Here is a 71,425-nt window from a genome sequence, read left to right on the forward strand (position 1 = left end):
GAGGTGGGGGCAGGTGACACCCAGCCTTACACTTAAAGTAGATCCAGGCTAAAATACATTTATTTTGTATTGTTTTATAGAATATTAATTTCCATCTTACCTTGATTCGTTCAAGGAGCAAAGGGTCTTCAGTCACAGCAGGGTTGATAGCTATTAGAATATCTGTGTACCCATTGCCATCAATTCGGATCCCACAGGTAAATCCTGACAGGTATAACATTACGAGCACAACTACCACTTTGGAGGTCATGGTTCAAATACTCAGAGTGGTATGTTATCTGAGATTTCTAGTGAATGCTTCACAAAGATAGAAAGAGGTACACGTATCAGGAGAGGAGTGGTTTTCCAGTATGGAAGTGAGCTATATTCATTTACATTTACATTTAGTCATTTAGCAGACGCTCTTATCCAGAGCGACTTACAGTAAGTACAGGGACATTCCCCCGAGGCAAGCAGGGTGAAGTGCCTTGCCCAAGGACACAACGTCAGTTGGCATGACCGGGAATCGAACTGGCAACCTTCGGATTACTAGCCCGATTCCCTCACCGCTCAGCCACCTGACTCCCATATTCATGTAACTGTTAGACTTTTAAGAATTTGGTGAAGCCCACTTCTGGTGCAACACATATCTGTAAGGACTAGCAAAGAAATGTTACAAGTTAGAACAGGAACATGTCCCGTAGCGTTTTCCCTGGAACTCATCCTGTATGTTATTTATTGATACCATCTCTTCAGCCATGTCAGCATTTGTTTCATCACGTATAAAAAATGGTTCGATTCCCAGCCGTGCAAAATTACGTTTGTCCTTGGGCCCTACTTGCCTCCGGGGGAATGTCCCTGTGTTTACTGTAAGTCGCTCTGGATAAGAGCGTCTGCTAAATTACTAAATGTAAACTCAACATCTATTTACTGTGTTTCTCCCCAATTATTCACACTGATTCTGAACCAATGGCTACAGATACACATGATATCCTCTTCTAAACTTAATGGCTGAAAGGATGACACTATGAGGTAGAGGTATGGTCTATAGCGGGGTGATCACAGGCTTGTTAACACGTGCTGCTAAGCTGAGCCTAATCAGCCTCATACACGGCAAATCCATCTTCTTAAAGATCCTGTAAAGTGGACCTGGAAACGAGTTTTAAGTAAGCCACACCACAGAATAATGTGTTATTACAGTTTTTTTTATTCGCTTCGTATTTGCGTAAATACATTTGACCAACACGTAATCCAACTGATCTTACTTAAGTTTTGGTCAAATGTATTTACGCAAATTAGATGAGAAGCATATCAAAAGTATTGTGAGCATTGCATTGTGAAAGACAATTACTTCATATGAAAGATATTTCTTTGATGAAACACTGATTAGGTGTGGTGAAAAAGTGATTGTGTAATTTTGTGCATTGTACTTTGTCAATTGAACATGTGATTACATGTTTGAAAAAACAGACTTTTTGATGATCTGCTTTGAGTTTTGTACTAACAGTTGTGAGGTTTTACCACATACTTGTGAGAATAGTACCAAAGCGAATAAAAAAAACTCTAAGACAGTGGAGACGGTTGTGGACTTCAGGAAGAACACAGCCAGTTCAACCTGCCAAAGACAATGATGGTGCACTTCTACTCAGCCATCATTGAGTCCATCCTCACCTCCTCCATCACCGTCTGGTACGCTGCTGCCACTGCCAAGGACAAGAGCAGACTGCAGCGTATCATCCGCACTGCTGAGAAGGTGATTGGCTGCAATCTGCCTACCCTCGAGGACCTGCACACCTCGAGGACCCTGAGGCGAGCGAGGAAGATTGTGGCCGACTCCTCCCACCCTGGACACTCCCTGTTTCAGTCACTCCCCTCCGGCAGAAGGCTGCGGTCCATCAGGACCAATACCTCACGCCACAAAAACAGTTTCTTCCCTTCCGCTGTTGGCCTCTTCAACAAGGCCAAGGGACCACACTGACTCTAATGACTTCTTGCTTAAAACACATTGCTTTTTGCACTGCATTACAATAATGGTATCTTGTACATTTGTATTTTTTGTAATATTTGTATTTTTATATTGTAATTTACGGCAACTTATATTTTATTTTATTGTATATTTAATTCTATTCTAATCCCACTTAGTACTGCTAGTTTATGTACCCTTAGTATAGATAGTCCACATATTTAAATTTTAGGTATATGTTTATTGTATGCACCTTCCTGCCAAAGCAAATTCCTTGTCTGTGCAAACTGTCATGGCGAATAAATCCCATTCTGATTCTGATTCTGAAATTAATATGTTCCAGTACTATGTAAAAGACAGATTACACAGTTTCACATTAGGCAATACACTTACATTACTCACATTTACATAATAAATAATAATTTCCAAAATATCCATCCTATGTGTAATCAAGTGAAGGATCAATGAAGACATCGTCTACAATCATTTGGGCAAATTACGTAGTTTTTAGTACTATTTTTCAGATATAATTGTAACATAGGTATACTTTCTATTACAGTATGTAACTACATGAGAACAAAACATAACATTTAGAGGCCCCATGCCCACCTCTCTGACCTCTCTGTTGGTGCCCATGCCCACCTCTTTGACCTCTCTGTTGGTGCCCATGCCCACCTCTCTGACCTCTCTGTTGGTGCCCATGCCCACCTCTCTGACCTCTCTGTTGACCTCTCTCATGCCCACCTCTCTGACGGATCCCTTGTCCACAAGCTCTTCCTATTCCTTGCTGAAATCAAGTAGCAATAACGACTATTCATCATGTGTGGTTAATTTATATGTTCGTACAAAAACACATTTTATTTCTGTAGTTCTCAAAATCAATATACTGTTTATTGCTGAAATGAAAATATATAGGTTTACCAAACGGTTCAGTGATTGTAATAATTGGTATTGTATGTTATATCATTGGAAAGCCTGATTAGTCACCTTTACAACGAGGTACAACTTGTAAGGATCGTGCATTCGTGGAATGAGCAACACAGCTAACCGTTTGGGTAGCGGCCCAATTATTTTTGCCAAAATCCTCTGCAATATTCTTCTGTTGGTATTCACTCTTGTTTTGAGCTTCAAGTGGGATCAGCTTGGACGTGCTGTACCTGCCAGAGTGACCAACACAAACATGTTGGCTGACTTGCAACAAATCCTGGTTGAGGAATGGGAAAGGGCCTTGTTGTAAACCACACAAGTTTTGTGGCCACGCCCCAAGTTTAGGGTTAGGGTTACACACATTTTGAATTAGCCTGTGTAAAAGCGCTGCATTGCGGATGTAGCAAAGCTATTGGAAATCGTTTCAAAGCATTAGGTTGTATAATCTGAGCCATTTTAACATTATGCATGGCTCAAGCCTTACAGTGCATGCACATACGCGTGACCATCATTCCACTTAAAATGAGACTAAGAAATGCCAGAAGAAAGGTCCAACTAAAGGTGTTGGAAGTCTGTTCAGGAATTAATCAATATTTGTGAATGAACACTGGTGGTGTAATCAGAAAATAAACTTACATTTTTACAAAATAGCAACAAATATTGGAAATCACAAGTTTCCCATTTTCAATTGCAATATTCCAGGGCTTATTAACTTGCAAGACAGAATCTTCCTATTTTATAATATGTGATGATTGGTCTTTCTTTTCTAAGTTTTCTATACAGTGCTCGTTACTTTCAATCATTGTAAAGTGCACAATATTAGTCATTACCATCCAGCCTTCTGTTGTAGTTTTAGTTTAGTCACGATTACACATGCAATCAAACCAACCACTATGGTCAAAATGGTGACGGATATGACAATTGCGTTGATGTTGACAACGTTTTCAATGTACCCAATGACCTTGGTCACTTGAGCAAGGTTGGAGGTTTCAGAGGAAAGCATATCCTTGTCAACTGCTTTAACTGCAAAGAACAGAGTGGTGCCGTTTCTCATCGTTCCATGGGTGGGAGTGAAGGAGAGCTGTTCTGAGGATCCAGATTCACTTGGTAGCAGGTTAGATGAGTTGATCGGATGAGCGTTGCTGAAGTTGGATCTGAGCACATCAGGATCCTCACTGTAGCGGATCTCGTATTCACTCGCTGAGAAAAAATACACGTCAGGTACTTGTGACTTACAGTCACTTCTGTTTAGGCAAATGGTCCGGAAACCATGTTGTGGGAGTACACATTTATTCATTTATTGGGAGTCAGGTGGCTGAGCGGTGAGAGAATCGGGCTAGTAATCCGAAGGTTGCCAGTTCGATTCCCGGTCATGCAAACTGACGTTGTGTCCTTGGGCAAGGCACTTCACCCTACTTGCCTCGGGGGAATGTCCCTGTACTTACTGTAAGTCGCTCTGGATAAGAGCGTCTGCTAAATGACTAAATGTAAATGTAAATTCTCACCTGTGCCCTGGTCCAAGTCTTCCCCAGGTGCAGTCCAGGTGAGCAGGACTCCGTCCTTCACCAACTCTGCGTTCAGGTCTGTGATGGTGTTGGGGGGGAATTTTGTTGCAGTAGGAACACCAGGTGGCAGATTCACAGTGAAGCTCTCACCTATGGCTGTCCTGCTGAAGATGCCAACATCTGCCACTAGGTCCTCCTCACCAACAGAGGGCTTTGGTGGATTGAGCTCCACCTTTCCTGTCATCAAACAACATAGACCATCAATCACAGGTCTATGATACGTTTGATTTTGTTGGCAACATAGGACTTTAGATTTTAAGAGGACACAGTCCTTCACATGAATTCACACACAAATCCATTGTGTCCAAACGTAATGTGTATAATGGAGCCATACCATCAACCACATATCCAGGTATGTACATGGCACTACTGCGTCTCTTGAGGGAGAATCTAGCTTTTCCATATCCGTTCTGTACTCTCACTTTCAAGTTGTATTTCCCACCTTTCATTCGCGTAAAGTATCTGGAATAGATGCCATCATTTCTGAAAGAATCGGCACCTTAAAAAAATGACTTGTGTGATCAATAATGAAAGGAATGACAACATTCTAGAGAGAGTGCATAGATACCATGATAACATGATCAGTTAGAGATTCAACTCCTTCACATACTCAATGAAGGGAGTCCAAAATCCATTGAATGTGTCACCAGAGCCTGTCAGAGTAGGACTAATATTTTCTAGCTGAAATAAAGATAGCACCTCCTGGATCCATCTTCAGAAGGGTGGGCATTTATTAGATTTCCAATTCATTATGATTACCGGTAACCTATGTGTTATAAGACTGCAGAATGCTATTGCTCTCTTTTGTGTACTTGTGGTATGTATTTTGGAAGGTGTGACTCCAAATATAGCAGTGAGTGGGTTGGAGGGATGTGTTGCATAGAGTGCAAGGCAATCAAATATGGAGGACCAGAAATCAACTAGGGAGGGACATGACCAGGACATGTGACCCAATGACACAGAGTTTCCACATCTGGGACAGATAGGGTGAATAGATGGGTATATGTTAGCTACCCTGTCATTGGAGTAATGCACTCTGTGAAATACCTTGAATTGTATCAGTCCATGTCTTATACATATAGAGGAGGTGTGTATGCTGGAGATGCATTTAGCCCGGACATCATCCAGGATTACAATTTCCAGGTCTATTTCCCAGGCTTCACGTATTTTACTGTGTGTTAGAGGATCACTATTGTGTATTATATTATACGTCTTAGAGATTAGACCCCTGTTCCAGGGATTCAGATTTAATAGGTCACATGCTGAGTCTTTATTCAGCGACATGGGGTAAGTAGGGAAATGTTTAGAGGCAAAACTGCGGTCTTGGAGATATCTGAAAAAGTGTGATCTTGGGATATTATAATTTCTAAGTAGGGCTTCGAAGGACAGAAAAGCGATAGGTAGATCTTTTCTAACTCACCCGCTCCATTATCTAGTAAATCCAGCTCTTGTTTGTCTCCAGCATCAGACTCCAGAGTAGCTCTCACGTCTGCCAGTATGACAGGAAGTCCATTCTGGCTGACCGCAGCAAAAACCACCATTGGTTTGGCACCGTTACTGGACAGTTGGTTCATGTGAGTCTTCACTGTAACAGGCGGCACATCTGCACTGACCGCACGACTGGTCACTGTTATTGACATAGTCTGTGCTTGTCCCTTGTTGGTAATGTTGTACGTCCATTTTCCTTTCTGGAATTGAATAGGAGATTAAACGTAACAGACGGCACGGCACTAGTTACGTGACAAAGTGCATTCTTTTGGCGATACCCTTCACCTTGCAAAAATATGTTTTTTCCCAAAAAATCTGAAACAACCATAACTAACCACAACCTCAACCATAACTAATACTTACTGTATTAAGTCTGTACAGGTCGAAGTAATTGTTGAAATTATTTGCATGTACGTGTCTGTAAGTACAAATATATTCCATGAACATTGCTAAATAATTTAAGTAAACACACACCTCTGCTGTTCCTGGAATATTCAGGGTGAGAGATTTTCCTTGAGGATCAGGTTTAAATGTATTATATTTCTGTCCAGAGGGGCTTTCTATAAGGATGGTTGGTGGTGGATTGTGTTCATAGAGTATCAGAAAAGCTGTGTTGTTGCCAACTGTCTTGTCAATGGACACAGTCCCACTGAACAAGCCAGACCCACTCACAGTAAATCCAAGGCTTTCAAGCTGTTGGGTAGAGATGGCAGATAGTGAAAACAGAGTACTAAATGAAAAGCAGATCAATGTTTACGTACCATCATGGCGACTACAGTCATCTGACCTGGATTGTCTGTTGTGTTGGATCTCCATCATAAGTTGTTAGTGAGGCAAAGACATCCACAAGCTCATTGGAATTCAAAGTATCTCCTGCATAGAAGAATTTACCGCCTACAAATTGTAATGAAGAAAGGGAATGATCATCAAAATGATCAATAATTTCTCCATTGTGCAATTAAAAGGATGGACATGCTATATACCTCACCTGTTTTTTCAGACATCTCTTCCATAAGTGGATCTCCACCAGGTCCTAAACTAATTGTGTGTACTGTAGCACCACTTGCGATGGCATTGTTTACACAATTTATTGGATTATTAGACTCTCCATCAGTTAAGAAAATAATTTCTTTTCCATTTGAAAACCCACCATTCATTCTGAGAACCTGAAATATAAAGTAAATGTTCACTGATCCAATCTAGTCAGAGATTATATTGCATTAAATTGATCAATTCTTATTTGGTTTAATTACCTCTAGTCCTTTATAAAGACCTTGACATATTTCTGTGCCACCAGTGGGGATGGTGGGCAGTGAATCAGCCAGCTTTTCTCTGGTCTCCAAATTATCAATCAGGGTCAGTGGTTTTAGAACTGAGGCAGTTGAGTGAAAGGTGACAATCCCAGCAGAGGATTGGTCTTCAATAATTTGCTTCAAGAAAAGTGAGGCTGCTTGACGTTGTCTTACAATTCTCTGGCCCTAAGAAAAAAAAACATTTGTGTATACATTTAAATCACTTTTTTATCTGCACAATAAAAACATAATTACTGTAACAAAATGTCAACATACTGTACCCCCATGCTTCCTGAAACATCCAGAACGAGACAAACTACTCTTTGTTGTCTTTGCACCACTGAGAATGTGGGTTCTGGACTGGGTGATGGTAAAGAACTGGAAGGGATATTTTGTGAGTCCACGCTGGAAGAAAATATAACTTCCTCTACACTTCGGCCACCACACTTCCTGTTCTGATTGTTTGGAGCCTTAGTGTTGTGATTTTTTTTATTGCAGAATTCGACTACCTGGGCAGACAACAAATAATGTCCAAATACTACAGATTAGCTGTCTATTGCAAATTAAAATAAGAAAGATAAATTACAATGCAGTCTTGATTCAATCTATAATTTTTTTACGGTAAGGAACGCAGTAAGAAAAATACAGACACATCAGTGAACATACAAACAGCGGTATCAGAAACAGCATTCATATACCGTACAACCTGGAATTGTAATTCATCAGATAGATTGTACCCACTGAGTCAATACTCTGAAGATACATAACGGATGTTTTGGCCGTTTGAGATTTATGCAGGAAGAAGTAACAGTTGGACGGCTTCCCGTTGATATTGGTCGGTGTGCACATGGCTCCACTGGGGATGGATCGCCACTCTCCTGTCATATTCTTAGTACATCTAGAAATTGATTGTGGAAAACTGTTTATTAAGTAGTCTGGGGCTTTAAATAGAGGTAAAAAATTGAAAATTATGTACCGTGACATTTGTCAAAACATTAAAGGCAGGGTAGGCAATGTTGACAAGCACTTTTTGTCATATTTGCTGAAATAAACTTCACATCCTGATACATTTACATTTAGTCATTTAGCAGACGCTCTTATCCAGAGCGACTTACAGTAAGTACAAAGACATTCCACCTGAGGCAAGTAGGGTGCCTTGCCCAAGGACACAACGTAATTTTGCACGGCCAGGAATCGAACTGGCAACCTTCAGATTACTATCCCGCTTCCCTAACCGCTCAGCCACCTGACTCCCTGATAGCAACCAAAATATCTAAAGGTTTGACAGCAAAATGAAATCAATCCCGATATCTGTGGGTGTCACAGGACTGTAATAACCACGACCAATCATTAAGGTCAAACCGGCACTAATGATTGGACGGCATTCGGACGGAACTGGACCGGCTACTTTGTTGGTCTGTCTAACTACCTCCAGGCAGTAGTCAGGCAGCACATTCATGTGTTTTGAAGGAGTGGCTTTGAAGGGAGGTGGTGGGATATTTATCTTTGAATCCTTTCAAACTCTAGCTAAAATGTGCTAGGTAAACTAAATAAACTAAACTGTAAACTAAATAGATATAATCAATATTCAAATAATTCAGAATCAGAATTCGGTTTATTCGCCATGTATGTTATACAAACACAGAATTTACTGTGGCAGGGATGCAAAACACTAAACATATACAAATCTTAAATTAAGTAAAAATACTAAAGTTTAACTATTTCTAAGAACTAAACAATCTAAGAATAAAACAATTTAAATATAAAATAAAATATATATAAAAATAAGAATAAAGAATGAGCAGCATGTGTGGTCAACATAGTGCAATCAGATACTGAGGTAAGGTGGCTTATGCATATTCCTTACTGTAGTTTGTATGTCTTCTATTCATAATATTGCAATTGTCTTTAAAAAAAAACAATGTAAATTACCTTGTAGCCTCCAGTTTTCCATTGTCTGTATAGAAGGGGTTTCTCTCATCATATTCATCATAAACACCCCATCTTAGATGTGCCCATTCATGTACAAGGACCCTACCTACGAATACCAGTTAAAGGTTAACTATCTTTCATAATGTTTAATATACAATACAATACGATTCAATCACTGAAGGAAATGCTTACAGTACCTCTGGGTCCATAGAATTGAATTAATTCATCACGTTTCAGGAAATCAGGAGTCAGACGAATATAGCGACCCTCAGTCCCACATTCCCCATAGTGAATAGTGTAAGGATCATTTCCATTTAAATTGGTTGGCTCATCTATTTTGATGTTGGCCTTTAAGTAAAAGTACTTTGAGAATTAATACAGAGAGAATAATATAAACACAAAGCACACAGACTTGTTCATTATCCATGATTTATGTGATGATTAAATATTTCACAGTGTAATAAAAACTGACATTTTACCTTTTCATATGTTTCAGTATTTGCTCTGGAATACTTTCCTGTCCACTTTGGGGGTACTAATATCGTCACATCCTTGAAGTACAATTTGTTGTTCATCACTTGAAATAAATACGAGGAGGCGTCAGACACCATTTCCTAAAAGAATGAATGAATAGTTATATCAGGGCCAGCGACTTAGTGGTCCACAGTATGTCATGCCAAAGTCAAGGGATTCAACTTATATCCACTCTTATGTAGGGGGTTTAACATTGTCCAAACAACCAGAACGAATTCCCTTATGTTTGAAGGAAGATGGAAAACTGAACAGTGTATTACCATTAAGCAAATAATGCCAATACCAATGAAACTGGCATTATTTTACTATGGGTTAAATCATAGCAGGGATTGTCAAAGTAAGGTTAAAATTAAACGTTGATTTAATAACATTGCAAATGAATGAAATCAATTACAAGGGAAACATGCTACAAAGTGAAGGTTTTAAATCTTACCTACTCTACCTTGATTATTGTTTATCAGAGACAGAGAGAGAGTAAGAGGCATAGGCGGAAATCCCGGGGGGGACAGGGGGGACACGACCCCCCCATCCTGGGAAAAATATGATGTCCCCCCCACTAAATCACTGTAAACATAAATATGTAATTTCAATAATATTAATTATACGCAACGAAAGCGCTTAGCTGATTATGGACACAATGGCGCATTTCACTGTGCTATGTGTTACAGCAGTAGTTTTGGTGTGTCCCTCAGGAATTGCTCTTGAGAAAATGTCATATAATTGTCCCCCCCAAAGTTGATAGCAGATTTTCGCCACTGGTAAGAGGTGAGCAAGGAGAATGAGTAGGACAAGCCAGAGCTGAGAAGCCCTCAGGATATGAAGAATCCATAGAACAATGCTTCACTTCCCTGAACAACCAATCAGACCACATCTTAACTTACTTATCAGCATATGACTAGCAATGCAACAATAGGTTCCACAATGAGGTGTGAGACCCATCAAGCAGAGACTATGTCCAGCAACTCCAGATTTTAGCATATGAGAGGTGGGGAAGGTGACACCCATCCTTACACTTAAAGTAGATCCAGGCTAAAATACATTTATTTTGTAATGTTTATATTATAGAATATTCATTTCCATCTTACCTTGATTCGTTCAAGGAGCAAAGGATCTTCAGTCACAGCAGGGTTGATAGCTATTAGAATATCTGTGTACCCATTGCCATCAAGTCGGATCCCACAGGTAAATCCTGACAGGTATAACATTACGAGCACAACTACCACTTTTGAGGTCATGGTTCAAGTAGTCCGAGTGGTATGTTATCTGAGATTTCTAGTGAATGATTCACAAAGATAGAAAGAGGTACACGTATCAGGAGAGGAGAGGTTTTCCAGTATGGAAGTGAGCTATATTGATGTAATTGTTAGACTTTCAAGAATACAGTGAATCCCACTCCTGGGCTGTAAGGAATGTCAATAAAGAAAAAGCACAAGTTAGAACAGGAACACACCCCGTAGCGTGTTCCCTGTCCTGGGAACACAGGGGAGTAATGCACAGAATATATGCATAACCATGAAAATAACATTTCAGTACATCCACATTACTCCAGCACTGATTATCACATGAACTTATCTTATTACTCTTTTTATCACTAGCGTATTCCTTATTTTAATCACAGTTTGAAACTCAATGAATTATGATTGTGAACAGACCTTATCTCACTAACTTATTTAACTCAACGTCTGTTTATTGTGTTTCTCCCAAATTATTGTCACCGCAAAATAAAAAATAAAAACAATTTAGGACTGAGTCTGAACCAAGGAGGTCCGTGTACCTTGTGGCCATTGGTTTTTCTAATTTGCAACCCGTGTTGACAAACGCAAAATAGGGCCGTAATATCGTTTTGTCACTTTAGTAAATCGAAAACACATTTAAGTATAACGGTTTGTTTTTGGTTGTTTCGTTTTTTTTGGAATAATGAAATAACCAGATTGTAGGCCTGCAGATCACAGAAACATTTTTTTTTAAAGCTAGTCGTTGCTGCCCTCTGGTGTTCGCAAGTAATAACACCCCCAATAGTTTCACATTTCTCCCCCTCTCTCTACGGCCGATCAAACAAATGAGTAAATGGCTCGTTATACCGTTTGTGTTATATGGATATTCCGTAATTCCAAAATGAAACAAAACAACGGAAACCAAGCCTTTCCCCATAATCTGGTTCTGACATCCAAAATGGACAGAACGATATTACGAGGCTATTTTTCATTTTTTGCAGATACCAGCATAAAGGATATGGAATAATCAAACAAACGAGTAAATGGCTCGTAATACCATTTTTGTTATATGGTTATTCCGTTATTCCAAAATAAAACAAAACAACCAAAAACAAGCCGTTATACTTAAATGTGTGTTCGACTTACTAAAGTGACAAAACGATATTACGGCCCTATTTTGCGTTTGTCAACACGGGTTGCAAAATAGAAAAACCAATGGCCACAAGGTACACGGACCCAAGGATTACACTATGAGGTAGAGGTATTGTCTATCGCGGGGTGATCACAGGCTTGTTAACACGTGCTGCTAATGAATGGGTTGTTATCAAGCTCTGTGGAAGCCGGGTAACGACCATTCGTTTGAATCAGGTGTGCTGGAGCAGGGAAACATCTAAAACATGCAGGACAGCGGCTCTCGAGGACCAGGGTTGCCTCACACTTTTCAACGATATGCGCTTCTAATCTGCTTCTATTTCTCTCACTTGATGTCGAACTGAAATTCACTTGCTTTTACCGGAATTATTAGGGATTATTAGGGACCGTAATTCCAGGTGCGAGGTATTCACACACTATTAATCACAGTCATATCCAACATTTCTTAACGTCTCCGGGACAAACTAAAGCTCTACCGAAACATAATAGGTCTAGCGTACCGCAGTAAAGTATTAAATACCGTCCGCTTACCTGTAAAAAATACAAACGAACAAGTTAGTGAAAGTGAAAGTATAGCAGGGGCGGTTTTGGTGTCTGCCCTTAGCTGGCAGAAAACAAAAGCTATTGTGATTGTGTTCGTGCCATTCGTTCCGTGTACTTGGCAGAGGCGGCGGGAGGGTGGCGGCAGTGGTAAACTTCGCACCGGGGGGGGGTTCCCGGGGGGGGCTGGAAAACTCTGAAGTGTTTTCCAGTCCGCAACAGAGCAGCTACCATACCACACAGGGCTCAATCATTGCCACTGGCCCAGTGGAACTTACTGGCCCCATGACTATTTTTACTGCCCCCCCTCCAAAAGTTGAAATGTATCATTGTTACAACAAAACAGGGAGTCAGTTGGCTGAGCGGTGAGGGAGTCGGGCTACTAATCCGAAGGTTGCCAGTTCGATTCCCGGTCATGCTAACTGACGTTGTGTCCTTGGGCAAGGCACTTCACCCTACTTGCCCCGGGGGAATGTCCCTGTACTTACTGTAAGTCGCTCTGGATAAGAGCGTCTGCTAAATGACTAAATGTAAATGTAAAACCAAAGACCAAAGATTCTGTTAACATGTCTAACCATTTTTAAACACATCGTATAGATAAAAAGAACAAAAATGAAATCACATTTCTAGTGATAAAAAATACAAAGGTAATAGTCAGCAAAACAATTTACTTTTAACCTCAAACATGACATGCTCTCTCCCCTGTTGACAGCCATCTCTGCACAACTCTGTCTGGCTGAAACTGTGAAACCTCTGGTCCCTCAATGCTAATATATAAAAGCTTCCATAGCATTTCATCAGTATGATACTGAGTACCCAAGTTGACACTATTCTTCTGCTGCAGTTCAAAAGCCCGGGGGAACGAGGCGAACGGCTGGTCCGTCTTAATTACGTGATATGCCATTGTTATAAGTCGTGCAATAACACGACGGGCATTTAAATTCCTGACCAGCATTGTCAACGGCCCGGAAGATGGATTGTCAACCACCCGCTTAGCTGTCACGCAAACCAAGTGCTGGCTGCTAATGCTATTAGCATGGCTGGTCAGGGATTGTTTTTGAAAATTGTCGGTGCCTGTGTAAAAAGATCCACTTTTGTCTGCTTTAGACGGGAACATATGACAGACGACACAATGCATCTTAGTTCCATAAAAAGTCACTTCCATTTGAGCTCGTAGCTCTCCTTGCTGCCATCTTCACAGCGGTTAGGGAATCGGGCTACCAATCAGAAGGTTGCCGGTTCAATTCCGGCCGATTCCCGGCCGTGCCAAATGACGTTGTGTCATTGGGTAAGGCACTTCACCGTACTTGCCTCTGGGGAATGTCCCTGAACTCACTGGAAGTCGCTCTGGATAAAGCTTTACCGAAACATAATAGGCCTACTTTTGCCCAATAGAGTATTAATTACTGTCAGCTTACCTGTAACAAATATAAAAGAACAAGTTAGAACAGGACACTCTCCGTAGCGTGTATCCTAATACAGTAGGTCTAAAATAGACAAATAGGCCCTATCACTATAATGTCCTGTTTCCGGACTTCAACCAAAACCCAATCAATCTTTATTTGTGTCTTTTAAATACTCAATGCTACATAATTACATGACAGAATCTAATCGGCTGCAACTAATTTTCATGGATAAACAAACAATGCTGGAGGTTGTCACACATTCTGTGTTTGGAACTATATTTTCTATTTTTGGGATTCGTCCGTCAGGAGGGAAGCTATTTTATTGTCTGTTTTATTGTTCTTAATTCTTAGGATTATCACATTATCAGTAAAATTATTGAAGTTACATTTTAGAGTTGATTAGTTCAGGTTTAAAAAACGCAATCAGCTAAAGAGTGTTCGGTATATTTCTTTATCAAGAAGTGCACAGAGTCGTCGGGTTCAAGGAAAGTTCAATGGTTTATTTCTTGCAAGGAAACAAGTCTGTGTCAGTACAGAGTTGTCTAACAGCTTCACGGTAATAGGCAGTTCTTTTATACATGGTTTGAACAAGTTACAGGATGGAGACAAGACTTTTCGCCTCCCCCATGTGGAGGCGGAAGTCTGTCACCTTTGAATGTCAGTTTAGTCAGTATGCTTTGTTTGCAACAGTTTTTGACACTTGCTGTCAAGAGTATGGTGTAACCATACTCTTGTGCACTATGAGGACTGTTATCAAACAGTCTTTTGGAACTATGAGGACAGTCAGTGTAGGGAGGTTACTGTTGCAGTAAAGTAAGACTATTGTATATTTAATTCTATTCTAATCCCACTTAGTACTGCTAGTTTATGTACCCTTAGTATAGATAGTCCACATATTTAAATTTAGGTGTATGTTTATTGTATGCACCTTCCTGCCAAAGCAAATTCCTTGTCTGTGAAAACTTTCATGGCGAATAAATCCCCATTCTGATTCTGGTATAGAAGACAACACAGAAGAGCATGCCTGTCACCTAGTGGTGACACTGCATAACTGCATTTAAATGTGGCCTGCAAGAGTCGGAAAATAAAAAATGAGGACTGCTGAGTGAGGATGCCATCGTTTATTATTTAAATATCTGGTTGTGAAAAGAGATTGGTTCTGCCCAGAGATGGACTGAGACAATACTTCAGGCTGGGAATTTGACTCCATACCAGGCCTCTGACATTGTACTGAAGATGTTAGGGCTCCAAAAAACTCTTGCACACGCACACACACCCTCAAAAACTCACTACACCAATCAAAGCACACAGGAAAATGTATGTGGATGGACACAACATTGACATTGTGACATTCTCCACCAATCCATCTAAAGTAGGAAATACCAGAGGCTTTATAAATTGAGTTTTTGAAAGAAACACACATTCAGAATTGGCCAGTGTAAAAACGCTGGAATGCAGATGTAGCAAATATTGGAAATTCTTTGAATACATTAGGTTGCATAATCTGATCCATTTTGACATTTTGCATGGCTCAAGCCTTACAGTGCATGCACATACACCTGACCATCATTCCACCTAAAATGAGACTAAGAAATGCCAGAAGAAAGGTCCAACTAAAGATGTTGGAAGTATGTATCAATGTTCAGGAATTAATCAATATTTGTGAATGGACATTGTTGGTTTCATCAGAATCTTTTTTCAACAATACCAGAGCTTACTTGCTTGCAAAACAGAATCATCCTATTTTATAATATGTGATGTTTGATCTTTCTTTGTTTTATATGCAGTGCTCAGTACTTTCAATTATTGCAGAGTACACAATGTTAGACTGTAATTTGCAGACTCTGTTTTCGTTTTAGTGCAGTCATTGTCACACCTACAATCAAACCGACCGCTATGGCTACCACGGCAATGGATATGTAAATTTCTATCATGTTTACACCATTGCCAGGACTTTCAATGTACCCAATGACCTTGGTCACTTGAGCAAGGTTGGAGGTTTCAGAGGAAAGCATATCATTGTCAACTGCTTTAACTGCAAAGAACAGAGTGGTATCGTTTTTCATCGTTCCACTGGTGGGAGTGAAGGAGAGCTGTTCTGAGGATCCAGATTCACTTGGTAGCAGGTTAGATGAGTTGATCAGATGAGCGTTGCTGAAGTTGGATCTGAGCACATCAGGATCCTCACTGTAGCGGATCTCGTATTCACTCGCTGAAAAGAAATCACACGTCAGATACTTGTGACGTACAGTCAATTCTGTTTAGGCAAAGCATCTGAAACGGAAGCCATGTCGCGGGAGTACACATTTGTTCTCACCTGTGCCCTGGTCCAAGTCTTCCCCAGGTGCAGTCCAGGTGAGCAGGACTCTGTCCTTCACCAACTCTGCGTTCAGGTCTGTGATGGTGTTGGGGGGGAATTTCGTCGCAGTAGGAACACCAGGTGGCAGATTCACAGTGAAGCTCTCACCTATGGCTGTCCTGCTGAAGATGCCAACATCTGCCACTAGGTCCTCCTCACCAACAGAAGGCTTTGATGGATTGAGCTCCACCTTTCCTGAAGGGACAGTCATCAAACAGTTAACTGAAAAATGAAATCAGTGAGGTCTATGATACATTTGATTTTGTTGGCAACATAGGACTATAGATTTTAAGAGGACACAGTCCTTCACATGAATTGACACACAAATCCATAGTGTCCAAACGTAATGTGTAGAATGGAGCCATACCATCAACCACATATCCAGGTATGTACATGGCACCACTGTGTCTCTTGATGGAGAATCTGGCTTTTCCATTTCTGTCCTGTACTCTCACTTTCAAGTTGTATTTCCCACCTTTCATTCGTGTAAAGTATCTGGAATAGATGCCATCATTTCTGAAAGCATCGGCACCTTAAAAAAAGGATTTGTGTGTATTATCAATTATAAAGTGTATTATCAATAATGAAGGCAATGACAACATTCTATAATCTTTATTTAGTTTTAAAATGTTGATATGTAGCTCTTTTCTAACTCACCTGCTCCATTATCTAGTAAATTCAACTCTTGTTTGTCTCCAGCATCAGACTCCAGAGTAGCTCTCACGTCTGCCAGTATGACAGGAAGTCCATTCTGGCTGACCTCTGCAAAAACCACCATGGGTTTGGTGCCGTCACTGGACTGTTGGTTCATGTGGGTCTTCACTGTAACAGGCGGCACGTCTGCACTGACCGCACGACTGGTCACTGTTATTGACATAGTCTGTGTTTGTCCGTTGTTGGTAATGTTGAAAGTCCATTTTCCTGTCTGGGGTTGAATAGGACAGGAAATGTAAACACTCAAACTATAGCGTAAACTAGTCACGTGACAAAATATATTATGTTGGCAATACCCTTCATGTATCATAACTAACCACAACCGCAAGCATAACTAATACATACTGTATGTACACAGGTGGAAGTAGTTGTTGAAATTTGCAGGTAGATATGTCTGTAAGTACAAATATATTCCATGAACATTTCAAAAGAATGTAATTAAACACACACCTCTGCTGTTCCTGGAATATTCAGGGTGAGAGAATTCCCTTGAGGATCAGGTTTAAATTGATTATATTTCTGTCCAGAGGGGCTTTCTACAAGGATGGTTAGTGGTGGACTGTGTTCATAGAGGATCAGAAAAGCTGTGTTGTTGCCAACTGTCTTGTCAATGGACACAGTCCCACTGAACAAGCCAGACCCACTCACAGTAAATCCAAGGCTTTCAAGCTGTTGGGTAGAGATGGCAGATAGTGAGAACAGACTACTGAATATAATGCAGATACATTGTAAAGTATTGTTATGGCGACTACATTCAGCTTACCTGGATAGTCTGTTGTGTGAGATCTCCATCAGAAGTTGTTAGTGAGGCAAAGACATCCACAAGATCATTGGTATTCAAAGTATCTCCTGCATAGAAGAATCTACCGCCTACAAATTGTAAAGAAGAAAGAAGGAATTATCAATTCAAATAATATAATCAATCAACCAAAACATTAAAAAATCATTCCAGTCTACAATTTAAAGTATCTTTTGTGCAATCAAATGGATGGACATGGCTGAAAGCTTGTAAATTCCTTTCAAAGGATGCTCTATACCTCACCTGTTTTTTCAGACATCTCTCTCATACGTGGATCTCCATTGGGTCCTAAACTAATTGTGTGTACTGTAGCACCACTTGTGACGGCATCATTTACGCAATTTATAGTAGACTGTCCATCAGTTAAGAAAATAATTTCTTTTCCATTTGAAAACCCATCAAGTGTTTTGAGTACCTGAAATATAAAGTAAATGTTCACTGATGCAATCTAGTCAGACATTATATTGCATAAAATTGATCAATACATCTTTTGTTTAATTACCTCTAATCCTTTATAAAGACCTTGACATATGTTTGTGCCACCACCAGCGTTGGTGGGCAGTGAATCAGACAGCTTTTCTCTGGTTTCCAAATTATCAATCATGGTCAGTGGTTGTAGGACTGAGGCAATTGACTGAAAGGTTACGATCCCAGCATAGGATTGGTCTTCAATAATTTGCTTCAAAAAAAGTGAGGCTGCTTGACGTTGTCTTACAATTCTCTGACCCTAAGAAAACATTTGTGTATACATTTAAATCACTTTTGTATCTGCACAGAAAAACATAATTACTGTAATAAAATGTCAACATACTGTACCCCCATGCTTCCTGAAATATCCAGAACGAGACAAACTACTCTTTGTTGTTTTTGCACCACTGAGAATGTGGGTTCTGGACTGGGTGATGGTAAAGAACAGGAAGGGATATTTTGTGAGTCCACGCTGGAAGAAAATATAACTTCCTCTACACTTCGGCCACCACACATCCTGTTCTGCATGTTTGGAGCCTTAGTGTTGTGATTTTTTTTATTGCAGAACTGGACTACCTGGGCAGAGACAACAAGTACTAATTAGAAGTCTATTGCTACTTAAAATTAGACAGATGAATTACAATGCATTGTTGATTCAATAAATAATTTTTAAACGGTAAGGAATGTAGTAAGAAAAATACAGACACATCAATGAACATAGAAACAGCGGTATCAGAAACAGCACTCATATACTGGACAACCTGGAATTGTAATTCATCAGATAGATTGTACCCACTGAGTCAATACTCTGACTATACATAACGGATGCTTTGGCCGTTTGAGATTCATGCAGGAAGAAGTAACAGTCGGACGGCTCCCCGTTGATATTGGTCGGTGTGCACGTCAATTCACTGAAGATGGATCGCCACTCTCCTGTAATATCCTTAGTACATCTAGAAATGTATTGTAGAATACTGTTTATGAGTAGTGTGGGCCTTTAAATACAGGTTAACATCAGTCAAGTTTACGTTAAGTTTCAAGTTAACTTTGAAGCGTGATGGACATGGATGATGGATTAACATTACCTTGTAGCCTCCAGTTTGCCATTGTCTATATAGAAGGGTTTTCTCTCATCATATTCATCATAAACACCCCATCTTAGATGTGCCCATTCATGTACAAGGACCCTACCTACAAACAACAGTTAAAGGTAAACCAGCATTTATATTATTTAAGGTACAATCACTGAAGGAAATGCGTACAGTACCTCTGGGTCCATAGAAACGTTCATCACGTTTCAGGAAATCAGGAGTCAGACGGATATAGCGACCCTCAGTTCCACATTTCCCATACTGAAGAGTGTAAGGATTATTCCCATCTGATAAATTTGGCTCATCTATTATGATATTGGCCTTTAAAAAAATTATTTTTTTTAAATAAAAAGTTTCAAGAGAATAATATAAACACAAAACACAGAGATGCTTGTTCATTATCCATTATTTATGTGATGATTAAATATTTCACAGTGTAGTAAAAACTAAGTTTACCTTCTCATATGTTTCAGTATTTGCTCTGGAATAGTTTCCTGTCCAGTTTTGAGGTACTAATATCGTCACATCCTTGAAGTACAATTTGTTGTTCATCACTTGAAATAAATACGAGGAGGCTTCAGACACCATATCCTAAAAGAATGAAGGAATAGTTATATCAGGGCCAGCGACTTAGAGTGGTCCACAGTATGTCATGCCAAAGTCAAGGGATTCAACTTAAGTCCACATTTACAGTAGATCCAGGCTAAAATAAATGTATTTTTCAATGTTTATATTATAGAATATTAATTTCCATCTTACCTTGATTCGTTCAAGGAGCAAAGGGTCTTCAGTCACAGCAGGGTTGATAGCTATTACAATATCTGTGTACCCATTGCCATCAAGTCGGATCCCACAGGTAAATCCTGACAGGTAGAACATCAGGAGCACAACTGCCACTTTGGATGCCATGGTTCAAATACTCAGAGTGGTATGTTATCTGAGATTTCTACTGAATGATCTACAAAGATAGAAAGAGGTACATATATAATAAGAGACGTTGTTTTCCAGTATGGAAATTATATTGACGTAATATCTTGCATATTTATCCAACTCATCATCATGGATAAGCAAACTATGGAAATGCAAATTCCACATCGAAAGGTTAGAAAAGTACTTGCCATTTTATTTACATTACATTTACATTTATTCATTTAGCAGACACTTTTATCCAAATCAATTGTGTAAAAGAGCATAGGTCACTGATCATAACAACTAGATAGCCCCAAAACATTGCGAGTAGCCAAACATGAAGCATACATTGTGAAAAGCAAATAAGTGCCAATGGGGAGAACCATAAGAGCATGTAGTTAAACAAGTTACAAATTAAACAACATAAACCTCAAAAGTGCAAGAGTGTACCTGTAGAAAAAGCAAGCAACAATGATATAATATAATTCACAGCGAGTATAGAAGTTAAATCAGTTACAACTAACCAACAAGAGCAACACGTCCCTCAGTAAGAGTCATTGTGTTCCTGGAGGAAGCTAACATCAGGTCCAGCAAATCATTCCTAAGTACCGGTGTACTCCCGGAACAAGTGCGTTTTAAGGAGGGAGTGATACTTATCAAGGTCCAGCACAAGGACGTTGATTGCAGTACACGGACACGTTTAACTACGGACTCGCTTCAACTCACAAACAAAGTAAATGCAACTAGCTATATATATATATCATTAGTGACATTGACATGGAGTAATTTACATTGTGTATGTTTGATAAGACTACACTCCAAAACTAGCTACCGTTAGTTCACCGTTCCAGGTTATTAGACAAAGGCTTGTTCTCCTTCTTCCTGCTCTTTCCATCTGACCCATTGTATGTTTTGTTTCATGTGTAAGCCCATCAAACTCTTACTAAAAACCAATAATAAATATCCAGTACTGTTCATAATATTTCCATTTATTTCAATAAATCATTGTGCTAATTTTAACTCGCATAATCTATTCCCTCACGTTATTTGATTGTCTCTACTCTTATCAATAATAATTCATCTTACAGTGCATGCACATATGCGTGACCATCGTTACACCTAAAATGAGAAATGCCATAAGAAAGGTCCAATTAAAGGTGTTGGAAGTGTGTATTAATGTACAGGAATTAATCAATATTTGTGAATGAACATGGATGGTTTCATCAGATTTCATCATTTGCAGACTCAAACCGCCCGCTATGGCTACTATGGATATGGATATGTAAATTGCTATCATGTTTACACCATTGCCAGGACTTTCAATGTACCATACAGCCGTGCCAAATGACGTTGTGTCCTTGGGCAAGGCACTTCACCCTACTTGCTTCGGGGGGAATGTCCCTGTACTTACTGTATGTCGCTCTGGATAAGAGTGTCTGCTAAATGACTAAATGTAATGTAATGCCAGAGTTTCATTTTTTGTCGTCTGCTCCTGGAAAATAAAGTGCCGTCTTCATGTTGAACCTGTGTTTGCGTTGACCTTCCCGCCCTGTTGCACTGCCTCACTCTTGCCTGCCCTAGTTGGCTCTTCTCATGACACTACATTTATTTAAGATGTCCAGTCAAACTATTAGGTAGTATGTATAATTATGTAGCTCTTTACCTTCTCCAATATCTAGTAAATCCATCTCATGTTTGTCTGCAGCATCAGACTCCAGAGTAACTCTTACGTCTGCCAGTATGACAGGAAGTCCATTGTGGCTGACCTCTGCATAAACCACCATGGGTTTGGCACCGTTACTGGACAGTTGGTTCATGTGAGTCTTCACTGATCGGCTTGAAATTTGCATGTACGTGTCTGTAAATACAAATATATTCCATGAACATTTCAAATTTATGTAAACACACACCTCTGCTGTTCCTAAAATATACAGGGTGAGAGAATTCTCTTTGGGATCAAGTTTAAACGTATTATATTTCTGTCCAGAGGGGCTTCTACAAGGATAGTTGGTGGTGGACTGACGTCATAGAGGATGAGAAAAACTGTGTTGTTGCCAATTGTCTTGTCAATGGACACAGTCCCACTGGACAAGCCAGACCCACTCACAGTAGATCCAAGACTTTCAAGCTGTTGGGTAGAGATGGCAGATAGTGAAAACAGAGTACCAAATGAAAGGTAGATCAATGTTTACGTACTATCATGATGACTACAGTCAGCTAACCTGTATTGTCTGTTGTGTCAGATTTCCAACAGAAGTTGTGAGTGAGGCAAAGACATCCATAAGCTCATTGGAAATTAAAGTATCGCGGACAGAGAATAATTTACTGCCTACAAATTGTAATGAAGAAAGAAAGAATGATCAAATGATCATCAAAATGATCAAGTATTTCTCCATAGTGCAATCAAAATGATGGACTGGCTGCATGCTTCTATGCTCCTGCATAGAATGATCTACCGCCTACAAATTGTAATGAAGAAAGAAGGAATGATCAATTCAAATAATGAAATCAATCAAACAAAACAACAAAACAATCTTTCAACTTTGCAAATGAAAGTATTTCTCCATAGTGCAATCAAATGGATGAACATGGCTGAAAGCTTGTAAATTCATTTTAAAAGATGCTCTATACCTCACCTGTTTTTTCAGACGTCTTTCACACCTGGATGCCCATTGGGTCCTAAAATTATTGTGTGTACTGTAGCACCACTTGTGACGGCATCATTTACGCAATTTATAGTAGACTCTCCATCAGTTAAGAAAATAATTTCTTTTCCATTTGAAAACCCATCAAGTGTTTTGAGAAGCTGAAATATAGAGTAAATGTTCACTGAAGCAATCTAGTCATACATTATATTGCATTAAATTGATAAATTATTTTGTTTAATTACCTCTAACCCTTTATGAAGACCTTGACATATTTCGGTGCCACCACCGGCGTTGGTGGGCAGTGAATCAGCCAGCTTTTCTCTGGTCTCCAAATTATCAATCAAGGTCAATGGTTTTAGGACTGAGGCAGTTGAGTGAAAGGTTACAATCCCAACATAGGATTGGTCTTCAATAATTTGCATCAAGAAAAGTGAGGCTGCTTGACGTTGTCTTACAATTCTCGGACCCTAAGAAAAGAAAACATTTGTGTATACATTTAAATCACTTTTGTATCTGCACAGAAAAACATAATTACTGTAATAAAATGTCAACATACTGTTCGCCCACACATATACAGTCTTTATTGTTGATCCTATTTCAATGATCAGGTTACTCAATACAGTTAAATTGCTTTATTATCTCTATAATAAAATTGTTATGACAGTAATACAGTTATCAACATACTGTACCTGCATGCTTCCTGAAACATCTAGAACGAGACAAACTTCTCTTTGTTGTCTTTGCACCACTGAGAATGTGGGTTCTGGACTGGGTGATGGTAAAGAACTAGAAGGGATATTTTCCACGCTGGAAGAAAATATAACTTCCTCTACACTTCGGCCACCACACATCCTGTTCTGCATGTTTGGAGCCTTAGTGTTGTGATTTTCTTTATTGCAGAACTCCACTACCTGGGCAGAGACAACAAGTACAAATTAGGAGTCTATTGCTAATTAAAATAAGAAAGATAAATTACAATGCATTGTTGATTCAATCTATAATTTTTTTACGGTAAGGAATGCATGTAAGAAAAATACTGACACATCAATGAACATACAAACAGCGGTATCAGAAACAGCACTCATATACTGGACAACCTGGAATTGTAATTCATCAGATAGATTGTACCCACTGAGTCAATACTCTGACTATACATAACGGATGCTTTGGCCGTTTGAGATTCATGCAGGAAGAAGTAACAGTCGGACGGCTCCCCGTTGATATTGGTCGGTGTGCACGTCAATTCACTGGAGATGGATCGCCACTCTCCTGTAATATCCTTAGTACATCTAGAAATGTATTGTAGAATACAGTTTATGAGTAGTGTGGGGCTTTAAATACAGGTTAACTTTAGTCAAGTTTACATTAAGTTTCAAGTGAACTTTGAAGCGTGATGGATACAGGAAAAGGACGTAGTGTGAAAACATGAATATCCAACTGACATATCATGAAAAATAAAATATTAACTTAATAGACATAATCAATGTTTAGTTTAATCCTTGCTGTACTTTGTATGACATCTCTTCCTAATATAGCAATTGTTTTGCAATATTAAATGAACATTACCTTGTAGCCTCCAGTTTGCTATTGTCTGTATAGAAGGGTTTTCTCTCATCATATTCATCATAAACACCCCATCTTAGATGTGCCCATTCATGTACAAGGACCCTACCTACAAACAACAGTTAAAGGTTAACCAGCATTCATATTATTTAAGAATCAATCACTGAAGGAAATGCGTACAGTACCTCTGGGTCCATAGACTTTAATGAGTTCATCACGTTTCAGGAAATCAGGAGTCAGATGGATATAGCGACCCTGAGTTCCACATTCCCCATACTGAAGAGTATAAGGATCATTCCCATTTAATTTGTTTGGCTCATCTATTATGATATTGGCCTTTAAAAAAAGAATGAGCACTTTGAGAATTAATATAATACAGAGAGAATTATACAAACACAAATCACACAGATGCTTGTTCATTATTCATTATTTATGTGATGATTAATTATTTCACAGTGTAATAATTAAAAGATAAAAAACGGATATTTTACCTTTTCATATGTTTCAGTATTTGCTGTGGAATAGTTTCCTGTCCAGTTTGGGGGTACTAATATCGTCACATTCTTGAAGTACAATTTGTTTTTCATCACTTGACATAAATACGAGGAGGCATTAAACACCATATCCTAAAACAATTACTGAATAGTTATATCAGGGCCACGCTTAAAGTAGATCCAAGCTATAATCAATTTTGCAATGTTTATATTATAGAATTTTCATTTCCATCCTACCTTGATTTGTTCAAGGAGAAAAGGATCTTCAGTCACAGCAGGGTTGATAGCTATTAGAATATCTGTGTACCCATTGCCATCAAGTCGGATCCCACAGGTAAATCCTGACACGCATAACAATACGAGCACAACTACCACTTTGGATGCCATGGTTCTAATACTCAGTTAGGGTGGCATGTCAGCTGAGATATATGCCATTCCAAAATGGAATCTAGTGAATGATTCACAAATGTAGAAAGAGGTACACATATCAGGAGAGGAATGGTTTTCCAGTATGGAAGTAAATTGCATAATTGCATAACAGAATATAATCTGTTGCATGTTTCTCCAACTCTTCATCATGGTTAGATTAGATATACTTTATTGATCCCTCAGAGGGAAATTGTTACAACAACAACATGGTTGTGGTTAAACTATGCTGGAAGTTGTCATACATTCTGTGTTTGGAACTGTATTTTAGATTTTTTGATTTGTAATCATTCAGACAATTATTGTCAAATGTCTTGATCATATCTTTTATAAAAATCTATTATTTTTTGTTTAATTTATGGATTTTCAGCATATTATTTTGTCAGGAAAGTCAGATTTCCACAGTTCTGCATCGAACTGTTGAAAAGTATATGCCATTTTATCTTATTGATATATATATATATTGTATCATAACTATACCTTGCTTAAACACTAATGTCTTTGATAGAATAATCATCATGTGACAGGCTCACTTCTCTAATAATATCTTTGTCATTCCAGGAAATGCTCCTTTCAGTAAATGATCTTTTATTGTGCTTACTGCTGCAAACAATGAGCTCCATCAGCTCCATCATCAGATTGAAAGAACTGCAGACGTCCATAAACTGTTTCAATGATAAGACAGTCTGGGGAAACCGGACTTGTGAACTTATAAATGGTGTAAAACCAAGAAATAAAATAATAAACACTGTTCTGTGTGACAGTAATTACATCTCTAAACCTTTGATACATGTAGTACTCTAGATAATCGACCACGTGTCTTCTCATCATATTTATCAAAACCATCATAAAAACCCAATCTTAATTACATCTCTAAACCTTTATATGTATACTATTTCATGTGATACATGTAACACTTTAGATAAACCCAATGAAAAACAAGGTTTACTTCGTCATATCTGGTCAGATAATTCAGCGGATTCCCCCCCACCCCCAAAAAGGAAGAATTCTCATCACACCAAACCACCTGTCCAAAATAACCTAGAATACTCAAAATGCCAACCAAAAATGCTACAAAGTCAATTCGCCACAACTACGCCACCAAAATGTTTATTTGCATTTAATGTACAGCACCTTCTGGTCATTGGGTAAACCCTAACAGCAAAACTGGACAGACTGTTTACATCATGTTGTTGTCAATGTAATAGATTGCCTGGACACACAAATATAAGAAAACCTCATTTTTTCAGTATTCATCCCATTAGATATTTTGGTCTCATTGCCAATCCAATCTCTCCTTCCTGCCATATCTCTTCATCACACCATATGTCATCCATGAAGAAAACCCTTTGAAAGAAGTTGATTCAAAGTGTATTGTGCCAATGTTGTCAGTCAGCACTGCTCATATTGTGGATGAAATGCTGTCTGGCTAACTAACAGCAAGACATTATTAAATGGGCACTTTATTTTCAGTCTAGATCCGTGAATTTTGTGATGTTGTGAATTAACATATTGACTAATAACCTATGTGAATGCTCAGTTTCTTTTCCTGTGTGCACAAACTCCAAATATGTTCACATCGAATCAACCACAGAACCCAGCCGCATCATGGGCATTTAAGTCATTAGAGGTGTCCAACTTAATGCTGTCATAACATCCACTCATCAGAAGAGAGCAGCACAATCTCAGTAACAGCATCATTTCAATCAAGTCACAACTGGTGGGCATCATTTGGGCACTACCATGTCCTCTGGTGTTGAGATCCCAGTTGTACCAACTTAGAAGGATGTTCCCTATCTCGCTGCTGAGGGAACTGCTCGGCAGTTAAACTTGACTGCTGCTCAAATGGTTGCAGGGTTTGTATCTTCCTTTGTGCTGCATGTCACTTAGGAGAAACGTTTCTGCTACATGAAATGCGTTATTGCATTATTTGCAATTCTCGATACCGAAACGATACTTAACTGAAACGATACTGATTCGATAATCGATACCTAATAGATCACAAACAGACAGTCTACAAGGGTTGATCACATTTTCAAATTCAAAGTTTATTAACAGCCTTGTAAGTCAAGTTGCAAGTCTCAAACTTGTTTTTCAGTTAGAAAGATTATGATTGTTATGTAAACATGTGGACCTGTTTAGTCTCCTTTTCTCCAAAACAACAATGATTCTACCAATAGGCCTAAACATTACTCCAGCAACCCAACCTATATTTTTTGCCAGGGGCATTGGGCAATGCTATGTTCACTAAGGTTACGATGGGATTTACTTTTTTAATCAGCCTTTCTATCGAGCCATATACTATAGAGCCATTTGGACATGTAGCTAGTATCCCTACTATGCTATTTATCTAGCGACTGTTTTATAAAGCACCAAAATGAGACCCCCAAATAACTGTAGCTTAATATATTTTCTGGTTTTGGAACTCACATTATCTAATATGCATGCTTGTCATGCTATTTACGATACAGTAGGGTAGGCCTGACATAGCCTATGTATTTCAGCTTTCTACCACCTTGCTAGCCATGGAGTTTATTCGCTAACTTGTCGTTTTTTGTACTCGGCGTGTAGGTCTTGGTGTCACTGAGGTGCTTGGCGAGGTTAGAAGTATTTCCTCCCTGGCACGACACACAGTGGCGGCCGGGACTTTGCAGAGGCCCCCCCGCAAAGTCGGAGCTCGAGGCCCCTTCCCTAAATCCACTCAAAATGTATCTCCATCCTATCTTATACATTGCTGTCTACCTTTAAATATAGCCTTTATCCAATGTGAGAGAGAAATAAAAAGGTTTACAAAAATAATAAAAGCACAACAGCAGCCTATTTGTGTGGCGTCCTGCGGTGGCGTTATGCAGTGGCATAACGACATCTCTGACGTTGATAACAAACCAAACCATTTAAAAATCGGTTGAAAATTGAGCAAGTTATGGTAATTTAAAAAGTACATGTAGCATCAACACAATGTTATGGGTGAGCGAGTTGACTGTAGCAAGCGTAACGGCGTTGTCCGGCAACGCGGACGAGACATCTACCCTTTATATATGTCTATGTTCCCAGCCGCCACTGACGACACCTTTTACAAATAGGCTTCGTAATGTCCGTGGGTTTGCGATCAGTGTCGGCTCTGTAGGCAAAGTAGTCCCATAGTAGACTTCGGAATTCAGACACATTCTACATTTCATCCTCTCAATCGCTTAGTCTCGTTTGACCTACAAGTAGGCTACTGAACATTGGGAAATTCTAATACCGAACCGTTTTTGACAAAAACATAGAAAAGTACCTACATTTCGGTATAGGCCTACCGTGCAACACAAGTCCCTCTCTGTGACTCATCTTGGTGAACACCTAAACCGAGGAACTGACCAATTAACTGCCTCACCTGCATCAAGACACTCCCCTTTCTTTGGATCATAAAAACGAGCATAAACGGTCGCCGACGCTTCTCCTATGGATTAATTTGGCTAGTGACTGTACACACACAAAGAACTCTCTGACAAAATGACTTTGATTGCAGTACACGGACACGTTTAACTACAGACCCGCTTAAACACACCAACAAAATAAATGCAACAAGCTATATTTCTCACTTGTGATATTGGCATGGAGTAATTTACATTGTGTATGTTTGATAAGACTACACTCCAAAACTAACTAGCGTTAGTTACCACTAAACCATTCCAGTTTATTAAACAAAGTCCTGTTCTCCGCCCACTTCTTCCTGCATTTTCCATCTGACCCATTGTGTTTTGTTTCATGTGTAGGCCCATCAAACTCTTACTAAAACCAATACAAAATATCCAGTACTGTTCATAATATTTCAATTTATTTCAATAAATCATTGTGTTAATTTTAACTCGCATAATCTATTCCCTCACATTATTTGATTGGCTCTACTCTTAAAAAAATGTCATCTTACAGTGCATGCACATATGCGTGACCATCGTTACACCTAAAATGCCAGAAGAAAGGTCCAATTAAAGGTGTTGGAAGTGTGTATTAATGTTCAGGAATTAATCAATATTTGTGAATGAACATGGATGGTTTCATCAGAAAATAAACATATTGTTACAAAATAGCAAACAAACATTTGAAATCATTAAAATTGTTTTCTATGGAGTGCTCAGTACTTTCAATCATTGTTAGTCATTAATTTGCTGACTGTTTTCATTTTAGTGCAGTCATTGTCACATCACAATCAAACCGCCTACTATGACTACCACGGCGATAGACATGTAAATTGAATTCCTGTTTACACCGTTGCCAGGACTTTCAATGTACCCAATGACCTTGGTCACTTGAGCAAGGTTGGAGGTTTCAGAGGAAAGCATATCCTTGTCAACTGCTTTAACGGCAAAGAACAGAGTGGTGCCATTTGTCATCGTTCCACTGGTGGGAGTGAAGGAGAGCTGTTCTGAGGATCCAGATTCACTTGGTAGCAGGTTTGATGAGTTGATCAGATGAGCGTTGTTGAAATTGGATCTGAGCACATCAGGATCCTCACTGTAGCGGATCTCGTATTCACTCGCTGAAAAGAAATCACACGTCAGGTACTTGTGACATACAGTCACTTCTGTTTAGGCAAAGTGTCTGAAATGGAAGCCATGTTGTGGGATTAAACATTTGTTCTCACCTGTGCCCTGGTGGAAGTCATCCCCAGGTGCAGTCCATTTGAGCAGCACTCTGTCCTTCACCAACTCTGCATTTAGGTCTGTGATTTTGTTGGGGGGAAATTTCAGCGCAGCAGCAACTTGAGCAAGGTTGGAGGTTTCAGAGGAAAGCGTATCCTTGTCAACTGCTTTAACTGCAAAGAACAGAGTGGTGCCGTTTTTCATCGTTCCATGGGTGGGAGTGAAGGAGAGCTGTTCTGAGGATCCAGATTCACTTGGTAGCAGGTTAGATGAGTTGACTGGATGAGCGTTGCTGAAGTTGGATCTGAGCACATCAGGATCCTCACTGTAGCGGATCTCGTATTCACTCGCTGAGAAGAAATCACACGTCAGGTACTTGCGACGTACAGTCACTTCTGTTTCGACAAAGTGTCAGACACAGAAGCCATGTCGCGGGAGTACACATTTGTTCTCACCTGTGCCCTGGTCCAAGTCTTCCCCAGGTGCAGTCCAGGTGAGCAGCACTCTGTCCTTCACCAACTCTGCGTTCAGGTCTGTGATGGTGTTGGGGGGGAATTTCGTCGCAGTAGGAACACCAGGTGGCAGATTCACAGTGAAGCTCTCACCTATGGCTGTCCTGCTGAAGATGCCAACATCTGCCACTAGGTCCTCCTCACCAATAGGGGGCTTTGGTGGATTGAGCTCCACATTTCCTGAAGGGACAGTCATCAAACGGTTAACTGAAGAAGGAAAACAGTGAGGTCGATGATACATTTGACTTTGTTGGCAACATAGGACTTTAGATTTAAAAGATCCCATGACATGCTGTTTTTGGATGCTTTAATATAGGCCTTAGTGGTCCCCTAATACTGTATCTGAAGTCTCTTTCCCGAAATTCAGCCTTGGTGCAGAATTACAGCGACTACGAGCAGTCCCACAATGAGCTTTCCTCAGGACGTGCCGTTTCTGTGTCTGTAGCTTTAAATGCTGAGGAAGAAAGAGGCGAGGCTAACTGCCATGCTTCGGTCGTTTGCAAGCCATGATATCTCGAGGAAAAAACAATGGTCGTAGCTCATTTTCTCATTGGTGGGACAAATTCTCTGTGCGGGCAAAGCAGAGAAAGGGGAGGTAACCTTCCTCCTTTTGACGACATAAGGAGAGGTATTTCAAAACCGAGCGTTTCAGCTTTCATTTTCTCAAAGGTGGAGAATAATACCCAGGGCTTGGTTTACACCTATTGAAATTTCTAACCACTGGGGGACTACAGGCAGGCTAGGGGAACTCATACTAATGTTAAATTACCTCCTAAAGTGAACATTTCATGTCATGGGACCTTTAAGAGGACGCAGTCCTTCACATGAATTGACACACAAATCCATAGTGTCCAAACGTAATGTGTAGAATGGAGCCATACCATCAACCACATATCCAGGTATGTACATGGCACCACTGTGTCTCTTGAGGGAGAATCTAGCTGTTCCATTCCTGTCCTGTACTCTCACTTTCAAGTTGTATTTCCCACCTTTCATTCGTGTAAAGTATCTGGAATAGATGCCATCACTTCTGAAAGCATCGGCACCTTAAAAAAAAGATTTGCGTGATAAGTGTATTCATGAAGGCAACGACAAAATGCCATATTCTTTAAGTTGAAAAATGTTGATATGTAACTCTTTTCTAACTCACCTGCTCCATTATCCAGTAAATCCAGCTCTTGCTTGTCTCCAGCATCAGACTCCAGAGTAGCTCGTACGTCTGCTAGTATGACAGGAAGTCCATTCTGGCTGACCTCTGCAAAAACCACCATGGGTTTGGTGCCGTTACTGGACTGTTGGTTCATGTGGGTCTTCACTGTAACAGGCGGCACGTCTGCACGGACCGCACGACTGGTCACTGTTATTGACATAGTCTGTGTTTGTCCGTTGTTGGTAATATTGTAAATCCATTTTCCTTTCTGGGGTTGAATAGGACATGAAATGTAAACACTTCATAAACTAGTCACGTGACAACATTTATTATATTGGCAATACCCTTCATATATCATAACTCACCACAACCGCAAGCATAACTAATACATACTGTATGTACACAGGTGGAAGTAGTTGTTGAAATTTGCAGGTAGATATGTCTGTAAGTACAAATATATTCCATGAACATTTCAAAAGAATGTAATTAAACACACACCTCTGCTGTTCCTGGAATATTCAGGATGAGAGAATTTCCTTGAGGATCAGGTTTAAACGTATTATATTTCTGTCCAGAGGGGCTTTCTACAAGGATGGTTAGAGGTGGACTGAGTTCATAGAGGATGAGAAAAGCTGTGTTGTTGCCAATTGTCTTGTCAATGGACACAGTCCCACTGAACAAGCCAGACCCACTCACAGTAAATCCAAGGCTTTCAAGCTGTTGGGTAGAGATGGCAGATAGTGAGAACAGACTACTGAATATAATGCAGATACATTGTAAAGTATCGTTATGGCGACTACAGTCAGCTTACCTGGATAGTCTGTTGTGTCAGATCTCCATCAGAAGTTGTTAGTGAGGCAAAGACATCCACTAGATCATTGGAATTCAAAGTATCTCCTGCATAGAAGAATTTACCGCCTACAAATTGTAAAGAAGAAATGATCAATTAAAATAATAAAATCAATCAACCAAAACATTAAAAAATCATTCCAATCTACAATTTAAAGTGTCATTTGTGCAATCAAATGGTTGGACATGGCTTAAAGCTTGTAAATTCCTTTCAAAGGATGCTCTATACCTCACCTGTTTTTTTAGACATCTCTTCCATACGTGGATCTCCATTGGGTCCTAAACTAATTGTGTGTACTGTAGCACCACTTGTGACGGCATCCTTTACGCAATTTATTGGACTATTAGACTCTCCATCAGTCAAGAAAATAATTTCTTTTCCATTTGAAAACCCATCAAGTGTTTTGAGAACCTGAAATATAAAGTAAATGTTCACTGATGCAATCTAGTCAGACATTATATTGCATTAAATTGATCAATTCATCTTTTGTTTAATTACCTCTAATCCTTTATAAAGACCTTCACATATTTGTGTGCCACCACCCGTGTTGGTGGGCAGTAAATCAGCCAGCTTTTCTCTGGTCTCCAAATTATCAATCAAGGTCAGTGGTTGTAGGACTGAGGCAGTTGAGTGAAAGGTGACAATCCCAGCATAGGATTGGTCTTCAATAATTTGCTTCAAGAAAAGTGAGGCTGCTTGACGTTGTCTTACAATTCTCTGACCCTAAGGAAAGAAAACATTTGTGTTTAAATTTATATCTCTTTTGTATCTGCAAAATAAAAACATAATTACATAAAATACATTACATAAAATAATAACATACTGTACCCCCATGCTTCCTGAAACATCTAGAACGAGACAAACTTCTCTTTGTTTTCTTTGCACCACTGAGAATGTGGGATCTGGACTGGGTGATGGTAAAGAACTGGAAGGGATATTTTGTGAGTCCACGCTGGAAGAAAATATAACTTCCTCTACACTTCGGCCACCACACCTCCTGTTCTGATTGTTTGGAGCCTTAGTGTTGTGATTTTTTTCATTGCAGAACTGGACTACCTGGGCAGAGACAACAAGTACAAATTACGTGTGTATTACTAATTTAAATTTGAAAGATGAATTACAATGCATTTTTGATTCAATCTTTAATTTTTAAACGGTAAGAAAAATACAGACACATCAATGAATATACAGACAGCGGTATCAGAAACAGCATTCATACTGGACAACCTGGAATTGTAATTCATCAGATAGATTGTACTCACTGAGTCAAAACCCTGAAAATACATAACGGATGCTTTGGCGGTTTGAGATCCATCCGGGAAGAAGTAACAGTCGTTCGGCTTCCCATTGATATTGGTCGGTGTGCACGTCAATTTACTGGAGCGGAAGCGCCACTCTCCTGCAATATCCTTAGTACATCTAGACATTTATTGTAGAAAACTGTTTGAGTAGTGTGGGCCTTTAAATAAAGGTTAACTTGAGTCAAGTTTCAAGTGAACTTTGAGGCGTGATGGATACGGGAAAAAGACGTAGCATGGCGATGTATCCAACTGACATATGAGTTAAAATATAAACTAAATAATGGTAATCAATGTTTAATTCAATCCTTGCTGTACTTTGTATTACATATTCCTAATATTGCAATTGTCTTGCAATATTAAATTATCATTACCTTGTAGCCTCCAGTTTGCCATTGTCTGTATAGAAGGGTTTTCTCTCATCATATTCATCATAAACACCCCATCTTAGATGTGCCCATTCATGTACAAGGACCCTACCTACAAACAACAGTTAAAGGTTAACCAGCATTCATATTATTTAAGGTACAATCACTGAAGGAAAAGCGTACAGTACCTATGGGTCCATAAGATTTAATATATTTATCATCTTTCAGGAAATCTGGAGTCAGATGGATATAGCGACCCGGAGTTCCACATAACCCATACGTAAGAGCATAAGGACGATTCTCGATTCCTAATCTTGGCTCATCTATTATGATATTGGCCTTAAAAAAGTAAAAATAAAGTTTAAATATAATACAGAGAGAATAATAGAAACACAAATCACACAGATGCATGTTCATAATCCATTATTTATGTGATGTTTAAATATTTCAGTGTAATAAAAACAGATATTTTACCTTTTCATATGTTTCAGTATTTGCTCTGGAATATTTTCCTGTCCAGTGTGGGGGTACTAATATTCACATTCTTGAAGTACAATTTGTTTTTCATCACTTGAAATAAATACGAGGAGGCGTCAGACACCATTTCCTAAAAGAATGAATGAATAGTTATATCAGGGCGAGCGACTTAGAGTGGTCCACAGTATGTCATGCCAAAGTCAAGGGATTTGACTAAAGTCCACACTTAAAGTAGATCCAGAGTAAAATAAATGTAGTTTGAAGTGTTTATATTATAGAATATTCATTTCCATCCTACCTTTATTTGTTCCAGGAGAAAAGGGTCTTCAGTCACAGCAGGGTTGATAGCTATTAGAATATCTGTGTACCCATTGCCATCAAGTCGGATCCCACAGGTAAATCCTGACAGGTATAACATTACGAGGACAACTACCACTTTGGAAGTCATGGTTCAAATACTCAGAGTGGTATGTGTGGTATCCTGAGAGGTTGTACAAACAAGTGGGGTGTAGGGCAGTGCGTCACAACAGGACAGAGCAGGCAAAAGTGCTTTTAAACAAAGAATCCGGTTGATTTACTAGCATCAGCACTAGCAACTAGAATATTCCAGTAAGCAAACATAAGAGTACTTCAAAGTTAAAATATAGTCTTCAAAATTCAAGTTGTTCCTAACTTGAATCTTACCGTAATTGCAAAATCAAGGTTCCTCAGACGCCGAACTAAGTTTGTACCACGTACGATGCCCCCTGCTTGGTGTGGGGGTCCACTCCTTTGTTCTCTCTCCCTCCCACACCTGAGCTCCAGCCTTAATCAGAGGGCTGAGGCATTTGCACCTGTCTAAGTAGTGCATGTGGTGTGGTAACCACTCCCAGAGAGGAACATAACGCCCCTCTACCACACGTCCTCTCATGATGCCACTAAGTTATTTGAGATTTCTAGCAAATGCGTCACAAAGATAGGACTACACCACTCAGAGACACTACCAGGATAATAGGAATTTATGTGTGATTTATTTGATATTTTAATGCAACTTCCTTTCATGTTACGATAATTCAGTCAACCTTGGTATCCAATTTATTGTAATCTTGCAAACTGACTTATTTTAACCTTAGTATGTTATTTGATATTTTTTAATTTTAGGCTGCCTTTAAACATCTGGCCGGGGACAGCAGATGAAAATTAGCCTCTCTGGCTAACTCTGGCGCAGTTACAGTTTTGCTGTTGATTAGTGTGCATTGTCCCTGAAATAAAGGATAAAAAAATAAATAAATGTTGTGTAGATAGATTATGAAGTAAATGCAAGGTATGCACATTTTAAGGCCACAAGCCTAAAGTTACAGTCCCTTCTTGTGTTGTCACAATACCAACATTTTGACTTTGATACCAATATCAAGTTTGGTATCACAATACTCAATACCAAAACGATACTTAACTGAAACGATACTGATTCGATACTCGATACCTAATAGATCACAAACAGACAGTCCACAAGGGTTGATCGCATTTTCAAATTCAAGTTTATTAACAGCCTTTTAAGTCAAGTTGCAAGTCTCAAACTTGTTTTTCAGTAAAAAGATTATGATTGTTATGTAAAAATGTGGACTACCAACAGGCATAAACATTACTCATTACATTTACATTACATTTATTCATTTAGCAGACGCTTTTATCCAAAGCGACTTCCAAGAGAGAGCTTTACAAAGTGCATAGGTCACTGATCGTAACAACGAGATAGCCACAAAACATTGCGAGTAGCCAAAACATGAAGCACACATTGTGACCAACCAAAATAAGTGCCAAAGGGAAGAACCATAAGAGCATGTAGTTAAACAAGTTACAATTAAACAACATGAACTGCTATAAGTGCAAGTGTACCTGTGGAAAAAGCAAGCAACAATAATAAGTCAGTTACCACTAACCACAAGAGCAACAAGTCTCTAAGCAAGAGTCATTGTGATCCTTGAGGAAACTAACATCGGGTCAAGCGAACCGTTCCTAAGTACCGTTGTACTCCCGGAACAAGTGCGTCTTGAGCCTTTTCTTGAAGGTGGAGAGACAGTCAGTGTCTCTGATGGAGGTGGGGAGTTGATTCCACCACTGGGGGGCCAGACAGGAGAAGAGCTTGTGTTGGGACCAGGCGGTCTTGAGCGGTGGGACCACCAGGCGGTTGTCTGAAGAAGACCGTAGGTGACGGGTGGGGGTGTAAGGCTGCAGGAGAGACTTGATGTAGACGGGTGCAGTCCCGTTCACTGCTCGGAAGGTCAATACCAGGGTCTTGAATCTGATACGGACCATGACAGGTAGCCAGTGGAGAGAGATGAGGAGCGGGGTAACATGGGAGCGTCTGGGTAGATTGTAGACCAGGCAGGCCGCTGCGTTACTCCTTTTTGCCAGGGGATTAGGCAATGCTATATTCTATATGCTATATGCTATATTCACTAAAGTTACGATGGGATTTACTTTTTTAATCAGACGTTGTATCTGACACTATAGAGCCATTTTGACAAAATAGCAACAAACATTTGAAATCATTAAATGTTTCCCATTTTTTCCATTTCAATATACCAGAGCTTATTTTCTTGCAAAACAGAATCCTCCTTATTCATAATATGTGATATCTAATCTTTCTTTGATTTCTATGCAAAGTACTTTCAATCCTTGTTATTTATTAATTTGCAGACACGTTTTAGTGCAGTCATTGTCACACCTACAATCAAATGCGATGGATATGTAAATTGCCATCATGTTTTCACCATTATCAGGACTTTCAATGTAACCAATGACCTTGGTCACTTGAGCAAGGTTGGAGGTTTCAGAGGAAAGCATGTCATTGTCAACCGCTTTAATTGCAAAGAACAGTGGTGTCGTTTCTCACTGTCCCATTGTTGCACAACACTGGAATAACTGGAAACAATCTATGATTCTTATCAGAGCCAGAAAGTGAAAGTAATCAAAGAAACTTCTGGTTAACCAGGTGGTTTACAGGAAATCTCCAACATATAATTAACTATTGAACCGTACGTTTGAAGACTACAATGTGTAGTACCCCTCCTTCCTCTTACATCCCAAGATGCACCTCCTTCCTCAGCACTGGACCACTAGCTGACAAGCCATCACCCTCACCTGTTGAGACTGGCTAGCCATCACCCTAACCTGTTGAGACTGGCTAGACATCACCCCCACCTGTTGAGACTGGCTAGCCATCACCCTCACCTGTTGAGACTGGCTAGCCATCACCCTCACCTGTTGAGACTGGATAGCCATCACCCTCACCTGTTGAGACTGGCTAGCCATCACCCTCACCTGTTGAGACTGGCTAGCCATCACCCTCACTCACCTGTTGAGACTCGCTTCTTACCTGCAAGTGAATATGGAGTTGTGAACACTTCCTTGGGTAGTCATGTGTGCGTCAGGAGAGAGTGCCAAGTCATATATAGGCTTGGTGGTGATTATATAAGTTTGGCACATTGTTGTTGTTTTAGTTCAGTCCTGTATAAATGTCCTTCAGGGGCAATTAACCCTTTAAACCTACCAGTGTTTGGTTTGTTAAGGCACTTTTACCTTTGTTAGTTTGTGTATTGTAATTTTTCCCAGTTGTGTTCTATATATTAATCAGAAGTTTCCCAGATCTATTCCCGGCCGTGCAAAATGCCGTTGTGTCCTTGGGCAAGGCACTTCACCCTACTTGCCTCAGGGGGAATGTCCCTGTACTTACTGTAAGTCGCTCTGGATAAGAGCGTCTGTTAAATGACTAAATGTAAAATGTAAATGTAAATATGTTAAGATGGACCAACTGGCTACTGGCTGGTGGACCCAAATGCACAACTCCACAGAAGGCACGGTTGACTGGTTTATTGGAAATAAGGTTTAAGGAGAACGAAGGAGAACCGGTGGGGCAGGCAGGTGTGGCAGGCAGGCATGCGTGGCAGGCATGCAGGCAGGCATGCAGGCAGATGAACAGGAAGATGTGGCACGGTCTGTAGCAGGCAGAGAGAAAACAGGATTATTAAGAGTGTACTAAGTTATATAAACAAAGCATAGGAGCCGGTACTAACAACGTAGGAGAAGCGTTGAACTGGCGATGAGTGACTGGAAAAACGGGGTTGAAATACTGTGGTGCTGATGAGGGGGATGAGTTGCAGGTGTGTCAATTTCACAGGAGGGATGGGGTATGTGGCAGGAAACCTGGAGCCTGGAGCCAACACCTGTGAAAAACAGAAAACCTGGCCCGGATCAGGCCAGGGACATAACAATATAAAGGCCACAAATACACTGATTCCCCTACAATGATTTCCACACCAAGATTCATCCCCTACAGCACCTTTAAAATCATTAATAGTGTTTGCAGAGAGGTCAAGTTTATACAGAATTGGTTATCTATCCAACTTTAAACTTATGTTGAAAAAAATCTTATTTTGACTTAGTCCTTTACCCTGTTCAACTCTTATTAAACAGTTCAGTCAAGACAGTCACGTATTAGATTTGAGCATTTATTGATGCCATGAAATGGAAATGGTTTGACTTTGGCGGAGTGGATGATCTAAGGGAAGGGCTCCCAGCCTCCTCGATGCTACGCATGCATACATGACATATGAGGCAGGGAGCAATAGAGATATAATCCCCCTGGTGGATAGAACATAGAACATACAGACAGCAAGGGGGAGAAGGGGATGGTGGCAGCAGCACTTATCATAAAACAACCGGGGTGAATGTGTGCTTATCCTTGGGGACGTTGTGGAAGAAATTGGGATTTCCTGTGTGCTTACATTAATCACTAATCAATAGAACTAGTCATTGGATACTAGTTAGTACGTTTATCATGTAAGCTTGCTATTAATAACAGTAGATTGTGTCTATGTGTCAGGGTTAATAGATGTTCGTGATCAGGAGAAAGTACTGGGTAAACGTCCTTTGTCATGACTACAAGGAGAGCGCCAACTATGATCTCTCTAGTCTGAGTGGTCATGTGTTGGGAGCTGTGAAGCTCTTCCTCTGAGACTGTTGTAACGTCATTACTGCCTGACTGTCACTATCTATGTTTACATTACTGTGCCCTATAAAAGATGGTCCTCCGGCTTTCGGAGCTGAGAGAGACCTGGTTGAGACCTAAGCTTGGTGTTGTGTTGTCATTTATGGTCAGAAGACTGGTTTTCTCTCCCAATCTGCAGATTGATAAATACGTATTAAAATCCAGAACTCAACTGAACTTAGTCACTCCGTTTATGAAGAGACGGACAAACACTTTCTTCATCAATTGGCGTTGTCGAGCAGCAGGATTACAGAACCAGATCCAGGAGAGACCCACGGCGGCACCAGTATAAAGCAGAACCCGTGGTGCACAAAACTAAAAGGTAAGGGGATCCTTTTCCAAAACCCCATTCACGGACTGCTTTAAGCTTGGTGCGCCTGCTGTCCCTCTGCGATGCTGGTAACGTAAACAATTTAAGAACCTTTTATTGTGATGTTCAGTTGGGAGCCTGGTCTTAGCAGACCAGAGTCTGCTAGGCCTCAACAGGAGGAAGATAATATTAGATTTTTGGTTTAGTAAATTTGGGTCATTAATTGACTTGCTATTTTTACTTTGTCTTGGTCAGAGTTGGCAAATTCTGATAGCGTACAAGAACCCTGTCCACGTGAAGTATTTAAAGAAATATGTAAAAATCTGTATTCTTGATCTGAGGCAAAGGATCTGTTAACCAAGAATACGGCCCATACTCTTGATCTGGGAGGGATCTGTTAACAGAGTGTATGGTTTTATATATACAGCCAGGGGTGAACCAAATGTATGTGTGTTACTTGTAAAAAATAAAATAAATAAAAAATAAAATAAAATAAAAAATAATATAGTAGAATCTTGGTTTAGTAAATTTGGGTCATTATTTGACTTGCTATTTTTACTTTGTCTAGGTCAGAGTTGGCGAATTCTGATAGCGTACAAGAACCCTGTCCACGTGAAGTATTTAAAGAAATATGTAAAAATCTGTATTCTTGATCTGAGGCAAAGGATCTGTTAACCAAGAATACGGCCCATACTCTTGATCTGGGAGGGATCTGTTAACAGAGTGTATGGTTTTATATATACAGCCAGGGGTGAACCAAATGTATATGTTTTAAGATGCATGTTTAAAGTTTTTTTTCTCTTTTGAACAGAGATCTTGTTGGTTTTTTTTTTTTTTTTTAATTGTAACGGTATTAAGTGTTGTTTTGAGTTTTCTTAAAGACCAAGCACAGTAGGTGGGCGGTCATAATGTATTAGGGTCAAAGGCTTTATGCGAGAGACCGACTTTTAAGGGTAAAGTGTTTTAAACAAGTTAGGGATACTTTGACAATGTAAAGGGACAGTTAGGTTTTTACTGACAAACTTGGCTTTAAATGATCAGCGAGGGACACAATAAAATAACTCGTCTCTCTTAAACACGAATTGTGATTATTTTGTTACTTATGAGGTAACGGAGTTGAGGTTTTGTTGTATGCGCGTCCCATGATTTGAGCGCCCGGAAGGCGAGGATAGTTTGGCTTGAAAAGGCCATATATGTAGTTCACTAGCGAGTTCTATTGTAGTTCTTTTTATTCTTCAATAGTGCTATGTGACCGTGTTACAGTGCTCTATGATCTTGTGACTGTTTCTAAAAGTGCTGTGTGATTCTTGCTGCAGTAAATCAATAGAGTTGGCTTCATACCGTTAGGAGATTTGTTACAGATAGCCTACATTGTAACTCAGTATGGGTAATTCAGCTTCCACTACGAGAACGATAGAGACGTTGTTACCTGCGAACAGTCCAGCCAGATATATGTTGGAGCTACATGGAATTCAAGCAGTGTCAAGCATTGAGAAATGGCATGCGTGGACAAATCATGACCCGACACATTGTTTTCCGTTGGAGGGAACGTTTGACGTAAAAATATTAGAGAGTCTAAAAGCGGTTTTGAAGACGTTTAAGGCCGTCTTATCGGATGTGGCCCAATGAGCTTGTGCTGGCTACCACAGGTGTGGTAAAGAGCGGATGACAAGCGCTGCCCGATTGCCATGCCTGAACTAGCTTCACTCATGTGTGATGGCATACTGATTACAACACAGATTAGAAGTTCCACTGTACATTCTTGCTACACAAGACTGGAATAACTGGAAACATTCATTTATGATTCTTTTCAGAGCCAGAAATGGAAAGTAATCAAAGAAACTTCTGGTAAACCAGGTGGTTCATAGGAAATCTAACATATAATTAACTATTGAACCGTACGTTTGAAGACTACAATGTGTAGTACCCCTCCTTCCTCTTACATCCCAAGATGCACCTCCTTCCTCAGCACTGGACCACTAGCTGACTAGCCATTCCCCTCACTGGTTGAGACTGGCTATACATCACCCCCACCTGTTGAGACTGGCTAGCCATCACCCTCACCTGTTTAGACTGGCTAGCCATCACCCTCACCTGTTGAGACTGGCTAGCCATCACCCTCACTCACCTGTTGAGACTGGCTAGCCATCACCCTAACCTGTTGAGACTGGCTAGCCATCACCCTCACTCACCTGTTGAGACTGGCTAGCCATCACCCTCACCTGTTGAGACTGGCTAGCCATCACCCTCACCTGTTTAGACTGGCCAGCCATCACCCTCACCTGTTGAGACTGGCCAGCCATCACCCTCACTCACCTGTAGAGACTCGTCTCCTACCTGCAAGTGAATATGGAGTTGTGAACACTTCCTTGGGTAGTCATGTGTGCGTCAGGAGAGAGTGCCAAGTCAGATATAGGTTTGGTGGTGATTATATAAGTTTGGCACATTGTTGTTGTTTTAGTTCAGTCCTGTATAAATGTCCTTCAGGGGCAATTACCCCTTTAAACCTACCAGTGTTTGGTTTGTTAAGGCACTTTTACCTTTGTTAGTTTGTGTATTGTAATTTTTCCCAGTTGTGTTCTATATATTAATCAGAAGTTTCCCAGATCTATTCCCGGCCGTGCCAAATGACGTTGTTTCCTTGGGCAAGGCACTTCACCCTACTTGCCTCAGGGGGAATGTCCCTGTACTTACTGTAAGTCGCTCTGGATAAGAGCGTCTGTTAAATGACTAAATGTAAAACGTAAATGTAAATCTGTTAAGATGGACCAACTGGCTACTGGCTGGTGGACCCAAATGCACAACTCCACAGAAGGCACGGTTGACTGGTTTATTGGAAATAAGGTTTAAGAAGAACGAAGGAGAACCGGTGGGGCAGGCAGGTGTGGCATGCAGGTGTGGCAGGCAGGTGTGGCAGGCATGCAGGCAGGCAGGCATGCAGGCAGGCATGCAGGCAGGCAACTCAACTCTTATTAAACAGTTCAGTCAAGACAGTCACGTATTAGATTTGAGCATTTATTGATGCCATGACATGGAAATGGTTTGACTTTGGCGGAGTGGATGATCTAAGGGAAGGGCTCCCTGCCCTTCCCTTATATAAGGACAAGCGCTGCCCGATTGCCATGCCTGAACTAGCTTCACTCATGTGTGATGGCATACTGATTACAACACAGATTAGAAGTTCCACTGTACATTCTTGCTACACAAGACTGGAATAACTGGAAACATTCATCTATGATTATTTTTAGAACCAGGAAGTGAAAGTAATCAAAGAAACTTCTGGTAAGCCAGGTGGGTTACAGGAAATCTCCAACATATAATTAACTATTGAACCGTACGTTTGAAGACTACAATGTGTAGTACCCCTCCTTCCTCTTACCTCCCAAGATGCACCTCCTTCCTCAGCACTGGACCACTAGCTGACTAGCCATGACCCTCACCTGTTGACTGTCCAGCCACCCTCCTCACTCACCTGTTGAGACTGGCTAGCCATCAACCCGTTTTTGTGTTTGCGTGTGCACTAGGTTAAACAGAGTTTTACGTTCTCAAACGTCACAGTATGCGACTAAAAATGCATCACTTCATTTACATTTTTAGTCATTGAGCAGACGTTCTTATCCAGAGCGACTTACAGTAAGTACAGGGACATTCCCCCTAGGCAAGTAGGGTGAAGTGCCTTGCCCAAGGACACAACGTCATTTTGCACGGCCGGGAATCGAACTGGCAACCTTCAGATTACTAGCCCAATTCCCTAACCGCTCAGCCACCTGACTCCCATAAGACTTCATGTGAGCGTCCTGTTTGTAGTAATGTAATGGGGTCATTTATTTGTGAATCGCGTTACATTTGTGAATCACAAAATACATTTGTGCATCGCGTTACATTTATTTGTGAATCATCCAAACAAATGAACCTTGCGCCATATTTACTCTTGAAAGGAAAAGGAAGTCGATCCTGATATTCGTAGTTGTTGATTTTGAGAATTCTGATTCTGGCTTTATCCTTCTTGTTACACTGCCGCCTACAGGTTTGGCATAGTTATTATGGCGCTTGGGGGGCGTATTTTTGCGGGTTAATGTAAACAGACTTTTTTGGGAAAACGATCTTGTGTGTACAACGTTATTTTTGAAAACGGAGAGACAGAAATATTAGTTTCTGTAAATACCCGGCTATGTGTAAACGTGGCCAGAGAGTGTCGAGTGATGCAGTTAAAGTGGTTAACAGGGTGTTGGTGGCAGTGTTGGTTGGTGGCAGAATAATCATCATATGACATGCTCACTTCTGTAATAAAAATGAATATGATGTGATTTCTGTTTTTATCTGACCTTTGATCTGTTCAATAAAATATGTACGTTCTTCCATGATGTGTCACGGCCACAGCCGTGCCCCCCCTGTTTAGGCTTTTCCCTGCCCTATTGTCTTCACCTGCCTCGTTCAGTGGTTTGTCTCGTTAGTTTCATTGTGTCCACCTGTGTCGTTTGGTTCTGTGTATTTAGGTTCCTGTTTTGTGTCCAGCCTTTGTCTTGTCCTTACCCCTGTTATGTGAGTACCCTTTCTGTGTACCTGGCTTTTTTCAAGAATAAACCCTTTTTTTTCCGACATGGCTGCGTACTCCCTTGCATTTGGGTCCTACCCCACCACTCATGACAGAAGGACAAGACCCAAGAAGGACCCAGCAGAGTTTTCTCAACCCTTTCCTAGGGACCTGCCTTGCCTTGGGTGGACCCAGGAGTGTGCAGAGGAAGGCCCACCCCAAGTCCTGGTTCCTACCCCAGCCCAAACCCCGACTCCAGCCTCGGTCCTGCCCTGGGCCCCTGCCTCACTCCTGCCCTGTGCCCCTGCCTCATCCTGAGGTTGTGCTGCCCTGCGCCCGGACGAACAAGGTTGTGCCGCCCAGCACCCAGACGACCGAGGCTGTTCCTGCCAGGGAGTCTCGGCCGCCTGCCACTGGTACCCTGGCCCATTCCTTCCCTGTGCCCCAGCCCTGGTCCTTCCCTGTGCCCCTGCCTCGCTCTTTCCCTGTGCCCCTGCCTCAGTCCTGCCCTGAGCCCCTGCCTTGCCCCGAGGTTGTGCCGCCCAGTGCCAAGTCAACTGAGGTTTGGCCACCGCCTCCTCCGCAGGAGGAATTCTGGCCTCCTCCGCCCAAGGACTCCTGGCCGCCGCCTTTGCCCGCGCCCCCCGTGCCCGCGCTCCCAGGTGCCTTCCCCTCCAGAGGAGTCCTGGCTGCTTCCTGGGTTGTGCACTGCCTCTCCTCCATCCCCAGTGCCCGTCCTGCACCGGGGTGGTTCCCCGGACCTGCTCCGGGCCCCAGGCCGTCCGCGGGACCTGCGCCCCGACCCCCTGCCTTTGGGACGTCCTGTGACGTCTCTTGAGAGGGGGGTTCTGTCACGGCCACAGCCGTGTCCCCCCGTTTTGGCTTTTCCCTGCCCTATTGTCTTCACCTGCCTCGTTCAGTGGTTTGTCTCGTTAGTTTCATTGTGTCCACCTGTGTCTTGTGTATTTAGGTTCCTGTTTTGTGTCCAGCCTTTGTCTTGTCCTTACCCCTGTTATGTGAGTACCCTTTCTGTGTCCCTGGCTTCTTTCAAGAATAAACCCTTTTTTTTCGACATGGCTGCGTACTCTGAAAAAAGAAATGATTGTCTTGGTCCTTCCAGGAAAATACTCCTTTTAGTAAATGATATTTTATTGTGCTGACTGCTGAAAAGAATGACACCAGCTACATCATCAGATTGAAAGAACTGCATACGTCAATAAATTGTTTCAATGATTAGTCATTCTAGGGAAACTGGACTTGTGACCTTATAAATGGTGTAAAACCCATACATAAAATAATAAACTCTGGTCTGTGTGACAGTAATTACATCTCTAATAATGCTACATGTAGTACTGTAGATAATCATCCATATAGAGTTTTTTAGTTTTCTAATATTCATAAACACCCAATCTTAATTACATCTCTAAACCTTTAAAGGTATACTATTTCATGTGATACATGTAACACTTTAGATAAACCCAATGAAAAACATTACTTCCTCATAACTGGTCAGGGGTGCGTTTCCCGAAAGCGTCGTAAGCCTAAATTGATCGTAGAATCCATCGTAGTACGAATCTTAGTTTTACGGGCCGTTCCTAAAGACATCGTAGCTAAAGTGTCTCTTGAAAATTCTTAACTCTTTAAAGTGCATAGATTAGCCTACTCCTTACGAGCATGTTCGGGAAATGCACGTAAGAAATATTGATGGTTTCGTTTTTTGCTCGATCGTTGCTACGATCCATCGTTATCGGGAAACGCAGCCCAGATGATTCAGCGGATGGTCCCCCCCCTTCTCCCCCCCAAAAGGAAAAATTCTCATAACACCAAACCACCTGTCCAAAAGAACATAGAATACTCAAAATGCTGAAAAAACGAAGTCAGTCAATCGCCACAACTACGCCACCAAAATGTTTTCTTTGCATTTAATGTACAGCACCTTCTGATCATTGGGCAAACCCTAACAGCAAAACTAGACAGACTGTTTACATCCTGCTGTTGTCAATGTAATAGATTGCCTGGACACAAAAATATAAGAAAAACTCATTTATTTGAGTATTCATCCCATTAGTATCTTAGTATTTGCTGTGTTATATGAGTTCAGCATAGGCGCCATCTACTGTTAGGATGAGGTAATACCAGAAGCGGAAGTGGACCGGTCATCTATGTTTGTTCTACCTGAAAGGTACCTTGGAAAAAAACAGTAAAGCAATTAAATGTGTATCGGAGTCGCGTCATTCTTTTATTAAATATCAGTCAAGATATTACAATGTGTAAGACCATCAAACTCTTACTAAAACCAATAACAAATATCCAGTACTGTTCATAATATTTCCATTTATTTCAATAAATCATTGTGTTAATTTTAACACGCATAATCTATTCCCTCACGTTATTTGATTGTCTCTACTCTTAAAAATAATTCATCTTACAGTGCATGCACATACGCGTGACCATCGTTACACCTACATTGTGAAATGCCAGGAGAAAGGTCCAACTAAAGGTGTTGGAAGTGTGTATTAATGTTCAGGAATTAATCAATATTTGTGAATGAACGTGGATGGCTTCATCAGAAAATAAACATTGTTATAAAATAGCAACAAACCTGAAATCATTAAAGGTTTCCCATTTTCAATTTCAATATACCAGAGCTTATCTGCTTGCAAAACAGAATCTTCCTATTTTATAATATGTGATGTTTGATCTTTATTTGTTTTATGTGCAGTGCTCAGTACTTTCAATCATTGTAGAGTGCACAATGTTAGTCATTAATTTTCAGACCTCTGTTTTCGTTTTAGTGCAGTCATTGTCACACTTGCGATCAAACCAGCCGCTATGGCTACTACGGCGATGGATATGACAATTGCGTTGATGTTTACACCATTGCCAGGACCTTCAATGTACCCAATGACCTTGGTTACTTGAGCAAGGTTGGAGGTTTCAGAGGAAAGCGTATCCTTGTCAACTGCTTTAACTGCAAAGAACAGAGTGGTGCCGTTTCTCATCGTTCCATGGGTGGGAGTGAAGGAGAGCTGTTCTAAGGTTCCAGATTCACTTGGTAGCACGTTAGATGAGTTGATCAGATGAGCGTTGTTGAAGTTGGATCTGAGCACATCAGGATCCTCACTGTAGCGGATCTCGTATTTACTCGCTGAAAAGAAATCACACGTCAGGTACTTGTGACGTACAGTCACTTCTGTTTAGGCAAAGTGTCTGAAATGGAAGCCATGTTGTGGGATTAAACATTTGTTCTCACCTGTGCCCTGGTGGAAGTCATCCCCAGGTGCAGTCCATTTGAGCAGCACTCTGTCCTTCACCAACTCTGCATTTAGGTCTGTGATTTTGTTGGGGGGAAATTTCAGCGCAGCAGCAACTTGAGCAAGGTTGGAGGTTTCAGAGGAAAGCATATCCTTGTCAACTGCTTTAACTGCAAAGAACAGAGTGGTGTCGTTTCTCATCGTTCCATGGGTGGGAGTGAAGGAGAGCTGTTCTGAGGATCCAGATTCACTTGGTAGCAGGTTAGATGAGTTGACTGGATGAGCGTTGCTGAAGTTGGATCTGAGCACATCAGGATCCTCACTGTAGCGGATCTCGTATTTACTCACTGAGAAGAAATCACACGTCAGGTACTTGTGACGTACAGTCACTTCTGTTTTGGCAAAGTGTCAGAAAGAGAAGCCATGTTGTGGGAGTACACATTTGTTCTCACCTGTGCCCTGGTCCAAGTCTTCCCCAGGTGCAGTCCAGGTGAGCAGGACTCTGTCTTTCACCAACTCTGCGTTCAGGTCTGTGATGGTGTTGGGGGGGAATTTCGTCGCAGGAACACCAGAATTCAGAGTCACAGTGAAGCTCTCACCTATGGCTGTCCTGCTGAAGATGCCAACATCTGCCACTAGGTCCTCCTCACCAACAGAGGGCTTTGGTGGATTGAGCTCCAGCTTTCCTGAAGGGACAGTCATCAAACAGTTAACTGAAGAAGGAAATCAGTGAGGTCTATGATACATTTGATTTTGTTGGCAACATAGGACTTTAGATTTTAAGAGGATGCAGGCCTTCACATGAATTCACACACAAATCCATATTGTCCAAACGTAATGTAGAATGGAGCCATACCATCAACCACATATCCAGGTATGTACATGGCAGCACTGTGTCTCTTGCGGGAGAATCTAGCTTTTCCATCTTTGTTCTGTACTCTCACTTTTAAGTTGTATTTCCCACCTTTCATTTGCGTAAAGTATCTGGAATAGATGCCATCATTTCTGAAAGCATCGGCACCTTAAAAAAAGATTTGTGTGATAAGTGTATTATGAATAATGAAGGCGATGACAACATTTAATATTCTTTATTGAGGATGTCCAGTAGAATTTATGGTTTTGCTTTTCTTACTCACCCGCTCCATTATCTTCCAACTTGAGATATTGTTTGTCTCCAGCATCAGACTCAAGAGTAGCTCTTACGTCTGCCAGTATGACAGGAAGTCCATTCTGGCTGACCTCTGCAAAAACCACCATGGCTTTGGTGCCGTTGCTGGACTGTTGGTTCATGTGAGTCTTCACTGTAACAGGCGGCACATCTGCACTGACCGCACGACTGGTCACTGTTATTGACATAGTCTGTGCTGGTCCCTTGTTGGTAATGGCGTATGTCCATTTTCCTGTCTGGGGTTGAATAGGACATGAAACATAAACACTTAATGAACTTTCCTGTACATGTCTATAAGTACAAATATATTCCATGAACATTTCAAAAGAATGAAATTAAACACACACCTCTGCTGTTCCTGGAATGTTCAGGGTGAGAGATCTCCCATGAAGATCATGTTTAAACGTATAATTTGTCTGTCCAGAGGGGCTTTCTACAAGGATGGTTGGTGGTGGACTGTGTTCATAGAGGATCAGAAAAGATGTGTTGTTGCCAACTGTCTTGTCAATGGACACAGTCTCACTGAACAAGCCAGACCCACTCACAGTAAATCCAAGGCTTTCAAGCTGTTGGGTAGAGATGGCAGATAGTGAAAACAGAGTACTAAATGAAAAGCAGATCAATGTTTACGTACCATCATGACGACTGCAGTCAGCTCACCTGGATTGTCTGTTGTGTCAGATTTCCATCAGAAGTTGTTAGTGAGGCAAAGACATCCACAAGCTCATTGGAATTCAAAGTATCTCCTGCATAGAAGAATTTACCGCCTACAAATTGTAATGAAGAAAAAAGGAATGATCAGTACTTCTCCATAGTGCAATCAAAAGGATGGACATGGCTGAAAGCTTTAAAATTCATTTAAAGATGCTCTATACCTCACCTGTTCTTTCAGACATCTCCTTCATACCTGGATGCCCATTGGGTCCTAAAATTATTGTGTGTACTGTAGCACCACTTGTGACGGCATCATCTACACAATTTATAGTAGACTCTCCATCAGTCAAGAAAATAATTTCTTTTCCATTTGAAAATTTATCGTTCATTTTGAGAACCTGAAATATAAAGTAAATGTTCACTGACACAATCTAGTCTGAGATTATATTGCATTAAATTGATTAATTCATCTTTTGTTTAATTACCTCTAATCCTTTATAAAGACCTTCACATATGTTTGTGCCACCACCGGCGTTGGTGGGCAGTGAATCAGCCAGCTTTTCTCTGGTCTCCAAATTATCAATCAAGGTCAGTGGTTGTAGGACTGAGGCAGTTGAGTTAAAGGTGACAATCCCAGCATAGGATTGGTCTTCAATAATTTGCTTCAAGAAAAGTGAGGCTGCTTGACGTTGTCTTACAATTCTCTGACCCTAAGGAAAGAAAACATTTGTGTTTAAATTTATATCTCTTTTGTATCTGCAAAATAAAAACATAATTACATAAAATACATTACATAAAATAATAACATACTGTACCCCCATGCTTCCTGAAACATCTAGAACGAGACAAACTTCTCTTTGTTTTCTTTGCACCACTGAGAATGTGGGTTCTGGACGGGGTGATGTTAAAGAACTAGAAGGGATTTTTTGTGAGTCCACGCTGGAAGAAAATATAACTTCCTGTACACTTCGGCCACCACACATCCTGTTCTGCATGTTTGGAGCCTTAGTGTTGTGATTTTTTTCATTGCAAAACTCCACTACCTGGGCAGAGACAACAAGTACAAATTAGGAGTCTATTGCAAATTATAATAAGAAAGATAAATTACAATGCATACAGAAACACATAAATGAACATACAAACAGCGGTATCAGAAACAGCATATTTATATGCTGTGCAACCTGTAATTGTAATTCATCAGATAGATTGTACCCACTGAGTCAATACTCTGAAGATACATAACGGACGCTTTTGCCGTTTGAGGTTTAAACGGCATGAATTCACAGTCGTTCGGCTTCCCGTTGACATTGGTCGGTGTGCACTGGAATCCGGAGCGGGAGCGCCAAACTCCTTTAATATCCGTAGAACATCTAGACATTTATTGTAGAAAAGTGTTTATAAGTAGTGTGGGGCTTTAAATAGAGGTTAACTTCAGTCAAGTTTATGTTTAGTTTCAAGTGAACTTTGAAGCGTGATGGATACAGGAAAAGTATGTAGCGTGACCATGTTAAAACATGAATATCTTATGCGACTGACATATCATGAGTTAAAATATAAACTTAATAGACATAATCAATGTTCAGTTTAATCCTTAATGTACTTTGTATGACATCTCTTCCTAATATTGCAATTGTCTTGCAATATTAAATGAACATTACCTTGTAGCCTCCAGTTTGCCATTGTCTGTATAGAAGGGTTTTCTCTCATCATATTCATCATAAACACCCCATCTTAGATGTGCCCATTCATGTACAAGGACCCTACCTACAAACAACAGTTAAAGGTTAACCAGCATTCGTATTATTTAAGGTACAATCACTGAAGGAAATGCGTACAGTACCTCTGGGTCCATAGAATTTAATGAGTTTATCATCTTTCATGAAATCAGGAGTCAGATGGATATAGCGACCCTCAGTTCCACATTCCCCATACTGAAGAGTATAAGGATCATTCACATCTGGTACGTTTGGCTCATCTATTCTGATATTGGCCTTAAAAAAAGTTAAACAAACATTTTATCAAAAGTTTAAATAATAAGCAGAGAGAATAATATAAACATAAAACACAGAGATGCTTGTTCATTATCCATTATTTATGTGATGATTAAATATTTCACAGTGTAGTAAAAACTAATTTTACCTTCTCATATGTTTCAGTATTTGCTCTGGAATAGTTTCCTGTCCAGTTTTGAGGTACTAATATTGTCACATCCTTGAAGTACAATTTGTTGTTCATCACTTGAAATAAATACGAGGAGGCGTCAGACACCATTTCCTAAAATAATGAATGAATAGTTACATCAGGCCCAGCGACTTAGAGTGGTCCACAGTATGTCATGCCAAAGTTAAGGGATTTGACTAAAGTCCACATTTAAAATAGATCCAGGCCAAAATAAATATATTTTGTAATGTTTATATTATAGAATATTAATTTCCATCTTACCTTGATTCGTTCAAGGAGCAAAGGGTCTTCAGTCACAGCAGGGTTGATAGCTATTAGAATATCTGTGTACCCATTGCCATCAAGTCGGATCCCACAGGTAAATCCTGACAGGTATAACATTACGAGCACAACTACCACTTTGGATGCCATGGTTCAAATACTCAGTTAGGGTGGCATGTCAGCTGAGATATATGCCATTCCAAAGGGGAATCTAGTGAATGATTCACAAAGATATAAAGAGGTACACGTATCAGGAGAGGAGTGGTTTTCCAGACTGGAAGTAAGTTATATTCATAAGAATCTAATCTGTTATGCAACACATGTTGGAAGTTGTCATACATTCTGTGTTTGGAACTAGATTTTTGGATTTGTAATCATTCAGACAATAATTTCTTGATCAGATCTTTTATCAAAATATAAAATGTCTTGTTTAATTTGTGGATTTTCAGCATATTGTTTTGTCATTCAAGTCAGATTTCCACAGTTCCACATCAAACTGTAACAAAAGTACCATGCCATTTTATCTTATACATGTATCATAAATATATTGTGCTTAAACACTAATGTCTTTGATAATAGAACAATCATCATGTGGCATGCTCACTTCTCTAATACAAATAAATATTACGTGATTTCTGGTTTTCTCTGCCCTGATCTGTTCAGTTACATTCTTCCATGATGTTAAAAAGAAATATGTTTATATTTGTTATTCCAGCTCCTTTCAGTAAATGATCTTTTATTGTGCTTATTGCAGCAAACAAAGAGCTCCATCAGCTACATCACCAGATTGAAAGAACTGCGTACGTCCATAAGCTGTTTCAATGATAAGACAGTCCGAGGAAACTGGACTTGTGAACTATGATGCTTGACACTAGATAAAGCCAGTGAAAAACAGGGTTTACTTGCTCTATAAACTCATAAACAGTACGTTTTTACATTCCATTGCAGTGTGTGCCTGTGTGTCACCAAATCAACTAACCAACACCCTAGCAACCAACCCCCCCCCCCCTCCAAAAAATGTAAAAGTTTTCTGGACACACAAATATGAGAAAAAGTCATTTATTTTTGTATTCATCCCATTAGATATTTTGGTCTCATTGGGCATCCAATCTCTCCTTCCTGTTTGGCCATATCACTTCATCACACCATATGTCATCCATGAAGAAACCCCTTTGAAAGAAGTTGATTAAAACTGTATTGTGCCAATGTTGTCAGCCAGTCAGCACTGCTCATATTATGGATGAAATATCTCTTATCGCACTGTGAACGTTTTTTTCCCTGTGTGCACAAACTCAAATATGTTCACATCGAATCAACTACAGGACCCAGCGGCATCATGGGCATTTAAGTCATTAGAGGTGTCCAACTTAATGCTGTCATAACATCCCCTCACCAGAAGGGAGCAGCACAATCTCAGTAATAGCACCATTTCAATCAAGTCACAACTGGAGGACATCATTTGGGCACTACCATGTCCTCTGGTGTTCAGATCCCAGTCGCACCAACTTAGAAGGATGTTCCCTATCTCGCTGCTGAGGGAACTGCACAGGGGTTATGTGCTGCATGTCACTGAGGAGAAACGTTTCTGCTAAATGAAATGCATTATTGCATTATTTGCAGTGCTCCATAGACATTGGCTCTGTGGAAGGTGCTTTGTATACTGTAACATGTAAGAGATTCAGGTAAGTCAAAGGAACCATCAGATTACGATCCTCTTGCTGTTTTCACAAGTAGCCATGTACAAATGGATCTCACTGAGTTTAAACCAGGGCTCTCCACATACACTCCTGCATAGCAACCTTACTTTAAGCTTTCGCTCGTTAACACCAGTTAGGCTGTAACTAATCTCGTTCCTGTTGTCAGGCAGCTGAATATTCGAATTGAGCGCTACTGTGGAGAAGAGTTGGCGCTAAAACCTACAGGACAGTGGTTTTACCGAAACAGGGCTGGGGAGCCTTGGTTTAAACTGTAGGTAGGGCGAGTCAAGTAAGGGAAGCAAAGGCTGTGTTTGTCTGACCCATGGCCCATCCACCAGCCCACGTCTCTGCCTCTCTCTTCACAACAGAAACCTGGCCAGCACACCCTCTAACACCACCTTCTGTATGGTGTTAGAGCACCACTTGTGTGTGTGTGTAGCGTGTAGTGTGTATGATGCCGTTGGCTTTTTCCCGAAAAATCGGCTGATGAATGAAGTTGCCAACAGAGCGTCATGAAGGAGGTCTCCGTTCCCTCCCCGGAGCCGGCCCATGATGTGAGAAATTCCTCTTGGAGGTGAAAAAACACACCTCGCTAAGCCTGTGTTTAATGTGGCCATGCATGATCTTTTAAACATCTTTGTTTTATCCAAGGATTAAGCCTAGACTTGGCATGAACTGTGTCTGACTGTGACCACCACATCATCTGCCATCAAGATGATTAAGCCTCGTCACTGAAACGAATTGTCCTTCCGTGACGGTTGTTTCGTCGTCTCGTGGACTCCTCAGCGCACAGCTGTCCACCCTGTTAGGCTGTTGCTACTGAGGCGACCTATGACCTTTCTACAAGCTTGTTTGTTCCGGTTTGATGATACTGAGAAGGTATATTTAGCTGTGTGTGTGTGTGGGGGGGGGGGGTTCTGACATGATACAGTGTGTGTGTGTGTGATGGAGGCTATATTTGTTGAGGGATGTGTGTGTTTTTTGTGTGTCCGGGTGACGATGCTCGGTTTTATTGGTCTTCCTCCGTGAACATAGCTGTGTGTTTTGTGTTCCTCCCCTTGGAAAGCAGCCCCACCAACGCTTATCTTTATTTCATAGTTGATACTTCTTCAGCTGTTGATCACCATATTCATCGAAACGGTTCATCCAAGCTTCTCTCTCTCTCTGTCTCTGTCTGTCTGTCTGTCTCTCTCTCTCTCTCTCTCTCTCTCTCTCTCTCTCTCTCTCTCTCTCTCTCTCTCTCTCTCACACTCTCTTCCCTCCCTCTGTCTCTTCCTACTTTGTCTGTCTCTTTTCTTCTCTCCCTCTTTCCTTCTATGTCTATTTCCCTCTCTCTCTCCCTTCGCCTTATTCAGCAATGATACATATGCACTCAGACGTGACTGAGATGGAAATAGCATGTCCTGTCATGGCAGGTCGTTTTTTGGATGGTAGCTTCCTTCAGGCAATGAAGAGACGGCCGGCTGTTTGTTTAAGTTTCGGAGTCGACATTCGTGTTAAAGCATGTTATTCTTTTATTCCTACATCTCCTGGGGAGGTGCAAGCCCTGCACCATCCAGCCCTGGCCCTCTCACTCACTCGCCCTCGCTGTCAGTCTTTCCCTCACACACTTTCTCCCAACCCTCTGTGTCTCTCGCTTACAGACAAACACACACACTAAATTTACGTCCCCACTGTCACTAGCGGTACACGCGCACACGCTAACCCACATACAAAAATCACACGTAAAAATACACACACGTACACACACACGCGGTGTGTTTTCTCTGGTCACTTCACACGTGTGATTTATAACCCGAGCGGTGGCATTCTTCAGCGTATTACATAAACTGTGAGATCTGTGAGCTCTGTTGCTTGTCGGGGCTCGTGGCTTGAGCGTAGACAGGGATACCATCTACAAGATGTGTTTGACTGAGTATTGGAACGTGTGTGTGTGTGTGTGTGGGGTGGTGGTGGGGGGGGGGGGGGGTGTTCCTCATCACATGATCCATGGGATCCAGCAGAGAGGGAGGCTGTGGGTCGGTGACACTGCGCCCTTCTCTGCACCTGCCAGGACCTAAGCTCTGAACGGCACCCGTTTGAACTTTGCAGTGAGATGCCCCGACTATTCTTTCATTCGAAACATTCTCGACGGCTTTGTCACCCGTTCCGTTCAGCTCCAATCAATTCAATTCGAAGCCTCACGACTAAACAGTTGATTGACACAGTGAGGCATCCACCAGCATCAAGTCATGGCTTAACCTGGGCTGCAAACGACGTTCTCTTTTCCAATACGTCCGTCGAAATGAGACAAGATCAGGCTCCACCTCTTTTTGACAAAAATGAGTGGTGGATAAGGCTGACGCTGGATGGAGGCGGTACCAAAGTACGTTTGGACGTCGAGCAAGCGGTTCCTTGAGGAGACTAAATTCAAGGCAATCTGTGAAACAGATTTGTCACTGCAGAACAGACTCCAGCGGAGGCCCCTCTCCCTCTCTGTATGTTCTGCACATTTCACAGAAGAATGCTTTGAGTCGACTCCAGCAACATCGACGCTCTGAATGCCTAATTCAAAAAGCCCCGCTCGATCCCTCCTGTCAATCATCCGCTCCCAAACGCCAGAGACGGAGTCCTAGTAGCTCGAGACGGAGCCCCCCAAACCCGGCATCCCCATGTCTTAGTCGAAAAGTGGGATGGTAGCTTTTGACCTGGTTTCGCTATGCTGCCAGATTGACAGGGCTTTCAACCCGAGGCTGCATGCTGCGTGTTCCACTAGGTTGAGTGTTACTAAGTAGTATGAGCTGCAGAGAGGGTCAGTGTGCGGGTGTTTAATGAGGGGCTGAGTCAGAGGGGTGCATGTCGGGGACATGACAGCCGCCCCCGGCCTCAGTGTCCGGCTCAATGCTGTCTCTCTGTCTGTGGGGCTATGGCTGTCACAAGTCCCTCCTTCCTGGGCTAGCTTTTGACTGCTGTTCCTCAACCAGGCGAAGACCACCATCCTTCTGCTCCAACATGGACTGTTTGTCTGTCCAATGTATGTCTGTCTGCCTGCCTCTTTGCCTCAGCCCCTTTGCTGTCTGTCTGTCTGTCTGTCTGTCTGTCTGTCTGTCTGTCTGTCTGTCTGTCTGTCTGTCTGTCTGTCTGTCTGACTGTCTGACTGTCTGACTGTCTGACTGTCTGACTGTCTGACTGGCTAACTGGCTAACTGGATAACTGGCTAACTGGCTAACTGGCTGGGTGCCTTCCTGCCTGCCTCTGTATGGAGCAACTCCATCATCCTGCTTCTTCATATGAACTTCTGCTAGTACTGTAATGTTCATAAAAAGGGAATGCTCGAATAAGGGTCACTGTTTTTTAGAGCCCTGCTCCAAGCACACAGGGAATCCAATAAATCTCTTTCGAGGAACCCGGCGCCGAGAGGGAAGTTGGACCGTCCGTCTTATTTAAAGGCTGGCTTTGTCTCTGAGGCATTCAGTCTGTCAGTTATCTATTATGATAAAGAGGGGCGTGAAGTAGGCCGGAGGTCGGCGGTACGTTTTCCACCGCTGCGGTGGGGATGGTGTGTGTCTGTGTGTCTGTGTGTGTGTGTGTGTGTGTGAGGGGTGGGGGGTCAAGGGGGTGAAAGAATGAACAGTGCGCCCGTCTGAGGTGCGAGGGCAGACACAATCCGTGGGATGGACACGCTTTGGAGATCAAAGGCGTGACCTTCAGTGCCCCAAAACGACCCAATCACCTCCTCTCACATGAGGGGCTAATGTGCATCTACACTCCACCTAATACAATTGTCTGGTGACCTCAGGGGTCATCGTGATGCCCCCCCCCCTTCCCCCGTTCACCTCTCACATGTTGTTCAAAGACGGTGTGGGCTTTGTGTACCGCTTCGGATACCACCTGTGTGAACAGGAAAACTTTGGATGTCATCGCGCTGTAGCCGATTGGAATGTTGTCTAGATGTGTCGATGAGGTGGAGTGTCTCTTGGATCGCTTTGGCCAGCAGACCCCTGTGACCACTCGGGTCCGAGTGAAATATAGAAGTCAGGGGAGGAAGTCGGAGAGAGACAAAAAACAGAGAGCGAGAGATGCGTGAGAGAGTGCGAAAGAGAGAGAGAGATGTTTGATGGTGTATGGCTCGCCCACTCAACAGAAGATGTGTAAATAAAAGCATAACGAGGGGGCGTGTGTGGGTGTGGGTGTGTGTGGGGGTTGTCCGTGTGTCTTTACGCAGCACTGCGTATTTAACTCAGCTTAGCATGTAGTTATGGGAGTGTTAACGCCTGTCAGTTACGTGGCTGTTTCCCATGGCGGCAGGTGTCCGCTTGACCCTGCTTCTAATAGGACGACACGGTTCGGCTGACCTTGTCTGGTCGTAGAATGTGCCGGGCTACTGACGTGGGCCTAACACCCACTGGCAGAGGGAGAGGGGATTGTTTGCTGGATGCTTGCGAACGGTCCAGCGGTTACCTTTGTGTGACAGGCTGCCTGCAAGTTCATAAACATTTTGAAAAGCCAGCACATTTTCACAGCCAGTACAAGTTGATACATAGCTATTCTAATCCTCTATCTGTATACGCCATGGAGATGAAAGCGCAAAATCAATATACTCGTTTTATTGTTACATTAGGACAACTCATAAAGGTCAGTTCCTGTAGTGACCCAGGGTCTGTGCAGTGTGTTGGCCTCCCAGTGAAAAGTCCCTCTGTTTGACGGTTACGAGAAGAACCTGGTTAAAACCTGTTGGTACAGGAAGAGGCTCCCTTCAGCATAGTGGGTGGGGTGATTGGAGGGATTGGAGCTGGGATATTAGATCCCACATAGATTCTACGATTCAACAACATGGCTTTGCCACTAAAGACCCCCCCCCCACACACACACACACATTTGATGACTCTTCCTCTCTCTCAAACGATCGTTCTTCGGTGTCTTCCGTTGCTTCCCTGCCCCATTTTGCGTCTTGAAACGAGGGAGCAATGTGATTTGTGTACAGACAGAGTGCCAAGAGAGTGAGAGAATCAAGAGTCCTCCACTGTGCTCGAATTACGCCGAGAGGAATTCGAAATGATCTGAGTGGTTCTGTTGCCTGGGACTAGTTATGACGGTATGGCTGTTTACCGCGACAAGCCCGTCTGACCGTTAAACTCACGGGGAATTTCGGAATCAAACCTGAACTACACTCACTGAACAGTTCTATTTGTTGTGTGGAGCAATTCTGCAAATCGCCATGTTGTTCCATTTCGACGCTTTCCTCGAGTAAAATTGGGATACTATTAGGAAAGGTGAGAGCAAACCCCCTAGCGCTGCTCGCAGAAGATTGGGGGAGCGTAGATAATGGCTGGATGCTTCAGAGAGCGCCAGGGGCCCCACTTATGCTGTGTGTCGAAAATCGCTCGCAGACAGTGAGCGGTCAGGATCGACATGTTTTCTTCCACCTTGAAATCGGTCGGAACCGTGACGCCGTTCTTGTTCCTTATTGGGGGTCTGAGTCCTGCGTTTATCTCCCTTTATGCATTACATTTACATTTAGTCATTTAGCAGACGCTCTTATCCAGAGCGACTTACAGTAAGTACAGGGACATTCCCCTGAGGCAAGTAGGGTGAAGTGTCTTGCCCAAGGACACAGCGTCATTTTTCACGGCCAGGAATCGAACTGGCAACCTTCAGATTACTAGCCTGATTCCCGAACCGCTCAGCCACCTGACTCCCACTTATGCGATGCGTCCATGCCAGCGTGTGGGTTTCGAAAGAGGCTACAAGCAGAAGACAGCCATCACCAGACAGCCATCACCAGACAGCCATCACCAGACAGCCATCACCAGACAGCCATCACCAGACAGCCATCACCAGACAGCCATCACCAGACAGCCATCACCAGACAGCCATCACCAGACAGTCATCACCAGACAGCCATCACCAGACAGCCATCACCAGACAGCCATCACCAGACAGCCATCACCAGACAGTCATCACCAGACAGCCATCACCAGACAGCCATCACCAGACAGCCATCACCAGACAGTCATCACCAGACAGCCATCACCAGACAGCCATCACCAGACAGCCATCACCAGACAGCCATCACCAGACAGTCATCACCAGACAGCCATCACCAGACAGCCATCACCAGACAGCCATCACCAGACAGCCATCACCAGACAGCCATCACCAGACAGCCATCACCAGACAGCCATCACCAGACAGTCATCACCAGACAGCCATCACCAGACAGTCATCACCAGACAGTCATCACCAGACAGTCATCACCAGACAGCCATCACCAGACAGCCATCACCAGACAGTCATCACCAGACAGCCATCACCAGACAGCCATCACCAGACAGTCATCACCAGACAGCCATCACCAGACAGCCATCACCAGACAGCCATCACCAGACAGCCATCACCAGACAGTCATCACCAGACAGTCATCCGGTTCACCTCGAATGATTCCGACCCATCTGGGGTCCCGTCGGTCTGGACGGCTCCAAGTTTAGGCCCAGTCAGTGACATCCCGTAAGCCGGCGTGACGGCGACACCGGCTTCGGAGCGGAACTTTCTGGAGCTTTCCGGGGGATGTTCTCCCTAGGGAGTTGCCCATCCAGGACGAAGCAGTTACTGTATGAGGTAACGGTGGTGGAACTGTGTGTGTGTGTGTGTGTCTACTGACTCCTGAACTCTGTGTCCCAGCTGGCAGGGGCGGGGGTGCGGGGGGGGGGGGGGTGCATGCCTGAGTGGCCGGCAGGGCAAAAAACGCAGCAGGAGCGAGACTATTTTAGCCCTGCGCACACAGGACAGCTGATGGACACAGGGACAAGAGGGATGAACTTGTGACGAATGAGGGACAAAAGGTGTCTGTTTCTGCCCCCCTCCCCTACTCCTCTAGAGAACTGGACACGTGATCAGGGGTTAAGGGGCACACACGTGAAACAGTAGCGCTTAAAGCTTAGCTCTCAAAGCAGGTTGTTTCCCTGGCAACTGGTAGGTTATTCATATCGACCGGGTCATGTGTGTTCTGACGGTCGAAAAAAACCGAATCGCTCTGCGATGACGGTTTCTCGAGGCCTGTGTCGATGCCGCGTTCTCCTGTTCCTGTGTCTCAGATGCTGGGAGAGAAAGAAAAGGAACGTTGTCTCTCCCTTCTTCCCTCTCTCCTCCCCCTGGTTGTTGTCATGGAAACCAGGGTGCACGGCATGCCGTCTCGAGAAGCAGTAAACACGGGTCTTCCTGGTAACAATTTTCTCTGCAGTTGTTTCTGATCTCCAGCAGAACACTCTGTGTTTTCTGTTTATTCTCCAAAGGAATTAGTGTCTGCTTTTCATTACTTTGTGTTTTGTAGTTTGGAGTGGACACTCTACGGCCTTGCAACAGCCTGACTGCATATCCAGATGGAGATGTGGGGATGAAGTCGCTCTCTCTCTCCCCTCACATGGACCTTCTCTGTGGGTTATTAGAGGTACGGTCGGGCCCCCCTTTGATTCATGCGCAGTCAGATATGAACCACCCTGAAATTGTCAAATCCCCAGCCCACCATTCATGTCAAAGCCATGAGTGCTTCTGGGGCGAACAAAAAAAACCAGCAGGACGTCTCTCATCCTCTCTTGTCTCCAAGCCTCTATCCCCCGCCCCCCCCCCCCCCCCGCCCCGCCCCCCCATGTTGATTTCTCATGCATCCAATTCGAGCAGGGTTGCTGTTGGTTCCATCACCCAGGCACCTATGGCCATGAGCCTTCCCTGTACCCGGGGAAAAGCAGTCTACGAAGGGGGGGCAGGGGGGCCGTGAGCCAGCGCCGGGATCGCTGGCACCGTCTGGGATGAAGCAGCCTTTTGTCAGTGGGGTCGAGCGGCACTCACACATCCCTCCCCTGATGCGCCCTCCGTCTCGGCTCCCTAATCTGGACCAGATGACAATGGGGGGGGGGGGGGGGGGTTGGGGGGGGGGGGGGGTGGAGGGGGAGGGGGAGTGGGAGGGAGGGAGGGAGGAGCCAGGGGGGAACCAAACCTGAAAGGTAGTGCGGGGCTTGCGGCCAAGGCAGACATGCGAAATATTTCCGCTCCTTCTTTAAGTGCGGGGAGAGGGTCGGTGGCGTGCTGGTGTGAACTCTCCCCTGGGGCGGCACTTCAGCCCATGAAAGGACAGCCTGTAGTCCTGCCCCCCCCCCTCCCCCGCCTTCCCCGCCTCCCCCCCGTACGCGCCTCCCCCCACCGACACACCGACCCCCCACCAGCCCTCACAGCCACCGTTCCCGGCTCTCCTGAACTTGACTGCCGGCTCCCGTCGTCGCGCCGTCACGCCAGCTGATTTCCCCTGACAGCTCCCCCCACCCCCACCCCGTACTTCTGAGATGATGGAAGTCCGAAGCGCTCCTGCTCCTGCTTCCACCGACGTTGTGTTTTGGTGGAGTGAAGGGGAAACCTGCTGCTTAGTTTGAACTGAACTTGGCTGGCGACAAATTTAGAAGAACAAAATTGACATTTGTTTCCTGTGACTAAATTGAGATGAGTCGAGCATTTCCTATTATCTTTAGATGATTAGGATTCATACACTACAGACAAGTTTAACTTCTTTGAGAAGGTAGAAATATAACTTCATACCAGCAGAAGGGTAACACAATCTGGTCAGGAGCATGACAGAGTCAAAATACCTCTATTGTAGACCTGTCTCACTTGGCAGTTAGTTTCCCAGACCCTTAAAGACAATTCTGGAACATACTGAGCAAGACAGCTTACACTCATACACAGTACTTAGTTCTCTCTGTGTTTGGCATCACAATGGTTGTCATTGTAAACTGTTGAATCCTGATGGTTAAACTCATTATCCTTATTAAATGATCCTCCTACGTGTTGGCTACACTTCACACAACCGTAGCTAACTAAGAATCACTCACTACAACCCTGATAATATCGCCGAGGACCTTTCTACAAAAACATGCCTTTCAAGCCATTCTCTCATCCCTCTTGTAAAATGAAATGGGATTTTGCGTGAGGGAGTTCTAGTTAGCAAATATAAAGCTTCTCTCTGTTCCATAGCCAGCTTCTCAGAGTCTTCCAGCCAGACAGAGGATCAGCTCGAGAGATGAAAGCGAGGTCAAGGGAGTTTAAAAAAAATATTTCTTTCTTCCTCTCCCTTTTAAGTCATGCAGCTTCTGCAATGGCCAACCTCTCCTTCCTCCTCCTCCCTTCTCCTCTCCGCACTACTAGAGCGTCCTCCCACCGGCCGCACAGAGGAGACGAGGCGTGTCCGGGTGGTATCGGAGTGTAATTCTGAGAGGGATTTCCTCTCCTGGCAAACTATAACCCTCTGCAGGTTTTTATTAATAACTAACTGTGGCCGTTTCTCACTTGGCCGTTTGGCTTGGATTCAATGGAACACTTTTTTCAATGACTCATGACTTTTTCTACCGTGCTGGTTGGCTACAGAGCGAATGTATTGCGTTTGTTTCGATAAAATATCGTTTTGCAAATCTGTTTTGTACACCCAAGTCACTTAATCCATGGTCCAAATCATTGGAGAACGTCTATTTGTGAAAGCATCTCTTTCTTCCAATTTGAAAAAAGGTTTGGAGTTTTGAACTTTCTACAAGAGAAAATGGCAGACAGACCGACAGGCCTATACTCTAAACTTTGAGTTGTACTATACCATCCACAATGTGTTTGTGCTCGAGGAATAATGATAGTTGCGCATACATGCTTCCTCCATTTGCGATAATCTTCCTAAAACCCTTGTTGTGGTTGAGCTTGTGGCTACATCACTTCTCCTCTGGTTTGTGCTGACAAGTCTCACAGGCAATGCCAATTAGTCTGGTTTGATTCTGAAAGTAATAATATGTTTGCATATGGATGTAGTCATGCTTAGTGAGACCAGACCCATAAGAGTAAAACAAATCCTCACACCATACCACACTCGGCATATAAAGTGCAGAAGTCTAATAAAAATAGTTATTGAGCACGCAGTCACTCAACACTTTTATTAAGTGACCTGCCTCAAGCTCACAAGCACCTCTCTTATCTTTATTGTCCAAATTGGATCGTTTTAAACTGGCCTAAGTCTCCTGCCAGCTAATCCTGTGATATCACATTTGGCTCTGCGTCTTCTCTCGTCTTTTCCTTGGAACTAAGTATGTCATTTTCATCGTCTCAAAGCTGAGACTGGTGATTGATTTATTAAGATGATACCCTCCAGTAGACTATTCTACATGTTTACACTTCATGCTTCTTGTTTCTTAAAACTGAATGTTGACCGTGTGAGAGTGGCTGTGGGCTCCAGTGTAAAATAATGCGAATAATATCACGTTTCTGTTGAAGCACATATGATTTTCCCTTCACATCTCCTGGAGCAAGGAAGGGAAAGCCATCAGAAGGTTCTAGAGTAGAGGCCCAGGATGCTTTGCAACAGCAGACCCACCAGGGAAACACACAGGAGGAAAACCAAATGTGGAAAATATATTTCAAATTGAAAACGTGCACACCACAGAAGGTTTCTCACATACAAATGGATTTCTTTCCCACATATATCTCTTGCTTTTTGTGATTTGTAAAATGCTTTTTTATCCAAAGCAACAAACTCTACTGGGGGGATTTGAACCTGCACCCTTTTGCTCTGCAGTCAAATGCTCTACCACTGCTTTACAATCTTTAAGGCCTTCTACAGTCTAACAATGACACTTTTCAACAGTTGTGCTAAACAAAAAACCCACTCCAACAACAAGGAATCCACCATGTATAGAATGTCAGCATGTCTTAGCACCCTTTGCCAGCAGAATGCTTTAGGCACCAGATTGCTTTACATTCTGGCCTTCAAACCCCCAAAACAAACCAATCTGTTTCGTTCCTCTTATTCGGAATGTGTTGTGCCCCCAACGAGTTCCCTCATGCTTCACAACAGTCTGAACTACCCCCCCCCCCCCCACTGCCCAATCCACAGCTCCCAAGGGGGGGCAGTCCCTTTCCCTCCTCCCATCCCTTACTCTCACTCCCTCCCTGCCCCTCCCTCCTCCCCGCACGCACCGGGCCCCCTCCCGTGGTCCCCTTGTGGACCCACAAACTGCCCACACAGTCCCCACGGAGGTCTGTCTCTGCTCCACGCGCCCCAAACCCCTCCGCCTCGCCATCTGTTAAGCACTCGCCCAGCTGTTGTCCGCACACTCCCTGTTCAGCAAGCGAGATAACAGGTCCTCAGGACCCAGTGACACGCACCGGACAAAGATTACACAGCCACCCTCGGAGTAATTAGAGAGAGTGACTCGACTTCACTTTCTCTTGTAGCGCTGACGGGTGCGGGTGACTGATGAGGTGTTTGCGGTACCTGTACTTAGGCAGCACCGTTGGGTCAGGAAGAATGCTGACATTTCCGCGTTTTACCTTCTGGGAGGCATGTGCACACTTGTGGGGTTCGAAGGCCAAACCGTGCTCTGATAGAAACGACGAATGAAACATTAGCTAAGCTCGTTCAGTTGTACGTCGTATCTCAGAGTAAAACACCTGCCACGATCACTATGTGGTCACTGTCTGCCTATACAGGCCTGCTAGGCTGAGACGAAAAGTAACGACCCATCTTGACCATAACAAAACTCCAAATCAAAGTCCAACTAGCCTACATTCAGGCCACTATGTTTTATGCTCTATCAACCCCCAGCATGCCCCCCCCCCCTTCCTCAACCCCCCACCTCTTCCTTATTTTTCTATTTCCCTAGCCGCGGTTGACTTTGGCTTGGACCCGCTTCTCTGGGGCCGAGACTTTCCACACACACCACATTTACAAGCTGTTACTATGATATGTTCAGCTGGAAGACAATATGTGCCTCAACCACATGGCGCTTTGGATCCAACTGTAGTAGGAAGCAGGCCTTCTGCTGTTCAGATTACAGCAGTGGATGAAGAGAGAGAGCTGAGTCAATGGAGGCCAATGCACACATGAACGTATCCCCTCAAAACACCAACGATAACCCCATCTGCTCTTAGATTCTGGTTTTCGAAAGTAAGATAAGAACCGACCAGGGCGGCAGGTGTTAGGCCTGCGACGGTTACAAGCCATGGAAAGTCATAACTACAGCAATAAGGTCCATTATGAGGGAGATACATGTTAAGATGAAGTCTTTGGTTGTGTAACTTTGAAACTTCTTGGCAGAATGTGGTTCCTCTCACCACATGGTCCTCTCATCAGCACCCCCCACATGTTCCTCCAGATCCTCTTAGTCATTGTTTGGGAACACTGTCCCATTGACTGCTATTGGGGCTCTGGCTCAGCACAGGCAGATTTACTGGTCATATAATGGATCTGTAATGAAACTGTGAGGGGAACTCCATATGTTTCAGAAGGGTCAGGCCTTCGTCCAGACCCATCCCGTTAGGAAGTCAATCTGATTAATGGATACCACTTGGTGCTGTGCTGTTTCCCTCAGCCGAAACTGTTAGTGTTCCATGATGGAGTCATTAATACCCATCTGGTCTTGTAAAGAAAAGATAGACTAAACTCACTTTCAAAGGCAGAAGTGTTCTGAAACGCACTCTTGGTTATGATGATAAACATCTGACAGACTTCACTGGTTGTCAACCACTGCAATTGTGGTGCCAACTTGTTGTCAAATTGAAATGCAGTCTCATTTTACGCCGTTAGTCACATGTCTTGATGAGTCGTGCCGCAAAATATATTCAGACTTTTCTTCTTGTTCAAGTGGAACGAAGAGATAATCGCCTGGAGACTGCCTTGTTGCTCATCTGAGATGTCGCATGACGTGTTTTTGTAACGCTTGTTTTCGTGCAGGTAGCGGGCAACATCTGGAGAAGGCATCACGATCATGATGGCAAACACTGATGTCAATCCCAGGATGCACTGCAGCACGTGCACCGTCCTCCGAGACCTTCTCTTTGATGAGGGTAAGAGTGCTTGAATGGACCCCCCCCAAACACCTCTAGAGCTTGGAAACCCTCAACAAAACGGTGGTATACTCTCAACAAGATTAATGCTGTCACTCGGAATTCCTATTTTTAGACCAAGAAGACCGCTTGGTCCAGATTTACTTACCTCAGCTGACTTTTACGTGTCAGCCGTTTCTAGACAGCTAGACGTTGTTGTTTTTCCGTTTCTGTGAATCTGGCTGAGGAGCTTAGCATGGTTCCACCTGGGATTTGAGGCAGGAACTCTGCTGTCTCTTGCGGGTACCACTAAACATCAAACCATATGGGTTCCCCTGAGAGGCTGAGGGAGGCTGAGGGCTGCCAGGATGCAGGGTCGAATCACAGTGCTCTGTTTGTTCTAGGTTAATGGGTCAGCCCACTGGAATGGTGGACATGGTGAGCTAGAGGCTGTTTGTTTGGAAAAAAGCTGTTGTCAAGATGCGTTATGTTTTCAGGTGGTAGCTGTGGTTGGATGGGTGAGAAAGGGATTTAGGGGTGGTGGTGGTGTAGGGGGTAAATTAAGTTCAAAATATGACGACTTTAAAATTGTGTTTCTTTGCTATGGTCTGGCTCCACTATTTTCCTCAATACTCGGTTCATGGAATGTAAAGGGGAGCTCAAATGTTTAATGCAAGTTAATGAGTATTAGTTCACAGGCTATAAATTATTGAAAAGAAGTGAAGTATTTTTCCCTGAGGCTGAGATTTTCTTTTGATTCTATGGTTGTAGTTTCTTCATCTTTTTATGGAGTGAACAGTAGCCTATTTTATGATTATTGTTTGAAGGGACTTTCTTGTAAGGACAACAAGAAAAGTGGATTAGATGGGCGGCTCAACAGGGAGCTGTTAATTTGAACATGGGTCAAAGACAAGAGAGACCAAGTTTCAATCAGATCCATTCTACCATCCCACATTATGTTAGAAGTGCAGTGTTAGTCCTCCAATCATGTCCAAACGTAAAGGCAAACTAAATTAGGGGGATAAAATAAATTAAGATATGTATATACTGGATATATATATAGAGTATATATAGTCAGTGTTTATATAACGGTTGACATAACTGTTCATTAGAAAATGACAATGGCACGGCTTGAGTGTAAACAAAGTTGTTTTTCAACCAGGATTGGTCATTCCTCCCCTGCTGTCTTTCCTTGCAGGCTTGGTTTCTAAAGAGTGTTGCTACATGCCCTGACGTTCGTAAACCCAGTCCACGTCAGTTTCTCCGAAGATTTAAGACTTTGGAAGATGTTTTTCCACTGACCCCTGTCATTGACGTCACATTGGCGGGTTCTTAGTTCTTATCCACCAGGCTGAGCTGGGGTTTTCAACGTCCATGGTCAAGATAAAGACCTACCAGACAAGGTTTACACAGAGGCAGGTGGTTAGAGAACCTCACTCCTCTGTCAAGGTTCTCCATGCTATTGGAAATGGATCAATCAGTGTACAGTGACACCAATGTAACACCCCACTTTCCCTTCCAAAAACACACACATTCACACACAAATAGTGAACTATTAAAATCCCTGTTCTTGTGGCACATAAACCTAGCTGTTTAATGGAAGCACTGGTGTTAATGTAGGCGAATGGAATCCAATGCCGCATCCGATATGTGATGTCACAAGTCAGTAATTGGGTGAAATCTAACACCAGCTGGTAGGCTACTTGGGATGAATACGGTTCCACTTGCATCAGTGCAAGTCAAGGCACATGCAGAAACTGCCTAGAGGTACAGCACAGAGCTAAGTCTCTCTGTCTCTTAAAGACCATCTAAAAGAAAGCATCAAACTCGGGACCTTCTTATGCGCTCTGTAAATATCAAAGTAAGCATTTTAATTGGCTGGCGCAATATCCTCCATATATTTATTTCAACAGCACTGGCGCGCGTCTCTTTGGTTGGTCGACAGAAAATAATCCCCGGGCTCCGCAAACCGCAGAGTTTGGAGAGAAGTTAGAGAGAGTGGGAGACCTCTACTCTGGACTCCATACAATGAGGAAATTCTGAGGTGGCAATCCTCGTTCTGTTACGCTCCCTTTGGCTGTAACCAAGGGCTAGCTCATGAACCGGTGTCCTCTTGCGTGGAATTCTGTTTTCACTTAGAACTCTGCTGCCTGGACAAATGCATACAAATGCATTTAGGAGCCCAACGGACAAGGAGTGGACGCGTTTCTCCCACAGCAATAACGTGAGTAAATGCACCTTGAAAACAAGTTATTCTATTTACAAACCGAATGAAACTTTTTCAGTTTGTCCTTCAATCATGGTACAATTCTCTAAGAATAGTTGTGTGTGGTACTTTTGATTATCAACAACTTCCCATCAATCAATTAATGACTTGGAATAATTAGACACAGCATGTCATACTTGAAAAAATGATTGAAATTGCCTTGTTTATAGATTTGCTCCCTGTCGTTACTAAAATAAGAACGCACGTGGTGCAACTGGAAGTCGGTCGGTAGTTGGCATTGACATCTCCAATCGTCATTCAGCGCACACTTTATTGATTACGCAGTTATTGAAGTCAGCAAGGGCTGACGGCGCGGTAGGAATTCACTACAAAACAGCGTCTACCCTGTTCTCTCTTGCTGATCTCTTCCGGCACTTCTCTTCAATTTCAGTGTTGCCATAACTAGATTGTTGTAAGGTGGTTTAAATTGATAAAGAGCACTTCCCAACTAGGTTAAAAGCGAACGTTCAGTAGACTTGATGTCCTTGGCAGTCATCACTGAATGGCGAGCTGTCTGGAAATAACTGTACCAGCTAAGAAAGTTTGGTTATTTAAAGCACAAGATGCAACACGTCAATCCATTTTCGCAATGTATTATTCTGTACAATTCATACGTCTCGACTCTGATTCGGTTAAATAGCGATCCGTCTACGTGCAGCTTATTGTCTCAGTATTGTGGAGTTATTCCCAATACATTCCACATGTTCCTGTGCATCGGACATTTACAGCTAGGCATGCGGTTTTTGCCGTGCTGTTACATTTGGCTGGGACTGTCGAGTTGCAAAGAAATCTAATGGCACTTGGCTGTAGCAGAACTAGACCGAAAGGGAAATCGTGGCTTTAGGAAACAACGACAATCCCGTGCATTGTGATACCCGTCCAAACATCTCGCTTGTTACAGTGACATCCCGCTTGTTACAGTGACATCCCGCCTGTTCCACAGAACTACTGGCCGTCTACAGACTGCTTCTACAGCAGCAAACGTGAAAATGACTGTGAATTGATGCGAATGTTCTGAGAGGTCAGTGTGTCGCTGGTTCAGTTACATGCCCTGAAGGGTTTAAAGCAACAATCATCCACTGTTGTGTGGTGGTCTGAAGGACAGTGAAGTGCAGGCTGGAAGCGGTCCCGCTTAAATAAACTTGACAGAGGGCCTGAAACACAGTTCATTGCTGCTGCTCTTCTTGCAGACATAATAAACAATAATGTCAGTGTTTGGATTGAGGCAAGAATGCTAAGCACCCTCACCTGTCTCAAGTCCTCTGCCATTGAAGTTCATTACACACCTGCCCTGTCATGCGATAGCTAAAAGTATCTGAGTTTGAAGGGACTTGAAAGGGGTAAAAATGCAACTTTCTACAATGCTTGTGGTTCAAGCCTTTTGGGGGCCGCAGACACATACAAACAAACAAACAAACAAACACACACACACACACACAAGTTAAGTTTGTTTAAGAGCACAAAGAAAACGACAAGCACCCCCCCCTCCCCCCCCCATGTTGACACCTTAAACCTCAGTCTCTAGGGGTCTATTGATGGCCAATTAGCATAGGCACTATAACATAATTATGATTTCTTGGTAGGATTACTTTCTTCATGTGTGCTATTGAATGACTCATAGATGAGTAATTGCACGGTAATCGCCGTCGATGTCGCAAAATGAAGTCGGCGCAAGGTACCATATCACGCGCAACTCGATGCAATCTGTGTCTCTGGGGAGTGTCTAGATTCCGCTCTGGATTTTCGACAGGCTGTGTGGGCGGCTGTGTTTCACCCTCCAAACATCTGCAGCTTCCCCTGTGACAGGAAAAAGGGCAAACCAATAAAGACCCGTGGATGTTTACTCACAGGCCTTTGTCTGCTTGCCGTCTTGTGGACTAAGTCAATCTTTGCTTTGGACTACAGTGACCTCTTGACTCTGTGACCAATCTGGGCAGTTGTGGAGCAGAGGCCGGCGGAACTGACAAGCTTTTAGTGCACCCCACCCCCCTCCCTCCCCCCGCCAGTTGATTCTCTCTGTGATAGAGCCATGGAGATTTGGACTGGCCTATGGCAGCATCTGCACTTGGAAGGCTTGTTATCCTAATGGCCATTTGGAGAAGTGGACCACAGGCTGTGTTAGTTCAGGGCGCCGTGATGAAGTCATAGTCTCGATACAGGTGTGATGGCTGAACAGTTGCCAATAGGAACAGATATTGGACTGAGATCAACAGCGGATTCATGTTCAAGAATTTTATGGTTTAGATTCAGGGGAAGCATGCAGGAACATGACATAATTACCATGGTGCTCATGAATTTTCATTCACAGAATTGTATTAAGCGTATAGCACTGATACAAATAATCTATAAATGCAAAAATTGCAGGCAGGGATTCAATTCCACCTTGAGCCTTCTGCTGTAACTTTTGTTTTGTCCCTGGTTCACTGGCCTCATCGTGGATGTCTGTCTTGAAAGTTTTGGCAAGGGGACAACCAGCATGCTCTGGAACTTAACAACGCTTAGT

The 71,425-nt window shown here is 42.3% G+C and overlaps 5 protein-coding genes and 1 pseudogene across 5 annotated transcripts in view; 1 reads left to right on the forward strand and 5 right to left on the reverse strand.

The window, feature by feature from the left end:
• Positions 1 to 2,658: 2,658 nt before the first annotated feature.
• Positions 2,659 to 12,709, reverse strand: LOC136936709 (calcium-activated chloride channel regulator 3A-1-like). Its single transcript, XM_067230333.1, has 15 exons — positions 12,578 to 12,709; positions 10,766 to 10,952; positions 9,626 to 9,760; positions 9,344 to 9,494; positions 9,147 to 9,252; positions 7,956 to 8,112; positions 7,496 to 7,723; positions 7,176 to 7,400; positions 6,911 to 7,088; positions 6,710 to 6,816; positions 6,397 to 6,615; positions 5,855 to 6,122; positions 4,769 to 4,933; positions 4,375 to 4,611; positions 2,659 to 4,069 (listed from the first exon to the last, which is right to left on the reverse strand). Exons 2-15 carry the CDS (start codon positions 10,913 to 10,915, stop codon positions 3,696 to 3,698), a joined length of 2,700 nt encoding a protein of 899 aa, XP_067086434.1. The 5' UTR covers positions 10,916 to 10,952; positions 12,578 to 12,709; the 3' UTR covers positions 2,659 to 3,695.
• A 2,400-nt stretch (positions 12,710 to 15,109) lies between these two features.
• On the reverse strand, positions 15,110 to 20,354 carry LOC136936715 (calcium-activated chloride channel regulator 3A-1-like). Its single transcript, XM_067230337.1, has 14 exons — positions 20,183 to 20,354; positions 19,880 to 20,014; positions 19,600 to 19,744; positions 19,418 to 19,523; positions 19,129 to 19,285; positions 18,681 to 18,908; positions 18,367 to 18,591; positions 18,108 to 18,279; positions 17,829 to 17,935; positions 17,516 to 17,734; positions 17,009 to 17,276; positions 16,719 to 16,883; positions 16,310 to 16,546; positions 15,110 to 16,204 (listed from the first exon to the last, which is right to left on the reverse strand). The coding sequence occupies exons 1-14, from the start codon at positions 20,330 to 20,332 to the stop codon at positions 15,816 to 15,818; spliced, it is 2,703 nt and encodes a 900-aa protein (XP_067086438.1). The 5' UTR covers positions 20,333 to 20,354; the 3' UTR covers positions 15,110 to 15,815.
• Positions 20,329 to 25,424, reverse strand: LOC136936710 (calcium-activated chloride channel regulator 1-like; annotated as a pseudogene).
• A 4,148-nt stretch (positions 25,425 to 29,572) lies between these two features.
• Positions 29,573 to 35,191, reverse strand: LOC136936717 (calcium-activated chloride channel regulator 4-like). The gene is given in 15 exon segments (XM_067230339.1): positions 29,573 to 29,985; positions 30,544 to 30,780; positions 31,482 to 31,646; positions 31,751 to 32,018; positions 32,249 to 32,467; positions 32,562 to 32,668; positions 32,834 to 33,011; positions 33,099 to 33,323; positions 33,429 to 33,656; positions 33,863 to 34,019; positions 34,273 to 34,378; positions 34,455 to 34,605; positions 34,741 to 34,804; positions 34,806 to 34,873; positions 35,042 to 35,191. Coding segments are annotated over 15 exon segments (2,664 nt in total). The 3' UTR covers positions 29,573 to 29,644.
• An 11,495-nt stretch (positions 35,192 to 46,686) lies between these two features.
• Positions 46,687 to 52,284, reverse strand: LOC136936718 (calcium-activated chloride channel regulator 3A-1-like). Its single transcript, XM_067230340.1, has 14 exons — positions 52,135 to 52,284; positions 51,832 to 51,966; positions 51,533 to 51,683; positions 51,351 to 51,456; positions 50,909 to 51,062; positions 50,508 to 50,735; positions 50,178 to 50,402; positions 49,919 to 50,090; positions 49,699 to 49,805; positions 49,386 to 49,604; positions 49,007 to 49,274; positions 48,727 to 48,891; positions 48,323 to 48,556; positions 46,687 to 47,764 (listed from the first exon to the last, which is right to left on the reverse strand). The coding sequence occupies exons 1-14, from the start codon at positions 52,282 to 52,284 to the stop codon at positions 47,382 to 47,384; spliced, it is 2,697 nt and encodes an 898-aa protein (XP_067086441.1). The 3' UTR covers positions 46,687 to 47,381.
• Positions 52,285 to 68,606: 16,322 nt separating this feature from the next.
• The window catches only part of LOC136936579 (collagen alpha-1(XXIV) chain), a 33,269-nt gene continuing 30,450 nt past the window's right edge, over positions 68,607 to 71,425 (forward strand). Inside the window, exon 1 of the mRNA XM_067230191.1 lies at positions 68,607 to 68,880. Coding sequence (XP_067086292.1) covers positions 68,825 to 68,880 — 56 coding nt within the window. The 5' untranslated portion in view covers positions 68,607 to 68,824. The remainder of the gene's footprint in view (positions 68,881 to 71,425) is intronic.

This window comes from Osmerus mordax, chromosome 27 (assembly GCF_038355195.1).
Source record: "Osmerus mordax isolate fOsmMor3 chromosome 27, fOsmMor3.pri, whole genome shotgun sequence".
NCBI classification, from domain to species: domain Eukaryota; kingdom Metazoa; phylum Chordata; class Actinopteri; order Osmeriformes; family Osmeridae; genus Osmerus; species Osmerus mordax.

Bases quoted from the DNA above. Each gene is read 5' to 3' on its own strand.
- LOC136936709 (XM_067230333.1), bottom strand. From the start codon at position 10,915: ATGACCTCAAAAGTGGTAGTTGTGCTCGTAATGTTATACCTGTCAGGA. The intron at 9,495-9,625 runs GTAAAATGTCAG...TTTTACTTAAAG, and splicing joins ATACTGAAACATATGAAAAG to GCCAACATCAAAATAGATGA. The intron at 6,817-6,910 runs GTGAGGTATATA...TACAATTTGTAG, and splicing joins AGAGATGTCTGAAAAAACAG to GCGGTAAATTCTTCTATGCA.
- LOC136936715 (XM_067230337.1), bottom strand. From the start codon at position 20,332: ATGGCATCCAAAGTGGCAGTTGTGCTCCTGATGTTCTACCTGTCAGGA. The intron at 18,909-19,128 runs GTGGGTACAATC...GTCTCTGCCCAG, and splicing joins ATAGTCAGAGTATTGACTCA to GTAGTCCAGTTCTGCAATAA. The intron at 16,547-16,718 runs GTATGGCTCCAT...CTGTCCCTTCAG, and splicing joins ACCTGGATATGTGGTTGATG to GAAAGGTGGAGCTCAATCCA.
- LOC136936718 (XM_067230340.1), bottom strand. From the start codon at position 52,284: ATGGCATCCAAAGTGGTAGTTGTGCTCGTAATGTTATACCTGTCAGGA. The intron at 51,457-51,532 runs GTACTGTACGCA...TGTTGTTTGTAG, and splicing joins TAAATTCTATGGACCCAGAG to GTAGGGTCCTTGTACATGAA. The intron at 48,557-48,726 runs GTATGGCTCCAT...CTGTCCCTTCAG, and splicing joins ACCTGGATATGTGGTTGATG to GAAAGCTGGAGCTCAATCCA.